The sequence below is a fragment of the Epinephelus moara genome, chromosome 18, assembly GCF_006386435.1.
Source record: "Epinephelus moara isolate mb chromosome 18, YSFRI_EMoa_1.0, whole genome shotgun sequence".
Lineage (NCBI taxonomy): Eukaryota > Metazoa > Chordata > Actinopteri > Perciformes > Serranidae > Epinephelus > Epinephelus moara.
This window is the reverse complement of record NC_065523.1, coordinates 23,331,954-23,403,813: the sequence shown is the minus strand read 5'-3', so window position 1 is coordinate 23,403,813 and position 71,860 is coordinate 23,331,954. Positions and strand designations below refer to the sequence as shown.

Genomic DNA, 71,860 nt, shown 5'->3' with positions numbered 1-71,860 from the left:
GCAACCGCAACCACTGAGATTTTTTTTTACCTGAACTTACCCAGACAGACTATTTCTTGGAAACAGCAGCCCATCCTATTTTCATACTCTGTGAGCTGTTTCTGAAAATGTCTCTTGTACTCATTCTACCTCTGATTAGGTGATAAAGTACAGCGGATCATAGATGCAACCTGTACAACACAGACCACAATAGATCATTTATTCCCATTATATCCACCCATGAACAGCTTGTCTTTTTATTTTCTTAATCATACTGAGAGCGTGTAAGAACACTTCATTTAGCCCAGACTGAGCCTTTCCTTTGTTCTTCACGTCCTTGCACACAAGCTTTAACTCGTACACTTGACATTTTGAAATCAGGGTTGTATGTGCGGGGTGGCTTTACATAGAACCTATGAATCAAGGTCAAAATCAAGATTTTCAAAAGTTAATCTACATTTTCAGATAGACAGCACTGGCCTTTTTCACAGAAGACTTCTTGACATGTGCCAGTTAAGGTGTAAATGATAAAACGAATGTTTCATTTGGCTGCCTCAGGCAAAAATAACCAGCCTCCAAGGTATGCAGGCCTAGGCTATACCCTCTCACAGAGCCCAGTCTCACTCTAAGTTGTCGAAATCCGGCATTTGGGCAGTGACTTGCGGCGTCACAAACCAACGAAAAAAAGGCATTCTGTAACATCAGCTTGGCAAATAGCCAGTTGCTGTTATAATTTAATGACGCCCGGCAGCGTCAGGGGGAAACGGGGCAGGAGAAGGACGTAAGTTAAGGCAGTGAATGTCCAAGTGGGGCGTGTGGGACGGGTGGTGGATGGGTCCAACACCAAAACACTGACTTTCATCCAAGAGAGCGGTGTTTGTGTGCTGTATGCTCTAAAGCCAAACCTTGTTCTTTTGTTGCCTAAACCCAACCATGTGTGTTTGATCAATTTGCAGTATTGTACTGACGTAGTGCATTTAAGACACTTTTTTTAAATGTTAAATCTCCTGGAAGTGTATCTTGAAAGAAGACAATGCATGTAACAGGACTTGACACGGTGTCCCAGAACGTCAACAACCAACGCACCCATGGTACCTTGCACGTGGTAGTGGACGTGGAAAGTCCATGCATGTCAAAATGTGATGAGGTTTGAGCGAGAATCTGTTGTCTCACAACTCCAAAACTAATAGACTGTCCTATCCTATATCACACACACACATTTCCTTTTCATCTTCTATCACATTTCTTTTCGTTATTTTCGCTAATTACATTAACGAAAAACTGAAGACTGATGGAAACTCATCAAATGACTGAGTCAGATTCCAACTAGAGCAAGGATCAGGGGCTTCTTGTACATCCCCTCAATATTAAAGTATTAGCCCAGTCAGACAGGCAGCTTCCGCTCTGTGCTGTCTGCAGCTGCAAGGGCCAGACTTGCCAACGTATGGCTGAGGACCATTCAGTAACCACTGACATCATAAATGTAAAAATAAAAACCCTATGACCACTGACTGGTTCAGCTTGGAATGGAACAGCCGTTCAGTGGTCTCCCTGAACTTCCTGATGACCAGTCAGCCCCTGTTGATATTCCAAAAATAAATGTTATCGTACTATCTGTTATGGTTCCTCCTGTGCTGTGTCCCTGTGCGCCCCCCCCTAGTAAATGATGTCTGCCATTTACTCACCTGACCATTAGCTGTCTCTCTGCACAGCTGTTCTTGGTGTACTCATTAGCTCACTAAAAATAGAAACTGTTCACCCTCCTTGTTCTTCAGATTGTTCATGCTGATGAAGCAGGGTTGCCCTTTTTGTTCCAGTACAGCATCTCTCAACCTCACCTCTCTTGTCAGTGACATAAAAAATGTTCTTGTTCCTGCGTGTCTGCACCTACGTCATAACGTTTATGAAAAGTGACATTACCACAATTCAATTTACACAGCACAATTGGGGCCAGGTAATTAAGAGCAGTAGTTGCCCCCTGGCATTTAGGCAAAACATAGCTGAGGTCCACCATGTGCACTGTGCTTGATCGAAATACGGTACATACACTTATGTTTTCAGCTGTGGAGTGTGACTAAGTACATTTACTCAGGTACTTAAGTTCAGTTTTGAGGCACACTTCATACTTTACTTGAGTAATTTTATTTTGAGCAACTTTCTGCTTCTACTTTACCACATTTTGGAGGCAAATATTGTACTATTTACTCCTTACTAGTACAAAATATTAATAAATGATAATAAATTGTAATAATACATAATAATAAATCATGCTAGGCTATTATTACGGGTTAAGCCACTCAGCTGTATGTAAAGTAATTCAAATTACTACTATACTTGCTGCAACATTAAAGTGATGTACACGCTGATGCATCAAGAACTATAATCCAGTAATATTACATTCTGTAAAGTTTCAATTAAAAACCTAGTCCCAATTAAACGCCCAGTCCCTTTTAATAGCCTGGTGTGGCTACACATTTTAACAAATAAGAGCCTGTCTTAATTAGAGGCCTGGTCTGGTTGCCAAGCAGTTCATTTTAATAGAAGTTCTTTGGATGTATAAAAGCGAGTTGTTTTCCTGCGTACTTGAGCTAATGTTAGTAAGCTGCTTCGATCACACATACCAATATTATCAATTAATCAATCAATCAATTTTATTTATAAAGCCCAGTATCACAAATCACACTTTGCCTCACAGGGCTTTACAGCACACGACATCCCTCTGTTCTTAGGACCCTCGCAGTGGATAAGGAAAAACTCCCCCCAAAAAAACCTTTAACGGGGGGAAAAAAAATGGTAGAAACCTCAGGAAGAGCAACTGAAGAGGGATCCCTTTTCCAGGATGGACAGACGTGCAATAGATGTCGTACAGAACAGATCAACATAATAAATTAACAGTAATCCGTATGACACAATGAGACAGAAGGAGAGACAAAGACAGAGAGAGATGCAGGACAGACGGTAATGACAGGTAATGACAGTAGCAGACGGCAGACTAGGCCTAAGTCAGCCTAACTAGGGGCTGGTCCAAAACAAGCCTGAGCCAGCCCTAACTATAAGCTGTATCAAAAAGGAAAGTCTTAAGTCTAGTCTTAAATGTGGAGACGGTGTCCCAGGCTAGTAATTGAAGTGTTACGGTAGTTGATTCTGAAGTAGACCACCCTGCACAATCAATACATTAACATTTGGTACTTTAAGTATATTTTAATGTAATATTTTTGTATGTACTTTGTAAGTTTTAAATACATTTCTACACTGTGGTATTACTAGTTTTACTTAAGTGAAGAAAAAGTGCTTCTTCCTCCAATGTGTATTTTCAGATCACGCAGGGAAAAAAAACAAGACAAAGAAAGAACCGTATGGTGTCTTAAAATGGAATACAAAAGGAGCCCAAATGATTAACCTTAGGACCTCTTGCATTATAGTGAAGTAGAGCACAAGATGGGCAGACCGATGGAGCAGCTGCACTCACACAGGTGAAAAAGTGAGTTGGCTGGTGAATTTCAATCCAAACCATTATTTACTCTGTTCTCTAAAAATAAAAATAAGGCCTATTCTCCTTGAGAGAAAATATGAGATATCATACGCAGCAAGTTTAACTTAGTTGATGTGAGAATTACAAACAAGGGGCAGAAAAAGAATGAACACGAAATGATTTCATGAATGACATTTGGCTGAAACCCCAATACTGGCTGGGGTAAAGACCAAATCGGATAAGGAAGCAATACTGCCTTCCACTGCCGGTGGTACAAAGCGAGGTACAAAGGTGAAGAGTCTGGCTGTGAACAGCAGGAGACCAGCTTTTCTCGCTGTGGACTAATTACCTGGCGTGCAGCTGAGAGCTGTGTCTTCCTGTCAGCATCAGCAGCAGGCGCTGAAAGTCTTCAACAGTGAAAATGCAAAGATCTGGTGATTTACTCGTAGTGTTAGTGCATTTCTTGAGGAAATAAAGGTGTTTTAGTTACAAGAATGGCTTCAGTGTTCTAAAAGCTTTAATAATAGATGTTGAAAGGTAATTTTATTTGGGCATGAGCATGTGTGTGCTGAATAATTGTCAAAAGTACCTTGAGTCATTGTTGGCTCTTCTTCATGTGGTCTTGAGTAGTTCTCAAGCATAAAACCTGTGATCCATACTCCACATTAGCTATTAAAAATAATATCTCCTCATGTAAAAAAAGCATAAAAGCCTCTGGTACCAGCAGTGAGTGCCCTGAGTAATTTACTATTTAATAGCTTATACATGACATGATTTTGATATAGACCGCCATTATAAGAGTGTCTTGTCATCACAGTAACCACAGTAACCAGGATGATTTTTTTTATACCAATCACATAAGCAGTGGGATACGTGGTTACGTGACAGTAAAATGACCTGAAACTGTGCACCCATCAGCTTTAGGCCACTCCAAACCTCCTGAAGGGGCTCAAGAAATCAAGCTAATATCCAGTAGCTTTCACATCCAGTATTATTAATAGTTCAGAAGCAGCTTTTCAAGCAGTTTCCATGATGCAGTATTTTATTTTATTTTTTTTACAGATTGGCCATTTGACTAAAATAAGTCAATCAAAATGGACTAAAAACACCTCCAGGTTTTTTTTCCTAATATTTGGCAACGGTCACAGTGTTGTTTTTATCGCACTTCTAACACTGTGGCTTTCGGACCCAGCTCTCCACTGCACTTTCTCTGACCTTCTGAACCTTTTGAAGGTTGCTACGTGTACAGTTGCTGTCAGTTAGCAATTCAAGCGCTGTAATGTGAAGTAAGAAAATATTCAATGCAGACGCGTGTGTGTGTGTCTGTGTGTGTGTGTGTGTGTGTGTGTAATCCATGTGATAGCTTCCTATTTACATCTCTGCTCAAACTTTAAAAAAAGGACAAAAACTGTCAAAGCAAATCAGCACACACACACACACACACACACACACACCCTGATCAGACTTCATTAAGAGAGCTATCATGTGTCCAACTTGAAGCCCACTGTATCGGTGCAGTAAGCATGCCTGTGCATGCTGCCTGTGTAATTATTCGAGAGGAACGTGCATATATGCCTTATTAGCCTAACAGTAGGAATGTCCGTGCTGGCGCTGAGCACTAACCCTCCCAGCGGTTGGTGGGATTGGCATCACACTGAGTCAGAACCGGTGCTGGTTACACAGCGTAGATGTAAACAAAAACAGAGGAAATGGGCAGTGGAGGCCATGTGTGTTTGCATATGATTTACTGGGGTCCATCTTGTCTTATGAAATCCTGCTTTGCTAATATGAGTTGCAGCACCTGGAGAGATATTCTCTTATACAAGGACTGAATGTTAAAGGGGACCTCTAATGCTGAAAGGTTCATACTTGGCTTCTACTTGGACATGTTTACATGCTTTAATGTCCCAAAACCTCTTCATTTTCCTCATACTGTCTGTGCTGGTACACCTGTATTCAGGATAGCACATATGTGATTTCATCAGCTAAACCTATAATAAATCCATCTTCTGATTGTGAAATCTGTCCGCACTCGCTTGATCCTGACAAAGGCCACCTATATCCCATGATCTATTCATGCTAATGCCTACGTGTAACCATGGTAACACATATGCACGTCAGTGAAGGTGTTTTCTCTGATTAAAAAGGTGTTAAAACTGTCATGATTGTTTCCAACTCTGTGTGTCAGTTATGTGTCCATTAAAATGTGTGTGACAGCGATCTCACAGTATGAAGCCCTGAATCATTACTGTACAAGACACCTTCCTTCCATCCTGTCTGTGTGCTGTGCTGTAATAATAAGTACTAATAATGTGTACAATCAGTTATTTCTCTATGAGCTATAAACACTCCAGAAGCATTAAAGTGCTGCTGCAGAAACTTCTGTCAGTCACTGGAATTTCAACAAGGATGCAGGATAACACCAAAACTGTCCAGTCAGTGAGTCACCAGTCATTCGGTAGAACTTCATGTATACTCCTCTTGGTTTGTTTGCAAAAAGTCAGTGTGAACTAAACCAAACCAAAACTAAAATGCAACAATGCATCCTTTATTCCCTCCGGTGTGGACCAAATCAACCTAACCACAGGTGTGAAAGCAGCCTGTAGCTCCCCTCCCAAAAAAGCCCAGTCTGCTCTGATTGGACAGTGTCTCCGCAACTTCTGTATCTCTGTGTTTCTGCAACCGAACACTTGCAGTAGCGTGCCGTGGGCAGATGACCATACAAAAAAATGTGTCACAAGCTGACGTGAACTTGTTTGAAAGTAGAAAAAAATCCCATTGAAACAGTATTCAGAACAGTCTGAAGCGTGAGGTTTTTCCTCAAAGGGATCACTTTTACATACTTTTACCTCTTTCACACTTTGGCGATGTTTAGCATCCAACATTGTAACAGTACAGACAGTAAGAAAGAGCACCTCCTTTAAAATTTAAAAAAAGCTCTCTAATAATAATGGATAATAAACTTCTCTTCATATGAAGAAATGCTTGTCGGATACTTTGAGCAATGAGAAGGCTTTTAGCCAGATTAGTCAAGACAAGGTGTACGTTAGACTGTGTGAGATAGCCCTGACACACAACCTTTGCAGACCTGCTATCGGCTGATGCAGAGTTAAAGGGAGAAGATTTTGGGTGTCACTGCAGCCCCGTTTCCACCAGACACTTTCGGTATGGTACCTTTGGAACCAAAAGTAACCCTTCAGACATGGTACCTAGACCCTAGCGTTGCCAGCGCAAACAGTACTGTCACTCACTGCTCCGTCCAGCACTCACTATATTTCCTCATTAATCAGTCTACACCTTGTTTATCATCTACAAAACGGGGTTGCACGCCAACATTTTCAAAACAAAATAAAACAGGCTGCAGTGAGAGTCTCTCTCCATGGGATGTTTAGGAATAGCGGGTTTGTGCATTTAGTCCTTCTAAGGCAAGCTCAGGGGTTTTAGTGTTGCCGGAGCCCACAGGAACGACACTCCACGGCGCTTTTTTTCCTCTGAATGAGGATTAGAATACATGCAGCTCACATAATCCAGCCGAAATTAATATATAAACATTTGAAGATCCACTCATTACTAAAAGTGTATGTCATATAAAAACTACAATAATGGTAAAACTTGTCACATGGGGGCGTCGGTGGCTTGGCGGTAGAGCAGGCGCCCCACGTACAAGGCTGTTGCCGCAGCGGCCTGGGTTCGACTCCAGCCTGTGGCCCTTTGCTGCATGTCTCTCCCTCTCTCTCTCCCCCTTTCACACTTCGTTGTCCTATCAATTAAAGGCAAAAAATGCCCTAAAAATATCTTTAAAAAAGTTGTCATATGGAATATTTAAGGTGTTTTGACTGATTCATGTCATCACCTCATGCATTGAGTAACATTACAAGTTAACGTTCGACCTTAAAAGTCGCCGGCAGTCGGCCCAGTGAATTAAGTTATTTTTTACTCCAACTCCAGCTGCTGTGAGAGGCAGTAAAACATCCTTTCATTTTATAGTTACAGTCTAATAAAACTCTCCACGGTATGAACAGTGGTTACATGAGCCTCAAAACCAGCCACAACTCAGCCCTGAGCAGAGTGACCGTCCGCTATTGACCAATCAACAGACTGCAGTGTTCACAGCTCCACCTTTTAGTACCAGATCTGTCTGCTATAACCCAACAGAGGGGGGACCAAAAATGGGGACAGGACGGAATGGTTCCATTGGTACCATCCACAACTTTTCAGAGTGGAAACAGAAAAAAAGCTGTCATTGGTGTCATAGTTGAGTCATTGCTTAATACAATTTTACTCACAGCCCAGGTCGAATGTTTCATGTACCAGCTCAGCTCAGGTAACAGGTAGGGAGTTTATGTAATATTTGTTGGAGGCTGGGAGAGGGGGGAGATTTCAAACGTTTACATAACTGCCTGGAGGGAAGTTCAACCGATGTTATTAATATTTGATATTAAGAGTGTGTGTGTAAGTGTGTGTTTGTGTGTGTGTGAGGTGGAATTAAATCAGTCAGTCCTCGCCAAATACTTGCTACCTTTCCCTGTTGCCTTTCTTCCCCCTCCCTGTCTTTTTTGTCTCAGCGTGAAGCTATTAGTGTTACGTAAACAGTGCAGCAAAGGGCAGCAGCTCACTGACGTCTGAGGTTAAGCATTTATAAGATCACTCAGTGGTAGTCACATTTACCAACTACACGGCACCGTGAAGTAACACAGGTTCGGAATCGACCATTACCTCAGATCTGAGTCTGCAGAATGCCTCATGGAAACAGTTAAGCACCTACGGCCAATTTTCCAAAGGTGTTCTTCACTGAGCTCCTTTGTCTGCAGACTCACAAAGAAACAAATGATCTTATGTTACACAGGCTGGATGCCCACCTTAAAACAACATTTAATGTGTGTTTCTCAGGTAGTCTTATTTCAACCTCCCTTTTTTTAATAGTTTTAGTCGGATCACTGCCACCAATGCCTGGGAGTTTAAACTGAGGTCTAATTTGGGGACAAACTGTTGTGTTCAGTTTACAGCTGTACATATTTTGTTCTTTTTCACTACGTACAGTTCCTATGATTTGAAGATTTTTATTTTCTGACATGTTTTAGAACAGGGATCAGCAGCCAATATTATCCGTGGCCCTCGTTGCCGCGATGTGGCCCGCACCATTGGCCCTCGTCGGCACTAGTCGGCTTTAAATCAGCATCGGCAACTGCCCACTCTGATTGGTCGTTCAGGTCAGTGCACGAGAAGAGAAACAGAAGCGAGGAAACTAAACCAACGAGAGGGAGTGAGAGCAAAACCAACTTGTCACATAAGGATATGTTTCCTTAGCCATTGAGCTCTTAAGCACAAACGTTTCATGATGGTTTGTGTTATTGTTCATAATGTGTTTTGTTCTTTCCACACTGGATTTTGAGGGTTTATAATCGTGGTCTATGCAGAAAATGCTTTTTGGGCTGCAACGGGATTTTATCACTGCAATACTGCAAGTGGCCACTGAGAAAAATTAGATGCAAGGCTGATCGAAGTTACTGGGAGCCTGCTTACTGCCTTAAGAAAGCTGATGTGGCAAATGAGTTTAACCCCTTTAAATGTGAATCAACATCAGTTTTCTTGTTCTGCATCATTCAAAAGCACTTAAGACATGGAAAGTTCAGCAAATTGGTTTGATTTCTTTTGAAAAACTATATGAAATCAATTTAGTTATACATTTCTAGAAATTTTTTTTATATTTAATATATGTATATTTAGTTTTTTGCTTTTTTTCCAGGTCATTTACGTTTTTTTTTTTTTTTAAATTTTAAACTTTTTTTTAAACTATTTTTGCCTTTTTTCAGGTCTTTTTTTATTTTAACTTATTTCTTATAATTTCTTCTTATTTCTGGAGCCATTTCTTGTTAAATTGTTGATTTTCTTTATTTATTTTTAAAGAAATCAAGCCCCCTAGCTCAGGTTTAAAGGGTTAAAAGGTTGCGTATTTACGCATCCAGCTGACATTAAGCAACATTAACATTAGTTTTGAGTCAAGTTCCTGGCCACCTGATACAATAAGTCCAATATTCTCTGTCCTTTTAGCTTTGTTTTGGTACCCACCCCTCACAGAATCAGGCTAGCTGTTTCTTACTGTTTAACTCTTTGAAACCTGAGCAGATTGGCTTCATTTTAAAAAAAAAAAGAAGAAAAAAACATGGGAAGTATAAGAAGTAAATTTAATAATTAAGAAATTATCCAAAAATAAGCCAAAACAGAAAATTTAAAAAAACAAAACAAAAACAAACAAGAAAATTACCTAAAAAAAAAAAAAGAAAGAAAATTATTAAAAAACTAGATAATATGTATATTTATTTCTGTCACGTAATTTTAAAGAATAATTAAATAATAACTGATAATTTTCTAATAACGCTAATTGCCTTTTTCCTGTGTTTTATAGAGTTCAAACAAATTTCTTCAGGTTTGGATGGTTTGAATGCTTGTGATATGCATTTGAATGCAGCACAAGAAAATGGATGTCGACCCAGCTTTAAAAGGGTTAAAGTCTTTTTGCTAAGCTGTAGCTTCATATTTAATGTACAGACATGAGAGTGGTATTAATCCTCTCATCTAACTCTCAGCAAGAAAGCAAATAACTGTATTTCCCAAGAACATATCCTCTATGGCTGACCTGCAGATGATGCCAAGTATCACTGCTCTTTGTGCTTGGATGCAGGGGATTAACCCGTCCTTCTGTTTGTTTCATGAAGCGAGCATGTATATTGATCTGATCGACATCCCTCCAACTTAGTAAGGTGAGTTCAGGTCTCCAGGTCCGTATAATCGAGATGTTTGTCTGTGCATTCGCTGCTCTTCAGTCCATTAGCAAAATAACCACCTGTTCAGAAAAATCACAGGTCAGACGGGTCAGCTGAGGAGAACCCTCTAAACCACCTTCTGTTCAGTGCATGTGAGGCTATCAACCAAAGGCAAATCATGATAACTCACTCAAAGAGGCTGGGAATCTGAAAATACACAGATGATAGTTCTAACAACCTGTTAACAACAAAAGACTTCCACCACCTTCATTTCGCAAAATGCTAAAATTACATTGACAGATCTAACACCAGCATTTTCTGCTTCCGTCTCCCTCAGTGAGTGAAATGAAACTGGTACCCAACACACTCTTATAAACAGGTCAGGGACATAAAATACTACAGAGTGTCACCCGTCTTGTGCATGTCTGCCTTAAAATCACACAGAGCGGTGTTTTGCTTCACATGTAGTACGTCATGCAGGGAGTCCGACATGAGGTTGCGTGTCACGGACAATAACACAGTTGACAGATTGTCAGTTTATCAAAACATACAGGCGGTTGGCAAACTGCACCTGAACTCGGGGCAGAGCTCTAATTGGCTCCGAAACCTGAAGCCTTTGTAATGGAAACGGTAGGCTCATGCTTCATTCAACGGCTTCTCTACAAGATTGGCCCGGCCTGACACGCAACGGCCCCGAGCCTCACGCCATGTAAATACAGCATGACCCCTCCTTCCCTCGGCATAAAAGATCAGATGGCCCCTCATGCACCAGGGAAGCTGAATCAATCAAGGTTTATGTCTATGCGGCCAGATTTTATCTTGTGTTTCTACAGAGAGAATAATTAGTTTGAGCAAATTATCCATCTGTGGGACATAAAAATTTATTTTTAAGAATTTGTTCCAATAAAAACAGCTGAGTAGACTTGTAGGTTCCTCATCATTTACATAAGGCTAACTCAATTATATTTTTGTAGTTAGATAGTTGCAAGCAAACTGGGCATGTCAGCAAATAACTATATAAATAAATAATAGTAATGATAATAACTTAATTTGTAGAGCACTTGTCAAACTGAAAGCACAAAGTGATTTCCAAGGTGAAGAAAATACAGAACAAAAGTGATACTAATAAAAACATAAGCGTATACATATGCCTACACCAGCATTATATTATACACTTAAACACATATATACCTGTGAGCATGCATACATAAACACATGGCTGCAAATACATACACTTCCATACACAAAATAAGTCTTTCAACTGTCAGGAAAGACCAATCTGTACAAGTAAGTTTTCAGATGAGATTTAAAGACGAGGAGCAAGAACTGAAAAGGCTCGGTCACCCTTTGTCTTTAACCTGAACTCTTAGAAGACCCAGACTAGCAGGTCTGAGGCGCCTGTTTGGGGCACAGTATGAGAAGCTCAGTTGAGAGCTTTGTATGTGATTAAAATAACTTTAAAAATGGTTTCTAATTTCTAAAGGCCAAAATAGGTGTGATGTGTGAGGATCGTTTTGTTTTGGTCCAAAGTCCAGCTGAGCTTTGAATGACTTGGAGCTGATGTACAGTGCGATTGTTTAGGCACACTGCTCATTTATTGGAGTTTTGTTATCCTGTCTGGTCAGAGATTTGAGTTGGAGGCCCAAAACAAATCCATAACGAACTTACTCTTTGTCACAGTTTACCTTAGTGTTTATACCAAGCAAGGGTGTAGGTTTTGTTTGAACATTAGAAATGTAACTACACGCTGCAGTGTCACGGACCTCCTGTCTATTTTTGTAAGCTGAAACCATTTCCCTCAGTGGAAACTAAAAACTTTTATTTACTTTCATTTCAAAGATAAGAAACAATAAATCGGGAAGACTGTAAAGCCTCCACTAAAATAGCACTTTAAGTTTAGGGTGTGATTTATCCAGGTTTCATATGAGCAGAGGAAATCTCAGTTTGTCGCTAGGCTAATTTATACAATGTAAAATGCCATAGGCTTGTGCTAAATACGTTAGCATGTTGTATTTGTTTGGAAACATGTTTAGTATAAGACAGTTGTTTTGTCGGTGAATCTTGTGAGTTGTAATGGAGCAGAATTTTGCAAGGTTACCCTTGTCAAACGTTGCTGTTTTCCTGGTTTTATATGAGAAGAGTAAAATATCGCTGGCCACTAGGCTAATTTATACAATGTAAAATGCCATAGGCTTGTGCTAATAATGTTAGCATGTTGTATTTGATTGGAAAACGTGTTTAATAAAAGACAGTTTTGAATCAACTAAACTTTATAGCACTTCACAGAAACCTCCGCCGCCAACTAGTGTTTTGGAGGTGTAACTGCAGAGTGACACGGACACACATGAGGGGGATGTGTCCCCTTTGCCCCACGCCCCCCAGCTTCTACACTCATGATACCAAGGAAGAGCACATTCTGGCGTAGGAAGTACTCAGGAAGCACAAACCTCTCCCAAGGCTGCACAAACCTATATGTCATATTTAGAACAATGGTACCAAGAAAAATGCACATGTAAGCTGTTTATTTGTGTCAGCATGTAATCCAAGCTTTTTCCATGGTCCACACCTGTGCTGAATCAGGTGAAGTCTATGTTTAGTTTTGCTAATGCACCTGGTAGAATAATGGGACGTGCGTCAACAACTTTGTGGAAATATACTGTTAGAAAAATCTGCATCAAGGTCTCAATCTGCATCATAGTTTACACAGCGATATATGGGATTGTCACTCTGATATTTTCATAGACTTTTTTTTTACAACAAGACAAAAATGTAAATGTTTGTGTTATGTGGGAGATGTTTTGGGAGCATATAAAGTTTCTGTTACCTCACAGTCACATGCCTGTTCATGTGTTGTAAAAATTTATTCTGAAAAATGAGTAAACCCAGCAGACTGTCTTGGCCTCACCGTATGCGAACATTAGTTTAGATATGCAGACATTTTGGTCCATGTTGCCTCTGTGACACGAGCCAAAAAGAACCCCAGAAGCCCTACCATGCACATCAACATGGACCAGCTCATACACACACTATCATACACACACAGACACATGTGTGTGCACACGTGCATTGTGTTCTTTAAAATTAGACTTCTCACTAACTGATAATGTGTCACGCACTCACACAATTACGCACACGGGGCTGTTCATGTGTGATATGCCATCACAAGGAGCAGAGGTGATGACATGACGCCAGAAATGTTACTGTTCTGTCTGCAATCAGATTTCTAACATATGTGCTTTCATACCAGATACACGTCACTGCTGTGTGTGAAATCAACGTGTTTCCTCTGCTGTTTTTGTGCTTCAGTCACGAAATGTTTGATTCATAGAATTGCAAATAAGGTCAAACCACAAAGCATAATAAATCTCTGTGGCTCCCATACAGCCAAAAGAGTGTGTGACTGCTTCTCCAGGCTGCAGCAGCTGAACGTTCAGCCTTTATGGTATTTTCAGTGATGAGCAGACAAAGCGTGGTCCTATTATATCTTTTTTTTTTCTTTACAGGAAAACGTGGTTTTGATTTGCCTATACTGAAAATTACTTTAAAAAAACACGATCCTGTTTTCCCATCAGCTGTGAAGCGCTGCGTCCTCACAGTCTTTTCCAGTCTTTTCTGTCCTCTTTTCTAACTGATGAAGGCAAACATGGCTGCGGAGGAAATTAGTCTAATGTGTATGATTGGCCGTGGCCTGAGTGGGCTGCAGCTGGTGTGTTTACTCTGCTTGAGGGCCACGTTGCCAGGATAGTGCATGTGTCGAGGTCCAGCTATGTAACAGAACAGGCTGCTAACAGGGGCCGGGACACAAACACATGGTTCAAGACTGAAGACAAGAATCAGGATGCACACTGACAAAGAGATTGTGACTAACAGACACTACTGTTCTGTGTGTGTCTGTGTCTTCTTGGACTGACCCTGAGCTTGCTGTCAGGTCAGCAGCCAGGGTTTGTGTATTCGCTGTTGAGGTTCAAGAAAACTCGCAGTGAAAATGTTGATGTTTCTCTGAATAAGCAAATAAAGGAGCCCTGCCAGCTAAGCTCTCGCCATGACCTGTTCAATGTCAGCTGTTACCAAGAAGAAAAAACATGCTTTATCAGTAATATATTTTTTTGCAGCAGATTGTGGGATATTTTTAAATTCATTTTATAACCTCTCTGGACATGTGCCAGATGCAAAGTTGCTTAAATGTATTTTGCATATCAGTGCATAAGGCAAAAATATCCAATGTACAACAACTATCTAAAAATGCACAGAGATAGGTAAAGATGTGTTTCCCTATGGATGATATTCCCTCCATCGTGTTTTTGTGTAGGCAGTGTCTTGCTGAGTAAGCCCTTATGCACGTGTCCTATTATACATATCGCTGGGAACACACTGGCTTAATTACTGACCAATAGAGAAGGGTGTAGCACTGGTTCTCTCCACCCTGGTTATACAAACCCATTGCTCAAGCCTTGAACAGCCGGGCTTAAGTACACCTATCTGATTTCATCCCCAATGCCCTACAGAGGGCTGAAAAAAAAGGTCATCAGTGTTGGCGAGTTTAGGTTTCACATGAAATCAAGGTAAATACCAAGACTTATGATTACACTTTTCTTAGAACTGTCGTGGATATTGTGCAAAATATGATTATCTATTTCAGGTTAAGTATATAGAGGAAGATGGAGAGGAGCAGTTAGTGATTTAAATGGCAACCTTTTAAACATTGCTGCTCACTTTAACATAATCCAGTGATAATGTGGTTTTGTAAACTCTTGACACACTGACACCAATCAAGCATCAACTGCTGTCTGTCCTTAGAATAATCTATTTATGACTTGTGATCATAATAGCCCCTCCAAAGTGTTTAATAACTGTGTGGTTCGTCTAAGGTTCTTTTCCCTTTAAAGGTCCAGTGTGGAGTAATCAAAGGCGTCAATTGACAGAGATGGTACGTAATATTCACAACAATGTTTTCACGAGAATATAATCACCATAAAGTAACAGCACGAGTAACACACGAGTCACTCAGCAGACTGTCTCCTTCAGAAGTAATTTTCTCCCTCTACACTGATTCACAGGTGAGAAGATCAGTAAAAGGTGATAAGTGGCTAAGGTGGTAAAGTGGATGAGCAGAGTTTGAGTCACAAGGTGGGCTCTATCTTTAGACGGTTGGTGGGGTACTTTGATTAACACTTACGAGAAAGTCGATACAAATTGGACTGGATGGCTCCCAGGAACCCGCTACACTCAGCTGTTACTCTGGTGTAGGTTAATTTTTTCTGCCATTGTGACGTTTGTACGTATGCTGCCTCCGTTTATGATGATGTGAGATAGAGGAGACAAGCTCTTGTTTTTAGAAGATGAATATATCCATACAAATATGTAAGGATCTGGACAGTAGCAGTGCCACTGCTTCTAAATGTAATTATTTATATACCTCATGCCTGTTCATTCATCTTAACTATTTTCTTTGTCATAGCCTGATTATGTGGTTTTATTATGTTTGTTGTTGTAACAATGCTTTTATGCTGCATTTTGGCGGTTACTCTAAAAGGGATTTGAATCCAAATTACATTTTTTTCCTTAAATAAAGGAAAATGTAATGTACTTGCATACATCCTATGCTTTTTTTTTTTTTTTACTACTGAGGACTGTGACATTAAGTGTAATATTTAAGTATAATTAATTTATATATTTTTTATTATTATTATATAAATATATTGTGTGTGTGTGTGTGTGTGTGAAAAACAAATAAGAAAGACATTAGTATATATGAAAAATATGAAATAACAGGTTTTTTTTAAAGATAATTACATCAAAAATAAACAATATAAATAAATGAATGAATAAGTAAATACACAAATAAAATAAAACAAGGGTAGAGGAATTAAAAGTAGGCCTATAATAAGTCAGAGGATTTGGGGAAGAAAAATTCCCAAAAGCCTGTCACTTTTCCCCCCTTCTTTAATATGTATAATTCAAATTTTTATTGGTTTGAAAGGCTCAGTACATGGCATACATATATTATTTTCCAGGCATACAAGAATACAAGGCACATATTTTTCATAGTATGGAGGTGGACTCCAGTTCATAAAGAAAAATTAACAAATAAGTCCAGAAGGAAACATGTCACACATAATAAACTGAATTATCTGAGAGGAGTCTTTAATTCTAGGAGGAAAAAAATTAAAACATTAGGAAGTAATTTGGGATATTTCTGTTTGCAAATAACAAATTTGGCATTTAATAATTATCAGAGTAACTTTATTTTATTTCTAATTATTTACACAGAACCTACAGGTTAGGGCATTTCAAAGTGTTTCAGAGATGAACAGTAAAACAACTTGAGACTAACGCACATGAGAAATAAGAATGAATAATAAAACCAGTTAAATCGATTAAAAACCAGTAACAAATCTATCAATAACATATCAACCTTTAATTACGGTTATACAGCATTTTTAAAAGGCTGACACTTTCGGTCATGCATGTGGGAAACATTCTGGCAGCATGAAATTCATAAGAGCAAAAACATAACACTCCGTGTGTGTTTGTGTGTACCGCTGCGCCCCCTGCGTTCCCCTCACCTCACATACTCCAGCTGCTTTCTCCTGCTGACTTATTAGCAGGTGAAGCTGCTGTTCGCAAGCCATGTGAGTGACTGCTGCTTAATGTGCCTGCTTCTACCTAAAAAAAAAAGCTGTTGAGGTGCATGCACATCAGCTACACAATAGGTTAGTGTAAGATGGTGCATGCCTTTGTCTGATGCATTAAAACTCTTTGGTTTATATCATGCATACACTACAAGGAACTGTGTGCACACTGTGCCTGTAAACAACTGTTGTGAATCAATAACTGTCAAATGACATTATGGTAATTACGCAGAAATGTACTGAAATGTTTCAACAGAAAGGCACTCTGTTCGAAAACTAACTGTTTTCCCTGTTATTCTGTTGATGAGGGGTGGACAGGGCTGACGCACAAAATCATCCATAGTAATATTATAATATCGGGTCTTGCTCCAGCTCCCCAAGCTGGAGCGTGACGCATGACGCACTCGGGAGGCGCGGCAAACTTCCCCCATAAATCCCCAGCCTGCTCTCCTCCGGCTTCAGAGACACAGCGAGGTTAGACCCCTCACATCACCGAAAGGGACTTGAAAGTATCTCTTGTTACAGCACCGCAGACCTCCGGGTGCATCTGCTGCGAGCATGATTAAGAAAATGTCGCCAGCTGAGAATGAGTTCGACATACCGGCCAAGAACTGCCACAGGATGGTGATCCTGGGCTCCACTAAAGTTGGGAAGACAGCCATCATCTCTCGGTTTCTGAACGAGAGGGTCGATGACCAGTACACACCTACTATTGAGGACTTTCATAGGAAACTCTACAGCATCCGTGGAGATGTTTATCAGCTGGACATTTTGGACACATCTGGAAATCATCCATTCCCTGCAATGAGGAGGCTTTCAATACTTACCGGTGAGTTGGGCTTTAAAACTAAAACCCCACAGCATGCTGCAGAGTTTATTAGCTGCTATTGAAATGTTATTATGTGTCACTAAAACTGTCTTCCCTTGTGTTTTCCAGGTGATGTGTTCATCTTGGTATTCAGCCTGGATAACAGAGACTCCTTCCAGGAGGTGCAGCGCCTGAAGCGTCAGATTTACGAGACCAAGTCCTGCCTGCGAAACAAAACCAAGGAGAACTCGAGCGTCCCGCTGGTCATCTGCGGCAACAAGTGTGACAGAGACTTTTACCGTGAGGTGCAGGAGGACGAGATCGAGCAGCTGGTCGGCGGAGAGGAGCACTGCGCATACTTTGAAATCTCAGCAAAGAAAAACACCAACGTGGACCAAATGTTTCAGACTCTCTTTACCATGGCCAAGCTGCCCAACGAAATGAGCCCCGACAGGCACTGCAAAGTTTCCGTGCAGTACAGCGAGATGCTCCACAGAAAGTCCTTCAGAAACAAGAAGTGCAAAGACGGGAACGCGTATGGGATTGTGGCGCCGTTTGCACGGAGACCCAGTGTGCACAGTGACTTGATGTACATAAAGGAGAAAGCTATAGGAGGCAGCCAGGCCAAAGAGAAAGGCTGCGTCATATGCTGACATTTTCTAAGCCTGTGCAAAAGACTTTCTGTGAGACTTTCCAGAGCTGCAGCGAGCCATTCTGCATACAGGGGCACACAAGCCCCAAAAACTGTAGACTTGAGTCCCTGAGGCCACAGTAACACACTGTAATCCAAAATGTGATGAGACACACGGGGCAAGTGGCTCAGGTCATAGACCTGTCCCTAGTGTAGTGATGCAGTAGATGCCATGAAAATGCTGTAAAATCTGCCTCTGCATTAGTTTACTGAGAGAGATACCTGAGAAAAATAACGTTTACATTTTCCTATTTTTATTTCCAAACATGGTGGAACTTGCATTATTTGTTGCATTATGAACAAACCTGAATGTGTATTTATTATGTCTGCGTCTACTTTTTGGATAAAAGATAAAATAAAACCACTTGTTACTTTCATAGTCTGTGTTCCTCTTCTCTTTCCTTTCAAGCAAAACACAGTGAAGTTACATGAAACACTGCACACTCTTCTGCACATTTCATGCATCAGTTTCCCATTTATACATATACATCATATGTTGACTTAAAGTTCATTCTTTCACTTCTCACACAAGCAAACTGCAACAATCTAAAAGGAGGGTCCAATAGAGACTCTCACGCAGATTTACTTATAAATGTGGATATTATATTTTCCCTATCGCATCCTTGGATTCAGTATAACCCTAAATCCCTTTGTCAAGTTGAAAAGCAGCACAAAAAAGTAGCTTAATTGTGCCCAAAAGATGCTCAGTGAATGATGGGTAGAATTAGTAAGGTAATTAAAAAGGCTGTAGTTCTTAATCAACTCATTTTTATTACAAAGTATGAACACTGCAAGATATTAAATGATAAGAAAATGCTGCACTGAAAAACTACCTTTGATACAAATATTAAATAGTTTGCATTCTTACAACAAAAAAGGGAAAAAAGACAATATGTGACGTTCAAAAACATCAATGCAACCGAGGTAAGTCCACGCTCATTTGAACGTCCATCTCTTGAATCCTCCATAAACCTGCCCCAAAGGTGAGGATGAAACCAAAACGTCCTTCCTGCAGCTGTACTGTCTGTGAGCTCACTCCAGTCAGCGCAGTAACCCAGTCCCCGGGTTCACGATGCTTTAGGCACGTCAAACATGCACAGACTTTTGTATTTTTGCAGCAGCTGGTTCTTGGTGCGGACCTGCTCCCGCAGCGTAGCCAGCTGCTGCTGCTGCTCCTGCGGACTGCTGTCCACCCCGGGCATGTTGGAGATCTGCTCCCGAGCCTCCTGGATCTTTGTCTTCAGCTTGGCCAGCTCTTGGTGGACGTCCTGGTTGTCTTTGTCCATGCTAGAAGACAGTAAGGTGGATAAGGGGCACATGTTATTTCCGAGCTGTTGTGTTGTTTTGGATATTTAGCTTTTGTAGTTAGCTTAGCTGTGATAGCAGGCGTTAGCTTTAGCTTAGCAACTCCACCGAAACGGCTGTTTAAAACTAACAAATATGTCTCCACAGAGCCGTGAATAAACACATAGCACACATGAACGTGACGGTATTCTTACCATTTGATAATATCATGAACTAAAGGCAGCAATGAGCAGTCATCGCCCTCTTTCTCTGGCTTCGCTTGTGACACCGCCATCGCTCTCCGTCTTCCCCGGCGCAGACTGTCTACGTCATGCGTTGTGTGATGACGTCAGCCTAATAGAAACTACATTTTAAACGGCTACCGATTTCCAAGGCTCCTGGAACCTTTCTTAATTTTAATAAATGAGAATTGTTATCTTTTAAAAACTGTAAACAACAAACAATACACAACATACACGTTAATACAAAGGTTAAATACCTGGGGAGGCATCTAACCAAAAATCTGGCTGACAGAAATTCATTGAATTTGAGAGGAAAATTGACCAAATGTAAAAATATTTTAAACTCTTGGTTACAGAGAGACCTCACTGTATTTGGGCACGTTTATCTTAGCAAAACTGCGAGTACTTCCAGAGCTCTACACCCAGCATTCTCCGTGGCATTTGTCAAAGCATTTTTAAAATCTATAAATCAAATTAATTCTGACTTTGTATGGAACAACCATAAGGGACAGGGTTTAAAAGCCAATGATTATGAATGTATGAATGGTATAATAAAACCAAAGTAGCTCATTTGAGTCATCTGGAAATATTCTTAGTGAAAACAGGGTCAAAAGTAGGCTACTGCGCATATATGTGCCATCTATTACATATGGCTAATCAGGGATATTAGATAGCTTTGTCAGTAACAGGGTTGACAAATCTATTAAAACATTAAGGAGAAAAACAGTCACAAAATATGAAATTCCACAGCCTGAGATGGTACAGTACACGTTCTTGTAACTTTAAACTGTCTTTAATACGTGACTACTTAAAAATAGCAATTCAATTTAGTTAAAATTTTAATTTTTCAAAGTTGAAAAGGCAATGACCCAAATTCTTTTTAAAATCTCCATAGAATATATGGCACATCTTTAAAAAAAACAAAACATACTTAAATCTATTGGTGGCTTGAATTTCCTTTTGAAAGTGATTATAACACACACAAAAGTTACCAGCGAAATTATCCACATATCACCAACAGGTCAAAATCAATACAATCAGTTTGATTTAATGAGGCTACTCATATACAGAAATCTAAATTTTCATAATATATAGAATTTCTCAATTATGGGATCAATAAAGGTGTATCTTTTTTTTTTTTTATCTTATCTTATATAAACCTTCCTTTTTCATTAAAAACATGAAATCAAACAGCACATTACTTCAAGTAATGTAATTTTAGTAATTAATATATTAATATGATATGATATTATTTAGTAATTTTTCTAAAAAATAAGAAAGCTATTAAAACCCTTAATGTGTGTACACTATATAACATTTTACGAGCTGATTTATGATTTCTGTCAGTGCTCCGAACCCCTGGCATTATCTGTTTATGTATGTTTTCATAGTATTTGTAAATATAATATATTTAAAAAATGGTACTGCTTCAAATAGGCTTCATTAGCTCAGTTAGGAGCTCATAAAAACACTTGGGGAATGACCTTCTGTATACTGTAGTGCTCAATATGACAGAATGTCAACTATTGCAAAAATGAATGTTCCACATAAATATATGAACTTCTTCTTCAGGTGACCTCACTTCAGAAGGCTATGCTGCTATTTACATAAGACTGTTACACAAATGGATTCTCCTTTGAATGAATCCCCTGATAGCCTATATTTCCACTGAAATAGGCCACAGACAATCCATTACTACACAGAGCAATAAACTTGACCTGCGATGGCCGGGAATAATGCCACATGCTGCTACCTAGCAACTTTAAGCATCTATACCTAAATTCAACCTCCTATGTCTACAAGTGTGCTGCGACACGTTGTGTGCGTTTAGAGTGAAACGTGGCAACCAGTGTAAACATGAATGTGCATGATGGGTTCGAATATACGCTCTAATGGGCACCAGTGATAAGTCAAAGAGGTGATACTGGGGATGACCATATGTGGTGTTAATTATGTTGCTTATCGTCTGTCTGCGTCTGTCTGCAATTGGAGACACCCATGATGAACAGCATCACAGCATCAGAGATTATATATTGTGTTTATGATTTTGTTAATCTGTAAAATTACTAAAGTACATTAAGTAGCAGAGTTGGTGTGTCTTTGTATCAACTAAGCTTGCTGTTGAAATTGTGAGGTCTTTTAAGGGGTTGGATTTTATCTCTTGATCTTCAAAACCTTGCTGACCTATATGTTTTCACAGCTGTATGTTCTCATCAAAGGAAAGATCCAGCAGTTAATCCTTTCTGCTTCCTACTGCTACCTGGTACACACCATGGGGACAAATTCTCATTAGCCATCACTGTAGAGAGACCACCGCCGTGACGCAGCCACTGAAGACCTAATTAAGCATAGCTTCAGTGAGAGCTGACCTCCCATTTAGACCTGACGCTTATTGAACATTTACTTTGGTCATGCCTCCAGGTGAGTGCTGTTGATCTTACCAGACACTTAAACAATCATTCAGTGCTCACGCTTATTTCCAGTGTGACGTTATATGCTGATGAAACTCAACACAGTTGGTATACATGACCCAGATTTGACTTAGTAGGGCATTATGTTAACCAAGTGCTCTACCATTTGGGTCACGGGGAAAGCTTTGACACATCACATTTATGAGAAAACTGGGCCATTTCTTGACCCCAGAACTACCATCCCACACACACAATTATTTAACTGAACACATCCCACTAGAATAACATGCACATTGTTATTGCAGTTAGAAAGATACCATCATAAAATCTGTGTCATGGTGTAAAATGATGTGCATTGCAAAGGTAAAGGTAGTCAAATTTCCGGCTCAGGTAGGATAAGTATCACATTAGTATGTGAAGATAAGGGTTTGTTTCATTCAACATTTTTTTCATGACTTTCATGACTTTTGTTTCATGCTGAGTCACTTTGACCTATTTCCAGCTGGTGAATCGGCTACGAGACAGGAAGAAGCTTGTTAAGTCACTGTCATGTCGGTCAGAATCACTGATATCTCTGTGACTGATTTACTGTGTCTTGTTTATTTGATCCTTTTAAAGGGAAATTAGACATCAAAGTATTTCACAAATAAAGATAATTAAAAAAAATATTATCTGATCACTTATAGAGGATTAAATGTGATGCTATTGTTTATCTTTATCCACATTTGCAACTTATATCAGGATCACAAGCAATAGTAGTATTAATGTTTTAGCTGTAGAGCCATGACGCTTCTTTAATATATGTATTTATCTATAAAGGCATATTTTACTGAAATTTATAGTCCAATCTAGTCTAGTCAGTGTAGTCATGGCAGCACAAGAACAGGCACTTAGTGCAAGATGAATAGAAGCAGGGGTCTACCACGCCAGACAGGACCCCAGGTGCAGGCTGTGCAAAGATGCTCCTGAGACAGATCAGCACATAATAGCAGGGTGTAAGATGAAGGCAGGAACAGCATACATATGACGCCATAACCAAGTGGCTGGCATACAGGAACATCTGCACAGAGTATGGGCTGAAAGTCTCAAGGTCAGAATGGAAGACACCCCCTAAGGTGGTGGAGAATGACCGAGCTAAGATCCTGTGGGACTTCCAGATCCAGACTGACAAACTGGCGATGGCTGAAAGAGGAGCTAGAGAAGATATGGGGAGTAAAGGCAACAGTGGTGCCGGTGGTAATCGGAGCCCTGGGGGGGTGAGAAACTGGGAGAGTGGCTCCAGCAGATTCCAGGTCCTAGGAACAGCTAAGACACTGCGTCGGCCTCAAGAGGACCTGAGCTTGAGGGGGAGGGATTTATACATATATATATATATATATATATATATATATATATATACCTGCTGAAGTTCAAACCAAACATCAGATTGGGGAAGAAAGGTGATTAAAGTGACTTTGAACGTGGCATGGTTGTTGGTGCCAGACGGGCTGGTCTGAGTATTTCAGAAACACACAACCATCTCTAGGGTTTACAGAGGATGGTCCGACAAAGAGAAAATATCCAGTGAGCAACAGTTCTCTGGGCGAAAATGCCTTGTTGGTGCCAGAGGTCAGAGGAGAATGGCCAGACTGGTTCAAGATGATAGAAAGGCAACAGTAACTCAAATAACCACTGGTTACAACCAAGGTATGCAGAAGACCATCTCTGAGCCAACAACATGTCGAACCTTGAAGCAGATGGGCTACAGCAGCAGAAGACCACACCAGGTGCCACTCCTATCAGCTAACAACAGGAAGCTGAGGCTACAGTTCACACAGGCTCACCAAAACTGGACAATAGAAGATTGGAAAAATGTTGCCTGGTCTGATGAGTCTTAATTTCTGCTGCGACATTCAGATGGTAGGGTCAGAATTTGGTGTAAACAACATGAAAGCATGGATCCATCCTGCCTTGTATCAGCGGTTCAGGCTGGTGGTGGAGGTGTAATGGTGTGGGGGATATTTTCTTGGCACACTTTGGGCCCCTTAGTACCAACTAAGCATGGTTTAAACACCACAGCCTACCTGAGTATTGTTGCTGACCGTGTCCATCCCTTTATGACCACAGTGTACCCATCTTCTGATGGCTACTTCCAGCAGATAACGCACCATGCCACAAAGCTCAAATCATCTCAAACTGGTTTCTTGAACATGACAATGAGTTCACTGGACTCCAATGGCCTCCACAGTCACCAGATCTCAATCCAATAGAGCACCTTTGGGATGTGGTGGAACGGGAGATTCACATCATGGATGTGCAGCCGAGAAATCTGCAGCAACTGTGTGATGCTATCATGTCAGTATGGACCAAAATCGCACAGGTGTACCTAATAAAGTGGCCAGTGTGTGTGTGTGTGTGTGTTTCTGTGTATGAGGCCTGTATACCTCCTACACAGTGTCTGCAGATTATTATCACTTTTAACAATTCTCTCTAGAAATGGGAACAGTGGGTCTCTGTTGCTATTATAGAAATCTATAATGAAACAAATTTACATTCAGTCAGCACACACCATCTATTCAGTCCTCAAACCCCTTGTCTCAGCAACAAAAGGTGGAGGAATAAGGCAAAAATAATTATTTCCGTGTATATTTTACTAAAGCTTAATGTTCCATTCATGATCAAGCACCATTGAATTAATTATAAATTCATTCATATTTATTTCCCCTTATTGCAATGGTAAGCCATTCAGAAACATGTGCAAGGTAGATTAGTATTCTTAATTTCCACTCAATGAAAACCTATTATGTAATAAATGTCTCAGTTCTTATCATACTCCTTATTAAAAAAAAAAGTCATTAAAAGTGGAGATTGCTTAAAAGGAAACTGGTGGCAAACAGGCGTAAAATAAGTGAGAAAGGCTGAAGTTATTATGGTTTGTATGAACTCTGGCTCCGAACATAAATTCCCATGTATACACTCCAGAGCTGAGCATCTTTCTGGAAAAGAGCTTATCTGCAGTTTGACTAAACTTGTGCTTTACGACTATCAAGGGAACTTAGGGTGACTGTTTGGCCTGGGGAACTTCAAGCCGTTTCGAGTTGAACCCATCCAAAGCACTCCCCAAGTGGCTTGCCTTGCCCCACCCAGACTCTGTGATGACGTGCATGGGCCGCTGACAGCTTCCAACAGCTGTGTCACCTCCCAGCATCTCTGGTGGAGAGCTGGCAGGATGCAGATGTCCTGTTTACTGATCTGTGGTCTAATATTAGCATGCTTCTTCATATGAATGACACAGATGATTTAATATTTTTCTAATGTTTTTCTTGTTAAATACCTAAATACTGAGGACATTAAGGTCAGATTGCATGTGCAAAACAAAAGTTTCATTTAACAGGAAATGTTTTCCCATCGTCTGAGTCCAGAGAAGTTTCTTTTGAAACAACCCTCATCAACTGTCTTTAAAGTTGCCAGTCAGACACTAATCATTATTCACTTTTAAGTAACATTTAATTTGATCAACAATGTTTCCTAGTCATGCACATTTGGTGTCGTATGGTCATGAAATCCTATGCATGTGGAAAATGGTTTAAGAGTCTTAACAGAGTCCAAAATGACCTTAAATAAATCAATCAATGGAACTAATCAGTGCAAAACTGAATGCCTGCATATACATTGCATTTTAAGCAGAACTAGCAGTAACACTTTACTTGAAGGTATCTACATATGTCCTGATTATGACAACCTGACATTAACCAGGATGACATTACAAGAAGATGTCTTTATGTCAATGTCAAGTTGTCATTATAAGGACATCCAAAACAAATTTAATGTCAACCTGTCATGACAAAGACAACTTCTGGTGATGTCACTTTAATTAATGTCAAGTTGTCATAATCAAGACAACCCAAACAGTGTCAACTTGTCATTACAAAAACCAAATGACACTTAATGACAACAGTCATAAACGTTTATGACGTGCATATAATGCTTATGACAAGTTCATGACAGTGTCATGTCATAGTTATGACAGTGTCATGTCACTCTTATGTAGATACCTTCAAGTAAAGTGTTACCAAACTAGCTCTGCCACTACTGGATTATTACCCATAAATGTGGACTCGAATCACATCACTTGGACTCGAGTCACACTTGAGTAAAAAATTTGATGACTTTAAAGCTGCCTTGACAAAATTAAAAAAAAATAACTCAACTCGATTTAAACACCAGTGACCCGTGATTTCACTTGGACTTGAGCATTCTGACTTGAAATTACTTGATACCCACCCTCCAAACCCAAAGATTAAAAAAGTATGCTATTTAAAAAGCGTGCCACAAATCAGTTCATTTCCTGAATTAACTGACATTAACACTATTCCTTGCCAGCAAGTCAGCGCTTAGTTCCCAAGATCCTCTCTGTTTGAGCCAATTCCGTTTATGTACAAAAACTATGCGGTGGTCAACAAAAAATGATCTGTAACATGCAAAACGTGTGAGTTGAAACAGTGACAGTGATGCAACAACTTCCAACAAACTTGTCTTAACAAGTCATGATTATTGTGTATTTAATATATTATGATGTTAGGACTTGTCAGTCTTGACATGCGACTTGGCTCATGACTTGGATGTCAACACTTATTAATTACTTGTGAATTGCAAACAGTGACTTGATCCCACGTCTGTTATTCCCACAGAACTGGCTCATACTCATCAGTGCCTGTAAAGGGAGTCAGATTCCCTGGAAAGCAGTGTCTCAGTTCCGTGGAGCTTTGGTAATCTGGTCTTTAGCATGCCTCTTTGAGGCTGTCACTGCATTATAGCTGCTGTTATTGACACACAGGAGGCATGCAAGCTTTGAACAAACAGTGAAGTTACTGCCCGTTTATATCAATCAATTAAGCAGTGCGGGCAGAAGCCTATGACTGTTTGTAGGATAAGCACTTAACTTTATTCTAGATGAGGGACACTAGTATGATTGTTAAATGCAGTAAATCTTTGATGCATGAAACGCAGATATGGCAATCATTCAGTTTACGTCAGGCTCCATTAGTGCTGAAGACTCAAGATAAAAGGCTCAATGACCCCAATATATCCCTCTAGTACACGGTAGTGCTTATAGGGCTCAGACCTCTGATGGGTTCCCCTTAATCCAGCTAAGACACTTGAATGACACCTGAACTCTTTCTCTGTACACTTAAGCTTAAATAAGTCTTTACACTATCACTCTCTTCATTTTTATCCCCTCCTTCATACAAAGTTAAGCCAGCACTGCAGCCATTTTTCCAGCAATGCTCTCCAGCTCCCAGCTATACATGAATCAATTACGTTCAGCCTTCCAGCTTTTGTTTTGCAGTTAAGCTCCAGCAGTGCAGCTCAGTGCCAGCGTTTCAGCAGCCAGCAATCCCACTGCTATTCTCTCTAGAAATAACCCTATTCAGTTTATATCAAATGAACCTCTAAAATCTATGTTTTTAATTATCCCTGCATACCTCAGACGAGTAAAAAATAGTTTGAAGTCATTGAAAGGATTTTCCTGAATAATGTTGATCAATTGTTGAAATGTGAACATGCTGTTCTCTTCGCTGGGAGGATTGTTTGTGAGATATCCACCAATATGCTGAAGGCCTGTCCCTAAAACCTCTCCAACTGTCTGAGACAAGAACATGTGTTGTTTTTCCGTGATAAACTGAATAATCGGAGACACAGTAATTCTTCTGTTGAAGAGGCAGCTGACTGAAGCTTAAAACTTGGAGACATAGTCTGTTGTGCCAGTCTCTCTAGTGTTGGTCAGTTAGCAGTGGGAGTCTCTACTCTTTTTAATCTATTATACACAGTAACATATGCACTGAGTTTCCCTATACTCACAGTCCTGAATAAGACTTCATTTGTCTCTCTGTAATACCAGACACCCGATGTCAATGCACCCACACTCTGACTACATCACTAGAAGCAGAATACTCGGCCTTCGTTTATTTGCACAGAAAAATAAAGGAAATTAAAATAATAATGGAAAAGAAAACAGTCTGTGCAGGAGAAGACAGAAAAATCATATACAACTCTTTATTTTAAGATGTAAGAATGACATATATTCTTATTCAAAAGGGTCCCAATGAAGATACAAATGATTTATTGCTGCTAGTCTTAGAGGTACTGTCAGTAATAGCAGAAGTTTACCTTGATTTAACTGAGAATAAATAGACCTGCACTGCCCCCCAGTGAACAATGGAGGGACTTGACACCTCTGTTCACAATGTTATAAACAAAGCCAAATTGCCTTCCTTAATTGAAAGCAAAATTAGGGCTGTAAATCATGCCAGATAAACCCAGATACTTGGAAGCCAGCCTGTAGTTTATAATATGTAATGGTGGTAATTAGTGTGAAGCTGTGATAGAGTCGGTGTACGCCTTAACTCAGGCCAGCTGCTTGTTCCAGGTCGTCTTCCTCTCAGGTGCAGATCTAGTTCATTACAACTATCTCCACCACCCCTGGGAACACTGCTACATGTCTTATATATTCTGACCTGTTATAACTAGCTCAAATCCACCCAAAGCAAAAGCAAAATGACGTAGTTTAACATTCCCACGTGAATGCACAGTCCATTGACCACAGTATACACCAGACAAAGTCAGTAATTGTACACATCTGTGCATCTTCATTGGAGTGTTACTTTCCATCAGAACTTTTATTCATTTGTTTCTTCTTTTGTGAAAAATACATATTAAAAAACTCTTTAAATGAGTAAAGTTTTTGCCAAATCTCAACTTTCATTAGTGAGGGCTTTGGGCCTGTGTCATCTTAAACTGTTGATGTGAGCTTTTTGGCATTTACAGCAGCAGCAGCATTATTTTTCTTGCACATCTTGCGCAAAACTGTATCTTTTGTCATATTTTTATTGCAATGTTTCTACTCAGTATTCATGTTCTTGAGCATTGCAATACTTTGTTTTATTTCAATTCCTCTCAATATGATCTTTTTTGTATGTACGGGTGGCACAGTGGTACAGTGGTTAGCATTGTCACCTCATGGCAAAAGTGTTCTTTGCTCGAATCTGGGTTTTCTCTGTCTTCCTCGCACAGTCCTAAACCAAACTCAAATTTATTTATAAAGCACATTTAAAAACAACTCAAAGTAACCGAAGTGCTGTACAAAAGGAATAGAATGCTAAAAACTTATACATAAGAGGCGACATAATTGTCAGGTGCACAGCTCACACATTAGAGATACAACACACACAGGCACGCGTCAGGGAAGACCAAATCAGGGGGACTCAAACTCTAATGAATAAAAGTAGGTATTGAGCCTGGACTTAAATGAGTCAATAGTGGAGGCAGATGGGGGGATGCTGTTCCACAGTTTAGGGGCAGACACAGCAAAGGCACGATCTCCCCTGAGCTTAAATCTGGAGCGTGGGACAGCCAGGAGCCCCTGGTCAGCTGACCTGAGGGACCTGAGAGTAGAACAGGGGGTTAGAAGGTCTGCGATGCAGGATGGGGCCAGACCATTAAAGGGCTTTGTACACAAATAGATGAACCTTAAAGTCAATTCTGAACTTCACTGGCAGCCAGTGGAGAGAGGCCAAAACAGGCATCTCCTCCAGGTTCCTGTGAGGAGTCCGCAGCGTTCTAAAAGACATGCAGGCTAGGTTAATTGGTGACTTTATATTGCCCATAGATGTGAATGTGAGCGTGAATGGTTGTGTGTCTCTATGTGTTAGCCCTGTGATAGTCTGGTGACCTGTCCAGGGTGTAACCTGCGTCTCGCCCAGTGTCAGCTTGGATAGGCCCAAGCCCCCCGTGACCCCCAACAAGATTAGTGGTTATGGAAAATGAATGAATGTTTAATGTAAGCACCAAAAACACCCAAGCAAATTCCTTGTAAGTGAAAGCCTACTTTGCGATAAATACTTTTCTGATTCTGATCCTGATCAGACCTGTCCCAGGATTTTGCCTCCCTGTCAATCAAAGCTGAGGCCCCAGAAGGAGGATGTGAGGCCCCTATGGTCAGAGAAGCCTGCATGGGCCCCCAGCATGCTTCATGGAACAAGGCTGACATTGAAGCTGAGTCTTGCAGTCATATGGATTACTGCAAATTTAGTATGTTGATTTGTCATATACAACATCTATTGCACATCTGTCCGTCCTGGAAGAGGGATCCCTCCTCAGTTGCTCTTCCTAAGGTTTCTACCATTTTTTTCCCTGTTAAAGAGTTTTTCCTTATCCGCTGTGAGGGTTGTTGTAAGCTGTAAAACCCACTGAGGCAAATTGTGATTTGTGATACTGGGCTATATAAATAAAATTGAATTTAATTGAATTTACTTACTACATACAACAGATAACCACTAGGTGGCAGGCTTTCATTGATTATATTTACAGGGTTGGCCGTTTTCTGATTATACCTTCAAATAAGACAGATAGATGTTTTCTTTCTTTCTGTCATTTTTTTTTGCTGATGTTAAAATTAAAATATTTATTTCACAGTCTTTAGATGTCACATTCAAGTACGTGTTGAGAGAGTGGGTACTTACATCCATGAGATCCCTGAGACAGAGAAGGCATCTGTCAAACATAGCAATCAACAATATGATAACAATGGCTGACCTAAAGTAGGGGCAATAACAGTTGGGTGTATGTTTCAGAGGAAGCACAGCTTTTCACCATTCAGAATAACACTGTTGTAAATTTTGGGATCGGTCACAGACTCCACACTACTCTGAATGGGAGTTTTTTTTGTTAAGGCAACGTCATCGATGCATCCTATAGTTGAAATCCACAATTCACCCCTACGGCACACGCCGGGGTCCAAACCAAGCGCGCCCGACGTGCTCTAAAGCCAACGTGATGACGTCACGTCTTTGTGTTGGCAAATCACGGTGTACGCTGGGCGGGCATTGTGAAGCTGTAGTTGAGTGTTAGCAGGCTAACTAGAGAAAGAAAGCTAACTAATCGTGAGAGTGGAAGTGGAGCTAACGTTAAAGGAAAAGGCAACTGTCAAAACAGCAAGGGGAGCAGAGATTTTAGTGAAGTGATAATTCCGTTAGATGACTACATGAACTGATGTGTAGCTAAGTGAATCAAAGACCGTGTTTGTCAGATGCCCGAGGAGCATTTTGGATACTAACATCGATTGTCCCATTTCCAAACGGAAACCATTTCTGGACAGACAGTTTCGTGCTAGCTAGCTAGCTAAGTGAATCAACCAGGAGACTTTTCATTGTCACCTAAAAACCCAAACCGAATGTTTTGTCTGTCATGAGTCCGGCCGGGTGCTCCCATGTGAACGGTTATAAGGTGGATAATTGGAAACAAAACCTTCGAGTCATATACCAATGCTTTGTTTGGAGTGGTACTGCTGAGACCAGGAGACGCAAGGTAAAAACACAGGAACTGCAACGTTAGCTTCAGAAACAAAAGTGAAATAATTTGAATGTGGCACAGACAGACACAGGGCTGGTGTGCAAATGATGTCCCACATGAAGCACAAGCACTGAACGGGGTAGAACAAAATTACGGTCTTGGGGAAACTGTGTTCTTGCAGCAGCAATGTTGCTAGCACCAGGGTTAGCTAGCTAGGTTATCACCGGTAAGTTAGCTAGCAAGACTCTTGCTTGGTGAGCTGCGGAGACTGGTGGCTTCTTCGCTGTCTTTACTGCAACGTTTAATTCCTCTTTATTACCTCCAGCAGTGCTTATACAACACTTGTCTTGAGTCAGTGGGCTAGGTTAGCTTAGCGGTGCTGTTTGGGGAATGCCGAGCAGTTAGCTGCATGGCTAAACTTGGGTTTGGGGAGAGTTGTGGCCATGGGCTAACATTACCTCACCAAATGTACCCATTGTGTGTCTCCACACGCACACATTGGGTCCACAGATTAGCGGTTCGCTCCTGGGCATCCCAGGACAGTGTTTTTTTCTGCACTGGTCATTCACTCACGAGTTGGGATGCTGGGGGACGTCAGCTGATTACTTCATTGCCAATTTCTTTTTGGGCTTATCCCACACCTGCTCGGCCTGCACAGCTCCGAATAGCTCTCAATATGATGTCATCACTGGACTGTGTAGCAGTTTCTTTCACTTTCCCACCCTTTCTTGGCCTTTTTTTGTCAACTTAAACTTGATTTTTGTATGTTTTTATGACATGATGTTCATTCTGCAGCTTCAGTTTGACTGTAAATTAATTAAAATATTTGTAGGTTGCTTGATTGTTGCACAAAAATCAATGCTTCTCTTATACATGTCAAACATTTTTATGTCGTTGTGATAAAATAGGTGCTTCAGAGTGATGCAGGATGGACAGAGCTGGTGAGTTGATGCTTATCCTCCCCACTTCTTCACTGACATACTGTAGTGCAGATGAAAACGAGCTGGCTTGCCTTTCTCTCCTCTTGCTCACCTATCTGTGTGCCTCAGTGCCTTTTCATTTAATGGACTGAATATTAGATGTAAACCTATGGTAGCGGAAGAATTCCGCCCCATCCCTGTATCTGCTGTGATGCACAGTTACAGCAAGTGAGATTACTGGGTGGGAGGGTGGACGGTGAGCGGAACAACCAAAAGCATAGTTCAGTTACATTGCAGGCATGTCAAAGCAAATAGCTAGTGCAAAATGGTCAATGACCCTGGTGTTTATACAGTGCTCCAGCGGTCACGTTTTGGTTTGAGCACATCGTTCACATTGTCTTCAATGATGCCTTTTACACCCTGATGTGCATTGGAATTATAAAGTGCTAGAGAGCATCTGAAAATGTATGAGACAGTCCTAAAAGGATATCAGGCAGTGTTGTGAGTGACACTGCAACAATTTTACCAGCATTTGATGAATGTTAATATAGCCTGTGTAGTTTCTTTCTCACACTCTACCTGACAGGAATACAATTAATGGAGGCTCAGTCAGTCCGTCATGGAAATAAGACTGGTCACAGTTGCTTGCAATGTTCTGCCCAACGCTGTAGGCGTGTTTAACTGTTACAGACCTGGCCTGTTGCTTACCTTTGGAAGAATCGTATCAGTTTTGGAAACCTCACTGTCTCAGCACCATCACCGCTACCCTATTTTGCCAAGATGACCAACACCACAGCTAGTGCTTCAGCAGCATCTACCACTTTTCACCTCAGACTTACCTCTGACAGAAACTGCCATTTTGATAGAAACACTGATAGTATTTGAAGGGTATTTGGTGAAATATCTCTTCACTGTCTTTCTATCATGCCCAGTACGTGGTGGCACGCTGCATGAATAGCAGCCCTCCAGGTTTGAAGCCTGCAAGCTGTCACAGCCCTCAAGGTTAGACAGCAAGCAAAGACAATTTTGCATTGAAAGGTTGAGCTGTCGTGAGCAGGTTTTCTATTCACTTTAAAGCTGTCATTGGTCGTTTTCAGACTGAATTGCTTTGTATTTTGTACGCTCTGTCCTCCATCAGTCTATGTCATCTGTCAGTGCGGGGTTTTTTGTTTTGTTTTTTTATCCTGGCTTAAAAATGAACACCACAGAGTTTCTCTCACGTGCCACTGCACCGCAGTACACCTGTGGCCTTGGAATCTTGAATTAATCTTACATAACTGTTGCTGACAATAGGCCTTGCTATCTCTCTGTCACTGAAACACTGCTGTAAAACCAGCACTGTATCTAATAGGGAAATATTAGTAATATAATATTACAGTGGAAATAAAAGAGCTGTATATATTTTCTCCATCTTCTGTGTTTGAAAGATTGTACCTCGAAAGTGGTCATGCTCTTGCATTACTGAATACAGTTGTTTACCATTAAAGTTGATTAACAAATAGCATTTAAAGTCAGTTTTGTTTACGGGAGCCATCCTTTTAGCTTTGCGTTATGATTCTGTTGTTTAACAGCTGTCTAACATCTGTTACAGTGTGTACCCAGTGGTTCTGCTCTGCCCATCTGGGCCTAGACACTGATGGTACAGGTGATTGATACACAGAGAAAGGAGAGCGGCTCCTCAATGAAGTGTTCTCTCCCCTGCCTAATTGCACTCCAGGATGGCTAAGGGAGTATAAGTCTTGTGTCTCACACTCCCTTCACTGAGGTTCTTTACCACCTAACTACTCCGACAAGCAGAGCAGGTGTAGTGCTGCTTTAGTGGTACACAGGCGGCGCATTCTCCTGAGGTGAGGCAGTATTTGATTTTGTTCAGCTCTGAGTTATGAGCTAAAAGACTAGATGCCATCACATCCTGACATTATGGAGTAAAAATACACGTACATATCCGACATCTGTCCTCGCTCTGTCGAAATGGTTATTTGAATAGATGACAGTGGCATTGAGGGGTACTCTGAATGTTAGCATGGCTGATAAAACAAGAGCTTATCACCACACTGCTCACCGCGTATTCGTTTTACAATTGCACAATAATGGTAACTACATAGCAACCACTGTAGTAGTAGAGGCACCCTCCGCATAGGGGGAGGTTTAAAGAGTGATTGATAGAAAAGATGCGTTTCGACATCGTATTTAAACTAGGTTTCATTAGCGGGTGGCTTTTATCCTGAATTGCTGTTTTTCACCTCTGCTTTCTTTCCTTGGTTCGTTTTTCCTTTTCCTGTAGTCTGTCCTCAGCAGCCTCCCTGCAAGCTGTCATCCTCTCTACCTCAAGCTAAAATCAATTCCCAGGCAATGCGCGGGGACATTAGTGGAAAATCTGTCACCTGCTCTGCATGCACAATCTAAAACCCACACGGGTAACAAACGGCAGAATGAGTGCCAGAGGTAGGAGTTTGCAGAGATGACATCACAGCCTAGTGCGGCTTGGGATCTGCTATCCTTAATTAGGCAACATTAATTAATAATAATTCCTTGGCATGTTGGTGCTGGATGAAATGCCCCATTAGCTTTGGATGTGCACGTGGGCTTACACTGACACAGCGTATGAGAGCATGCACTCTGGAACTGGCACAGCAGTGTTAGCCATAAATTATGGATTTAACTTAGTGACAAATTTGACATTGTTGTCGACTCCTTCAGGCCTTGAGTCTGATGTCCTTTTGGGTAAATGTGCCTTAATTGTCCCATGTGCACAAACACTATCTATTCCTAAATCATCTTATAATTGCATATGACACAAATGCTCCGTGGAGAGAAGAATTAAATGCAGATTGAGCAGTGTATTAAAGATGTCCCGCTGAGGGATATGGCAAGAATAAACAAGAGTGTTTTTCTGTGTTGTGTAAATGGACATAAAATCCTGCACAATTTTCTTTTGTGCATCTGTGCTTCATTATATTCTGTTCTGGTCGAGGTGTGCTACATGCCATATAGCCAGAGGGGCTACACCCACCGTAGACTGTCAGCTTGTGTCATGTAACAAAAATTGGCTCCATTTTCAGATTGCAGAGGAGGAACTATTGTTCTGATGCACTTCCCTTTATGTCTTCCTGGGTCCTTACTTTGATTCCCGTCCCTTAATCTATTATTACTGCGTTGTTGTGAGTGTATGTTTAATGAATCTAGTGAGCATTATACGAGCCTTGGTGTGCCTTTGTCTGCACAGATTTCTTATGTTTCCTCTCTTAATTGAGATTCATGTTACACCAGATTGCCGTGTGCCTTTTTAAGCAGACGTGCACAGACGGATGTCAGCGCAGCTCGAAGACAGCAACCTGCCCTTGCTTTTAAAAGTTAAATTTGTTCTCCTTAGGCCCAACTCCAGTCATATTCATAATTTATAGTTTGTGAATGGCTATGGTGGTGGAGGGATTGTGTGAATATTCATGAAGGTCATGGTTATTTATTTTGTGCGCCGCTCCATCCGGTAGGATAGACTCCATTTACTATGAGAGGAGGTTCCATGTCTACTAAAACACTGCCGCCATGAAGGAATCTGCCATGCAGTTAAACCACCAGAGCTATTATCTTAGGTTGAGTGGAAATTTGATGAGATGAAAGCAGGGTGGGTGGGGTTGGTGGAATTTTACAGCCATAACTGCTTTGAAGAACTCGCTGTCACTTTGATTAAAGGGGTAAGGGTCGTGATTAGAGAGCTGACTGATGTCAACTTGTTTTTAATCTTTTACTTTTGATAAATCATATATGATCAGAGGAACCATAACCCTCCCCCCCTACCCTTTTCCCACAAGTGCAACCCCCTTTTCTGCTCGGGATGAGGGAAGATGAGAGAGAGATCGTTTGCTAGATGTTGCCGGGAAATTCAGAGGCAGGAAAATGGATATATTTTCAAGGATGACACATTTACTTCCTTCTGTCACTCTTTTCTCCCTCCTGTTCTTTCCCTTCACATACACAAACACACACACACACACACAAACTGCACTGAGGCGCAGCCAATCCCAGAGAGCGGCTGATTCCTGTGCTGTGAGCAGATCTCTTTGTCAGATCAGTCTCCATCACATCACAGGCCTGCTCCCTGACTCATCAGCATACGTTTGTAGCATCAGGATCTATTCCTCCAGCCTCTTCATAGCCCTTGCTTGTTCCTCTTCTGCGCTCACTCCCACGCTTTCTCTTCCTCTTTTTCCTTGCTGCTTGCTTTCGCTTTTTTTTTCTATTTGCAAACCTAGTTCAGCCCACGATTCTCATTTGCCTCTTGATTATCCCATTAAATTTTGTGCAAAAGAAATGCTTGTATTGTTTATCTTTTGATAATTATAATGCTGTAGTTACAATTTTAAGATTACACAAAATATACACAGCATTGGTAAACTGCCATACTAATTCACAGAGGTTTTTATGTGAATTTTTGGATTCTGTGAAATTCATAGCAAAGCCTCTAATCCTCTCATTTCCCCCACTTCCCATCCCGTCCTTTTTCCTTCATCCCTCTGCCTCATAGACAACACTCAGTGGGTTTGGTGATGTCAGACATTAGTTTCTGGCCCCCTTCCAGTCCTATTTCTTCCAAGTCTGTGTGCTCTCTGTCACTCCCAGGTCTTGTCTAATGTGGCTTTCGGTCTGTCAGTCACTGTGGCTGTGGCTCAGTGACTCAGACCAAACAAATGGCACAAGGTCTGTAACCTCCTCCCATAGTAATGGGCCTGGTGTCACCTTGTGGTGTCCCTTTCGCATGCTATAGCCGCCCAGTTTTTCAGCCTCGAAGAATCTAGCCTCCCATATTGACAGTGTGAGACTGTTGTAATGTACTGGAAGTCTTTGTCATTGTACTGACTGTGCTGGATGTGCTCTGCCACAGTGCTTTCATCCTCGCTGTTTATTTTAGATCAGAGATGCAAAAGGAGTCTGCCACTGACTTACTATGCTCAAGCAGTCTTCCACTAGGGAGCAATCCTGGTCAAGAAGATGCAATGCTGACAGAGGCACAAAAGTGAAAGTAGTTAAAGGAGGTGGGTGGGGTGCTGGGGTGCTGCATGCATGTGTTAAACTCCAGAGCAGCAATGGAGAGAAGTCTCATGAAAAATATATTGACACGGCCTTGATATAATTTGTGCAATTGCCATGTAAGCTAATAAGGATTAGTCTTAAATTTGAAAATGTTTGTGCCCGAGGACGACCGTGACTTTGCGTTTTGATTAAGCTCCTCTCTGTGTAAGCTGCGTCCAGCTCTCCTCTCGGCGCCTCCTCGCCAGACGAGTTCACTTTGACTGATTTTCTCCTCCATCTCTCCCTCCGACCATTTCTCTTCTTTGCCCTCCCTTCAACCAGAGACGACGCTTCTCATTTGACTGGCCAACAGGCTCTGGAAAGACACTGCTGCTACAAAGCATGCTGGTCATGGCCTAAGCCAGCCAATGAGGCTGCTGTCCAGCCCTCCCTTAGTACCACCATCTGGCTAATGAGCTGTCAATCACTCCCCAGGGGCCGGCCAAGCCCAAAACCAAGAGGCAATCAATCTCCTCTAGTGTGGACACTCAATTATTCCCTATTGTTAAAACCTTGGGCCCAAGTGACAGCTTTTCTTGGGACTCGGCTTTTTGTCTGGAAATGGCTCTCTGTCCTTGTGAAAAAGGTGAAGATTGTGGCATTAGACCCATGCAAGATAATTTATGACTTGGGTCTGCTCGATATATACTCCCTTTTAAAGACTCTGCAGTGCACTAATAGCCCCACTGTGCCTCTATTCTGTAGGTAGTGTTCATAGATTTTCCTGGAGATAATGTTCAATGCTCTTCGGATCCTGATTGGTGCCATTAGGATAAAGAAGAAAGCAACTTGTGATCTGATGAGATTTGTGTCCAAGGGGAACATGCAGAAGCTCCGTACTGTGGGTGTCAGACACACTCTTGGACGTGTGTGTGTATGCTTTCTGTCGGCGGAGCAGGGTGGTTGTGGGCATCTGGTAGCTGCAGGGTTTGACAACTGATCACGCACCCTTTTGTTAAGCTGGAGCGAGACTGTTAACCATCTGTGCAGACAAACACAAACACACTGCTGTCTGTGTGATCCTCCCTCTTGCCGTACATGTTTGTCAATGTTTTACTGATTTCTTTGCAGCCTGGGTCAGTCTACACACGGGTGAATTGGATAGATGTTGGCTTTTTGCTCTTGTGTGAGGGGCTTTTTTGTGGCTCCTTTATGAGGCCATATTGCAGCTTTTATTCTATGCATGTTTGGTGTGTGTGTGAACATTTGCGTAAGGACACAGGTAGTCTTGGACCAAATGGTTGTGTCACACCATAATACTAGTACAACACCAAAGTCTAGCATAAACCATGATTTTTCACTGCACATTTGGGAGTGGCAACCCTTCTGCTGTCTCCTCTTTTTTCTCCTTCACCCTCTGATCTCTGCAAATCAACGGGGAAGCGCAGCCTATCTCTCCCTAATTGAGTGATCTTAATCAGATTCACATATGCACGCCTATGTAGATCAATCCCATGTGCTAACCCTGCTTCATCACACCAACCTACATAACTTGCACAAGCCCCAGAGAAGCACTGGACTACATTTTTCATCAAGGCATCAAAGCTACTCCACCGTGAGTATCTCAGCTTAGTTCCACTCCATCCACATTTTATTCAATTTTATTTCTTTTTCCTGGAGATGCCAAGAAGCTAGACTCCATAGGCTTGGGCTCGGGGTTTAGCTGTAATGTCCTTATAGCAGTGTGTGACAGTATGAGGCCAAACTACACACTCCAACAATTCCTCATCTCTCCCGCAGCTCGGATTCATTTGGATGAGGTGGGAATACATTCTCACGCAAAGACCATACAGCATGTCATTGTCAACGGAGGTTACAATGAGCTGGTGGAGGACGGAAGTGAAAAGAGAATGGAGTAAGATTCTTATTGTGTGCGTCCCCGGGGCTGCTTACTGAGACTGCATTTTGCAGGGCAGGCATTGTCATGTGGGGATAGTGGGAAGTCGGCGGAGATGGGGAGGGGGGGGGTTACAACATCATCCTGCCAAGGCACTGACAGGCTGCAGCCCCACGGGGTCAGTCGGCAGCACGGTTCTGGAGCATCACCATCAGTCTCCCTCCCCAGCCTCCCTCAGCTTGTTCATATTAGTTATAGAATCAGAAAGACTCTGTGTGTGTGTAAGCTTGCGGAGAGATTCTGCGCGTCTTGTTATGCATATTTATAGCGTGCAGTGCGCATGTCAGCCATTGTTAATTTTGTTGATGTATGAACGTGTGTGTAGAGAAGCATGCACAGGCGTATGAGTGTAAGGCAGCTTGGTGAGTCACTGCTCTCATATAGCCGTGCTCTCCACCCCGTATTGACTCTCTCGCTCCCCTCCCCGGTCCGTTCTTTGCAGCAGCAGGAGCGTGCTCAGTAGAGCCAGACCTTTGTCCACATCATAATCGTTGTCGTCATTTTCTCCTCCTCAGTTACAGCTCATCACATTACTGCCTGTGTTTGAATATATGAATGCATTATCTAAATGCTGAGGTAGCAATAATGCATGTGAATTCAACGAATGCCAGAGGAGATGGAGAAGCTGAGAAAGGATGTTAATTTATTAAGATTTGCATGTTTGCAGCTAGATCTAGAACATCGGATGATTCACTCTGTAGTTGTTGGACTTCGGTCATTGTTAGCTGACGGCCATTCAGCGGACCCACAAAGCATGTAATGCTATCTCATCCTCATGTTAAAGATGTATTGGAGATCTATTCATCCAGCTAATGCCTCTCTGCATCTGTTCTTCCATCAATCAGCAGCTTTGTACATTAGTGGGTCATTCCCCCGGACACAGTGCTCAGCCTAACTTGCTTCAAAGAGCGCGTCCCAGATGGGAGATGCAGCCTAGCGCAGCACGAACGCGAGCTTGCTACCTGTCCAACACTTGTACCAGTCATCTGAGCCAGCGGCTGATCAATAGCTGATCTAATAGAACATTAAAAGCCCTGGGCGCAGAGAAAAGGCAGGACTGCTGACTCTAAGGAGTAGACAGCCTGTGAACCACGGTGAGAAGATGAGAGCACAGAGAAGCTGGGGGGCGGGGGCTGCAGTTGAGATAGATTTTATTTCCACCAAAGGGGTGTTGAGGCAGGGGAGGGCGAGGGAAAGGCGTGGCGTTGGCAGGGTTACTTGTTTTTGACTCAGAGTCTTGGTGCAATGGAGGTGGATTGGGGACTAACAACATCATTGCTTAGGTGGCAACTAGGCATTTTTCTTATGTGAACTCCGGACAATGTCCATAGAATCAGGTTTGGAAATTGTCCCCTTTCACACATGTAGCACACAGCAAGAGATTGTCCATGTCAGACAGGTTCTCACCTTCTGAAAAAACTTCGTTTGGTTTAGGCGAGGGGTGGCACCTTGGTAGAGCGTACAGGAGGCAGGACATGACGCTGTGGAAATCATAGGGTTTTGTTTACGTAGCCAGTTCACAATTTGGTAAGAAACAACCAAATTTCCTGCAGTGCCTTGAAATTTTCTGCAGATCTTGGCGACGACTCTGACCGACAGAAGTTTTTAAATCTCATCATCTCCCCAGTTAGACATTTTCAGTGGCATCTTTGTGTAAATGACCCCTCTACTAAAACCAGTGATGTTTGCATTCTTACACTTTTGTGTCAGTCACATGATAGAAATGTCACCAACACCTTCCCTCACCTGCTGTAAATTCTCTGGACAATTACCTGCTCTGTTCACGCATGGGCTCAGCATCATATGGACTTTTTGCTATGGAGCTGGCAGGGTGAAGTCTGTTAAATGTCCGGTCCAACTGATTCAGACATTTGCATTCTCACATACAGCTCCTCCAGGTATTGTCTACATAATTTCAAGGTTGCAATGTGTGACAGAGGCTTAAAAAACAAATGTTTGGCGTGTCTTTATATCTTTTGTTAGAGCTTGTAGGATTTCATTTAGATCCTGAAAACACAAGTCCTGTTACACACGCTACCCCTCTTTTTTCATAGATTGTCAATGACACAAGCTCTACCCTAAAAGATAAAAGAGAGTGCCATAGATGTGGTTGGTTTTAGTGACAGTCAACACTTTGTTCCTTCCCCTCACTCACCATACATGCCTCTTGGAAAAGCACCCCCTCGCTTATTTGATTCTGCCCCTTCTCTTACACACCCATTCAGAGCTGGCCGGCTAACACACCAATATGAATAAAAACAGAGCTTAGTGTCTGCGACCCTGAATATCCCCTCTACTGCAATGTCATCACAATCCAGCCCACGCCTACTAATGCTCAGCCAAAACATAGACCTGACTGTGAGTTTTGCAGCCTATCTCTGCCGCAGTGCATAGTAGCATATGTCTGGTATTTCGTGTAACACCCATATCCCTAGCATACCATGATGTGAGCAAATTAAGATTCAATTACTTCCGGTACCCTTTGTCAACTCCTCCATACAAAATAGAGATTTGCACAGGACTGTTATTTCAATCTTGCACCCACCTGCTGCTCATGCACAATTTTCAACCATTTCCACCCACTCCCACAGATGAGCTATCCCAGTTTTGAAATTCAGATCTCTGCCATTGCAACTATTTTCTTTTGAAAACCTGTGTCTTATTACAAAGGAAAAATAAGACAAAGGTAGAACAGATACATTTTGTCTGATTTAAAGGAATACACATTGAGTTACTCAACAGTTTACTAAGCCACCTTAGAAGAGCTTTAGTAAGTAAGTTAAAATAAAATACCTTCGGCCTCAAGCAGTAGAAACCAATTGTGGCTAAGGCCCTGTTTAAACAACAACGGTTTCTCTAAAAACAGAAAAGTCTATCCTTTGCGTTTTAAAAAACTTCTGCGTTTATATGATGACGTTATTGAAACGATCCCCATTCACACGGAGCCGCAAAATCTACTGGATATGCTGTAGTACGCACGCCAGGCCAATGGGTGGCAGTGTAAATTTGCAAAGCAACACCACGGCATGACGCCATGTGCCTGCGCTGAAGCACCTTCCTCTACAACGCTGAGATTACAAACCAAAACAAAGAAGACACAATGGCGAAAGCATGCACAGATAACTTTGTCTGGATGAACGATGAGGTGGAGTTGCTACAGTAACAGATCTACACTTTACTTCACATCAACAGGATGAGCAGCACAAACAGCGCTCGGCATTGTTGTTGTGACGGTCGGCTTTCTTGCGCATGCCTAGGGACTGGAACCGTAATGCGCATGTGCGAAAAGTCTCCGTTTTCAGAGGAACTGCATATTGCAAGTTTACATGACCGTTTCCAAAAAATTGCACTCTGGAACCCGTTTTCAAAATGCTGCGTTTCCAGGCACCCAAAACGCCGCTGTCGTGTAAACGATCGGCCAAAATGCAACTAAAGTTTACCGTTTTCAGTTGAAATCATTGTCTTATAAACAGGACCTAAAACATCGCAGATTGCCTGTATTGTTGTTGTGTCAAATAACAAGCTATACCAGATGTACCATCAAGATTCAGAGTGGCAATATTGGTGTTATTGTTTACTATGTTATTGGGAAATTTGTGTAGTAATTTGACTTTTGAAAAGAAATGTACATCTAGACGCGAGAACAAGAGTGCAGATTGAAACAGACCTTCTTCTGGCAATGCATTTGGATGCACAGAGTTCAGTGGAACACAAGCATTTGTGCAAAGTCAAGACCAATATCCTTGTGTTGGCCTCAGTATACTGACTGCCCACTTGCAACCATATTAGGCTATATACTGCAAATTCTTTGTTTGCAACATTCGTACCTGTAAGAGCTTCATGTTGAACTTAATATTCAATGTTGTGGCCTTGGATGTTGAGGTTTTGAGTCATCTCGTGAGTTATTTTGTGACATATTAGTCATTGCTTTATTTAACCACACAAGTGGTATTAGTTTGACTTGTGAAGTCATTGGATTACACAGCCTCACCATTCTGTATTATGTGCCATCCAGAGAGAAGGAAGTGAAACCGACTGGCAAAAGCTCTTTTATTCCTTTTAACAATACGCTTTAATGTTGTTCATATGGTGTCAGGTTATACTATTGTACTGCTGGTCAAAAGATAGCAATAGGCAGACAATACTGTACAGGGCCCTTGAGTTCATGTCCAATAGCTTAAACAAGGTGTGTAGGAGTGTGTGAGTCTCTCCTCTGAGCTAGTTTCACACAGTGTACCAGAAACTGAAAACTGGTAGGCTAAATCTCTCTCGCCAATAGTTTCTTTATCATTTTGTTTCTCTTCACCTTTGCTTCACACCTACTTTCCCTCTGTCTTCTCTTTATGAGTGGGCGACTCATTGCGGCATGGTCTGCACCCTGAAAGGCTTTGATTAGATCTTTCCTCTCTTATTCAATTTTTCCCTCTCAGGTTTGCACACCACATTTTGCTGTGTTTTCACTCACATTACCAATAGTACTGTACAAAGAAAGTGTTAAGTTTAAAGTAGTTTGCATAGTACTGACACACTAAAAGTGGCCCACCCAGTTTGTGGCATTTTAGTATACAGTATGCATGTTATACATTTTTTTAGAGTGTAGGCATGGGGTGATATGAAAATTTCATGTCATGGTTATTCTGGCCAAAATTGTGATTCACAATGTTATTATCCCGATGATCATCAAAATATACTTAAAACTCTTAAAGTGGCACCAAAACCTACTGGAGAAATATGACTTTTATTATTTGGTTCAAAGTATGCTATGCAGGATTGTAGGTTACTGTTTGTACACACACTGGCTAGCAAAAGTGAAAGTAAAAGCCAACCCAGATTCACTCTCGTTCGGCGTTTCGTCTCACTATACTTGTGTTTTTATCAGCGCTGTGTCTCTTGGATGCCTGCTGCTAAATGTCCTGAACACAGAAAAGTAACAAGAAAATAAGAAAAGGACAGAGTCTCTGGAGAAAAATACACCACCACGCACTTCTAGTGGGTCGTAAGTGATGATTGAGAGGGATTATTTCTGTATTCTGTAGGAGTCTATACATTGTTCTTTAGGGAAATCCTGCAGAGTAGATTTCTGAGGATGTTTTCACATATAGTCCTTTTTAAGCAACCTGATCTCACTCCTCTTAAAGGGCACCAAAAAGTGGACCAACAGAAACAAGACTCAGTTCTTTTTGTGTTCGCATTGTCAGTTCATTTGAAAGGGGACTGAGTTCCCTTTCTGGTCAGCTTCAGGGTGTTTTCACACTTAGTCCTTTGTAAGTGAACCGAACTCAGTCCTCTTAAAGTGGACCAAAAAGTGGACCAACAGAAACGAGACTCAGTTCCTTTCTGTTCACATTGTTAGTTCATTTGAAAGAGGACTCAGTTCTTAGCTCTGATGGGGCCTCAGTCCTCTTTCTGTTCACACTATAGCCTGTGTATAATATTGGCATAATTTTGTTTTTACTTTGACGCGGCATTGCAGTGCCGTTATGAAGCCCCTCACTTTCAGATGAACTTAGAATTGGAGGAAAACCTTACAGTTTCTGTGTGCTGTAGACTGTTAGCGTTGATGTATTCTACATTCCACATCTGGAGACGTGCAGTATCTTCCGTGGACCAAACTACTTGTTGTCTTGCATCCTTGCAATCGTTACAGGCCGACGTGGTTTCGTCTTTTTTTTTCAGGCATCCCAGTGCAACAGCATGTGATCTAGAGGGCTAAGTACAGTGGCAAAGAGCAAAGCGAACCTGGCGTGCTTTGTGTTCACAGTACACAGGTTAAGTGAACCGCACCGTGGACTGGAAGCAGTCCGAAAACTCAGACCACCTTGGTTTGCTTCAGAGGGGTCTGAGTTCTCTTGGTGCCTTCACATACACGCAAAAATGCTGAGTCACAGCTCTGAGTCTGTTCATCGGGCTGAAAAGGACCAAGTGTGAAAAACACCCTAAGAAACATTTTATTGCATCACAGATAGTACACATATCCTCTTTAACTTTTACTTTGAGTGGGTTTTTATTATCATGATCTGCAGTAATCTCATATATCGTCCTATCCCTAGTATAGGGTCAGAAGTGAAATCACAAATCACATCTTCAAATGCTCGCCCAGACAGCGTCAGGCAGCTCCACAGCATTTAAGGCTCCAAGCTCACCAGCCTGTGCACAGGCATACAGCCATTTAGTCAAGTACAGTCTGTTAGTGAGGCCTTTGTTGCTGTGTTCATTAGCTCGAGAGTTATTGGATGCTTTTACAGTGAAGCCAAGCCTGTTCTCAAGGAGTTGGGGTTGTGTGTAACAGCTTTGGTCTCAAGGCTTTTAGAATGTAGTTAATGTGTCTCCAACTTGTGTACATGTGCGCCTGTGCTAACATTTCTGCCCAGAATTTGTGACTGTCTTCACCATGTCCACACTTGTCTACCACTCTTTGTTCAGTTCATCTTTTCTCTCCCTTTTCTTCCAATGTTAACCCTACCCAGAGTGGGTCATGGAACACCAACAAACCTTTGGGTTTTCCTTTCTCATGGTTGTTACAGCGTAAGCACCAGATGTATCTGAATTGTGCATGAGGAGCCCTCTGTATGCCTGTGCTCCTGTGCAGGCGGCGAAGCTCATTTTTGCAGGTTTGCAGAAGATGTCAGGCATTCTAATGTTCAGTTTCTTCGGTTACCTCTGGGTGCTGTAGTCAAACCAATTACACACACTCCAGCTGCTGTTAGTGTGTGCCTCAGACAAATTCTGCTTGCCTTCTCCAGTGTGCCTGCCAAGCATTAAATCCCATCATGCCCCGCATGTGTTAGAGAGCAAGAGATTCAGTGTGGAAATATGTTGTTATTCAACTGCATTGAATTTGTCAACAGGCCCAGCAATCTTTAGTCTGTCTTCATATCAGGTCTATTCAAGCATCGTGTCCTCAGAAGTGTTTGTGTGACTGACTGGGAGATAGAAATCTGATTTAGCTGGCAGGGAGTTCCACTCCGCCTATCTATGCCACTCTACCGTATAGCTCAGGGCTCTGTCCTGGTCCTGCTGCAGAGGATTTTCTCGCCACACTGACTGTCCTCTCCTTTTTTTTGCTCTCAATTCCTTCCCCCCTCTGTCCTCCCCCAACCCCTTCTTTCCTTCGGGTCTTTCTTTCCAGGCCAAGTCGTGTATCTGTCACATGTGTGGCGCCCACCTGAACCGACTCCACTCTTGTCTCTACTGTGTCTTTTTTGGCTGTTTTACGAAGAAACACATCCACGAGCACGCAAAAAACAAGAGACACAATCTAGGTAAGCCACACACTCACCCAAGACAACGGTCTGGGGCAAATCTGAATTGCTTGTGTATCATTTTCATTGAAAAGAAATCTCACAACAGAGCTAAAATGATTTGATAGAATATCATCTCAACATATAGCCCCTCCCTGCGTCCAAGGCTTAGTCCCATCACGTCAGTCCTCGCATTCACATGCACCCCTGTGGCCCACTGCAGCATCAGCTATTATCAGCAAAGGATTACAGCATTACTTTGGGCAACTTCCTCCTCTGAGCAGACAGGGAGCTGAACCTCACTCTAACCGCAGCACATTACCATTCTGGTGGGAGCGCCTTATCCAGTCAAATGTCATGGGTTTAAGTTGGTTCTCTCCCTTTCATACAGCGGCAAGGGAGGGGTAGACATTGCTAATCCACAGCTACCAGAAAACCTGGCTTCAACCTTACACGCTAATTATGCTAAATAAGATAATGACACTAATAAGCAAGATTTTGATGTTACCCTGACGAGGACAGCTAAATATGGAAACCTGGGAGACGGCTTGATAGTTGTCTGAATGGCTTTAATTGATTTAATGCATTTCAACAGTTAGGATAGATACACACACACACACACACATACACACATACATACCCCAAGTGCACGGCCACAGTGTTAATTACCTTTGAGCTTTCCACAGGATCCTCTCTGACTCTGGCACTCTGTTCTTCTCCACCTCTAATCAAATTAATCCAAACTCCCTGTCTGCTAGAGTGCTATATAGCAAGCTCCCTCATCAGGACTCCTTTTTTAAAACATTTTTTTTTGTGTCTCCTTTTCCTAACAACCTCACTCCTCAGGTCTCCATTCACATCTACCTCTCCTATTCTTCCATCTCCTCATCCTTAAATTCTTTGCTCCAGAGTTACATGAATTCCTTCCTGTATTTTACGAATACTCTTCTTCCTCTCGCTGCCATGTGTCTTGTTTTTATTTTATTTTTCTCTCTTAATTCATTGCATGGTTTATTTTTTTATATGTTTGTCTTATCTCAGACACCAAGAAAAGCACACACACGAAAAACATAGCACTGCGACACAATATAACATACACTAGTCAGGTTCTGTACATGATGTGTTAGCTCACTTTCTCAGTGTGGGTAGCACCAAAAACAGAAAAATGTCCAGTTAAGCTAAAAATAGGTTGTCACGGCAACAGAGCCGAGGTATTGTTGCCGTGGAGTTTTTGAATGGTAGAGGATGGTGTGTTAGTTGAAAGCCCAGGTGGGGGTGGGGGACAAATACACCTATTCCATCACTCTTCCCCCCCACCATATCTCTTATAATTGTTCAGGGCAGGCAATGAGATGGGAACACATTGCAGTGAGTGGCGGAGAAAGCACTTGTCTCGAGGCTGGCTGTGCCAGCAAGGTTGGACAGTAAAATAAAACCCAATGTGTGCTACTGTGGTGGAAAAATCTATTTGTAATTATGGTGCGATCTCTCTTTCTCCCCCTCTCTTCCCCTCCTCCCCGCTTCCAGCGATAGACTTATTATACGGTGGAATATATTGTTTTGTGTGTCAAGACTACATTTACGACAAAGACATGGAGCAGATTGCCAAAGAGGAACAGAGGAAAGCCTGGAAATTGCAAGGTAGAGCATTTTGTGTTCCGTCAGAGAACTTGATGCAGCTTTTTAGAAAACAGATCATCATCTCAGTGTCGTCACACATGTGTACCTTTGTATCCACAGGAATAGGGGAGAAATACACAACATGGGAGCCGACCAAGAGGGAGCTAGAATTATTACGACACAATCCAAAGCGGAGGAAAATCACTACGAATTGTACCATAGGTAAGCAATAGACTACACTGTTCAGTCTTTTCACCTCTAGACAGTGTGTGCGCTACTCTGGGGATTTCTTAAACCTGCATGTGTGTCTCCCCATGTGCCCGTGGCATAAGTGTACTAAGGGTCACTTTTGTGTTTAAGTGTGATACCAAAGGTCAACCAGACAGGACAGCCCCACAGGCAGTGCTCTGTGAGAGGCAGGACACAGCGTTCTCTCGCTGATACTGGAGATGCTCACCACAGTGGGCCTGAATTTGTGTCTGTGTCTCCCCAGAACATGTTCTCTCTCTGAACTGTTTTCTCAGTGATCTGTCGCTTTGTTTTTACTCCTGCTGTCTCTATTGTCTATTTGATTTTGTACATGTACTGTCCCTCTGCCCACTGGTTCCTGCCATCCTTTATCCCCTTCTATCTTTAAAGAGCTTGGTTGGTAGCCCTGATTGAGCAGTAGACTGTGTGTGTGTGTGTGTGTGCGCACACCAGGACCAGTCTGAAGTATTAAAGCTGTCGCTGAGCGCTCTCTTCCAGAACCAAACCTTGCTCAATTGGAAGAGACCCAAGACCTCACTGTGTCTCACCTGTTCTACTGGCCATCAGTGGAAGACTGGAGCTTTACTTTCCCAGTCTAAATGAATTCATTCACAGCTTTGGGGTCTGCTCCAGGATACACACAGTGTTGCTGGCAGACCTGACCCCTAACAACAACAAAAAAAAAGAATTTAAAAGTGCCAGTGGCTTTTATGCATAACACATACATATGCATATTGAGATGTGCGCACTACAGGGTGTGTCAGTGGTTCCTCATGGGGTTGCCACTACATGATATTTACGCCATCGATTAAAGGGACACCCCAAATGATCATTTGTATATTAATTACTCAACTTGTGTTAGGTTGAATTTGTCAAGAAAATGTGTTTTTCTTGCATGCCTCCAGTGAATTGGATGAAGCCAAAAAATCCAAAAACTGAGAAAATTCTTGAAGAATTGAAGTCGACCGTGTTTAACAAGAGCAAAACTTCTGTTTACAAACTCACATGCAACTCGTGCAGTATAATAAAGAATCATATATCCAGTCGTACGCTCAGTAATTCTCAAACACGTATATATTTCCCCATAAACCTTAGTTTTTAAAGCAGAACTCAAAGTAAAACTTAACAATGCTCTCTTCAAAGACAAAAACAGTAATTTCACCTCGCTGGTCTACCACTACCTCCATCGGTAGTGTTATGTGTGACTTTGGTGTATCTGAACCAACCCTTTAAAACACCAAAATCACAGATACAAATGCAAACAATCTACCTGATCAAGGCAGTTGTAGCACCCGCATTCAGTGGGGTAAAATTACCTTTTTGTCTGGCTTTAGAAAGAGCATAGATTTTAGAAAGTTTTACTTTCAGCTCAGTTTTAAATCGTACGTTTTTAGCAACAATGCATGTGTTTTGAAAAGTACTGAGCATACAACTGGTTAAATGAGACGTGATGATAGTGCTTGAAGTGCGTTAGAGTTTGTAAACTGATATTCTTACTTTTACTTAAATTTATCGTGACTTTTCTCTGTTTTTTCAGATACTTCTTTAATCATAGGCATGAAAGAAAAGCAAAGTTTCCTTTACGAATTCAGTGTAACATGGTTATTGGTTTACAAATGATCATTTTGGGGATGAAGCACTCTTCTAAGCATCCACATATTTTTTATTTTAGTTGAATAAAAGTTTGGCTAATAAAATGTCAGAAAACAGTACATTGAAACCTAAGGTGATGTCATCATATACTTGTTTTGTTTGAATCAATGAGCAAAAGATAATCAGCCCACTATCACACGAGACAATGAAATGTGGCAAATTCTCACAAGTAATAGGTTGTAATTTTTTCTTGATAATTGACGGACATGTTTAATTAGCAATTAAAAATGATAAGTGTTTAGTAGTATCATATAAATAAATGCTATGTGTGTTGTTCTTTTGGCCGCCAATTCAGTCATGTACTCTAATTTTTAAAGTTTCTAATAGTGCTTTTAAACATAACAAACTCATGTTCATTTACCTGGTTAGTACAGTTCTTTTGGGCTGTTGTGAAACCTGTCAATCGATCCCCAGTGGGAACCAAAGAACAGACCAAAGATCACTTGAAAAGATGATTGTATCTGACTCCATGTACTTTGTCAGTTCATTAAGTCCATTGAAAAACATGAGACACTGATCCCACAGTATTTAGCCTTGAATCATTACAGCTGAAGAGGCCTCCTTTTAGTCCTCTTCCTACGTTTGACATTATTCATAACATGCAATTGATTCGCAGTCTAACAATAGCCTACTAATGACGCCTAGTTATTTCTCCATGAGCTCTTTGTGACGCCAGAGAATGTAAATACACACATCAGAAGCATTAAAGCACTGTGTTAACTTCTGTCAGTCACTTTGATTTCCCCATGTGGGTGCTCATGATTGAGGATGACAATGGCAGGAACTGTTCAATCACTGAGTTGCCTGTCAGTCTGTAAAACTTCATGTTTACTCCTGTTGGTTAGTGTTTAAAAAGTCAGTGCGAACACGAACTGGACCAGAATGAAAAAGCAACAATACCAACCAAATGAACTGGACTACGGGTGTGGAAGCACCCTGATAAGCAAGTTGACCACAGCTTTAATTTAGGCAGCCCCGAGCAACAGAGATGAGGTCCTTAGTGGTGATTCAAATTCCCTCCATTGCCAGCAGTGTGAATCACAAGCACAGTCATGTATAATCTCCGTTGTTCTGCTGCCCTCACACTTTTCTTTGTCTCTTCTTGTCCCGCAGGTTTACGAGGGTTAATAAACCTGGGCAACACGTGTTTCATGAACTGTATCGTCCAGGCCCTTACACACACACCGCTGCTGCGAGACTTCTTTCTCTCCGACAGACACAAGTGCGAGATGCAATCAAACTCCTGTCTGGTGTGTGAGATGTCGCAGCTCTTTCAGGAGGTATGATGCGCACGTTGCGTGTGTGAACTTGTCACATAGGTTTGTTTCATCCCACAAAGAAAAAGAGGAACATTTGATTTTGGTTAAAACGGAGCCATAATTTCAGAGAATCATATAATACAGAATGTTCTCTCACAGCGTAACCCACTGCAGAGGGCTGAGTCACTGTTGAGCTCTTTTGTCGAGTCCAAAGAGGGAGGCAGGGAGGAGGGAGAAATCCTGCCTGAAAGGAATGTACAGAGCCACATGCAAATGAATAAGCAGAATGCTGTAATTACACTTTTATTGAACCTGGTCAGTCGATGCAAATTATGTTGCGCAGCCCATTTATAGCCTCTTAATTCCCGTTCTTTGATAGAAAAGTTTGGCATTTTACATCTGACAAACTCATCGGCCCTGGTCGTTATGTAATATCTGCCTGGTCTGCTCCCACACTGCCTCGCTTTTTTCTTACACCCTCTCACTTCCCAGTATATATGGGCCCACAGATGGCAAGTGGTGCTATAATGAGTTGAGTCATCACTGACCCCCCCCCCTCCATGAAACGCACACACACACAGAGCCCTGCCCTGTCTCAGTTGGCTGATCTGTTCGGCTACATAACACATAAAGGAGGTAATCGCTCACCTCTGTCACCCAGGGAGGCAGACATTGATTGAGCATTCAGCTCTGAGTGAGACAGAGAATTCAGGGTCAGTCATACAAGAAAAATTAATCTATTCAAACACTCCCTGCACAGTATCCCAAGTGTTTCTACCTCCACGCCTTGTCCCTAACTCTCTAATTCCACTGCTTACCTCCTCCCCCACCTTCGCTCTTTTTCAACCCACCTCCACATTGTCATCAAAAGCCGTCTTCTGACTCTGCAGACACACACACACACACACACACAGAGCCTTTTTAGATATGAAGGTGAGAGGCGCGGCCCGCTTTGATCAGCCACTCTCTCTCCTCTCTCTTCCTCTCTCCCCCGTTTTCCTCCTCTTCTTGTAGCGTCTTTCGTTTGTCAACCACCTTCAAACTGCCGAAAAGGAGCGGAGTTTGTAAGATTCAAAAGAGACGTCAGCGTGGCATGTGTCCCCCCCCCCCCACAACTCAATCAGACAGAGCTGCAGAGAATAAAGCGAGGCGTGTGCGACATCTAAGTGTCGAGAAATGAGAGCCCTCTCTGGCATTAATGAGCTCGGGTTGGAACTTCATTGTGTTGTTTGCACCGCGCCGACTCCAGCTCTGTTACTTTCTTCCCCACATCTCCTGACCCTGACCTGGATTGTCACTCAGTCGAACTCCCATGGCAGCGCAGAGACTCCGCAACACTTTGCAGATGGATGTTTTTGCTCCTAACGCTCCCGCTCTCCAACCACTTTGTCTCCTCTGTCCTGCGCATCACACCTCACCTCTCTGTGGCAGTGCTGTCATTAGAGCTGCTGCTGTTAGGCGACATGTGGTGGAATTCATTCATATCTAAAGAGGCCTGTAGAAAGTGGCTTCACCTTGACTGACAGGACATTTATGTTACGGTTCAGCCATGAATTATAGATGACAGTGAGCAATGTAGCTGTAAGATTGGCGAAGAGGTGATAAAATATAATTCACACAGTAACACCTGGAGAAATAGGCTAACCACCCTCTCCTCCTCACCCCCACCACCTCTCCCATCTTTCTTCCCTGCTTGCAGTTCTACTCGGGCCACCGTTCGCCCCACATTCCCTTCCGGCTGCTGCACCTGGTGTGGACTCATGCACGTCACCTCGCAGGCTACGAGCAGCAAGACGCCCACGAGTTCCTCATCGCAGCGTTGGATGTACTACACAGGCACTGCAAAGGGGACACGATCAGTAAGATATAGACCCAATTAATATGTCATTCCCTGTGTGTATACTACATTTAGAATAAAAAAAACACCAGTGTGTCGTCTTTAAATGCAGTAAGATTGAAGGGTTTACTCTAGATTTTTTTTTTTTTTTTTTTTTTTTTTTTTTGCATGTGCATTCTTGAATATTTTCTGTCAGGCCAGGATTGCAGCTCTGGAAACACAGCAAAGCAGTTGATATTGAGAGGAGTGTGTCTGGGCCACCTACTGCCTCTGATCCGGCATGTGGAGTTATACCTTAGATCTACCCGCAGAGCACAGTGCCTTACTTCACTGGAAGCATACTGAAGGAGACTGGCGATGGTGTGTACCAAAGGGACAGGGAGCAAGCAGTGTGAGGAATGTCAATAGGCCCTGCTGCAGTGCAATGACAGGCTGACTCACCCACAGACCCCGCAGTAAGGCTCGCTTCGATTAGCTAGAACTCAGGGAGTTGTGAAGTGGCGGCGCGGCTCCGCTGCAGGGGATTGGTAAAGTGAGAAAGAGGGCCAGACAGTCCTTCAGAAGTGCTAAACAGGTGCTTGTTGGTGTTATCTCTGTGTGTGTGTTTACACTTCCTGCTCTTTTGTGGTCCGCAGGAGATGACAATGGGAAGAAGGCCAACAATCCAAACCACTGTAACTGCATCATTGACCAAATCTTCACTGGGGGCCTGCAATCAGATGTTACCTGTCAAGTTTGCCAGTAAGTTTGTGTGTCTATTATGTGTGTCTGCAACTTAAAAAGGAAATAAAGTCCAACCTGAGATGATGTTGGTTTATTCATCTTGGTGGAACATCGCCCCATCACCTCGTTCCCCACCTCCCTCTTTTCCTACATTTACTCATTCATCCATTTATGCTTGTCCTGCGATTCCGGAGTCGCCTCTCACTTCTGGGCTGATCGGTGTGGACACCACCTGTCCTCCCAGAGTGGGTGAACCACTGGTTATGTCCTTTCCACTGCTCTTATTTAAAAGGCCCGGTCCCTGCAGAGCTGCTGTAAGCAGGGGGGGGTTGTCTAGACAGCAGCACAACCCAAGCGTTGCCTGCCTGCCCCCTAGAGCTGTCCTGTCACATTAACACAAGCACGCTGCACTGAACTGCAAAGCACCTCGCCCAGAGTAGCCGAGCCCAGCTCAGTGCCATGATACCTGCCTCCACAGTGAAGAGAGAGACTGCTGACGCAAGTGATGCTGTCTTAAGTGTTATTCTGCCATATAGTGAACCCCTCTGTAATCACTGAACAACTCTCCCGTTGACTACAGATTACTTATGGGGAAGGCCAAAAGCAACAGACAAACATCCCCCGAGGCTTTTTCAACAAAAATGGAACCATATTGGTGCCGTATTACTGCAGGGCTGCTCTCTCACCCATCATAAATGTATGCCCACTTGCCTTAATAGCCACCTGCTGGTACCACTGGATGTTACAGCACCATGACTCATCTAATCAACAGTGATAATGTGTGGCAACCCATCCCCTGTGTGTACATATTTGTGTATACTGCGCGCATTGTACACTGAAAGCCTCCATTTTGCCCGAGCTGCAGTCCATCACAGTCACTGGGCTGTAATAATACAAATTCCTTATGTAAAGCCAATTTTCTCTGATGTAACACTTCATTGAATTGCAAATGGGCCCGGAAGAACAGTGCGTATATTATGCACATGCACACACTCAATCTTTCAGCGGGCTTAAACAAAAACATGATCAGAATCTACAGAGGCTGTGTGGATTTAAGAGTTGCCATCTATGTCATCATCCTTTCATCATGACCTGTGATAAATGACACTATTTATTCAACCTCATAATCAAACTTCCCTCTTTCTTTTCTTTTTTTTTCTAGTGGGGTTTCCACGACGATAGATCCATTCTGGGACATCAGTCTGGACCTTCCCGGCTCATCCACGCCTTTCTGGCCCCTCAGCCCTGGAGGGGATGGCAGCACAGTCAACGGAGAGAGCCACCTGTCAGGGTCCACCACTCTCACAGACTGCTTACGCAGGTACAGCTTCAGTCTCGGCTGACAGCGGACAAGTTGTCTTTTTTCTGCCTGCCAGGTTTTCCTTTCTCTTTCTCTCTCTCTCTGTTTTTACATCCATCTAAGCTAAACTAAATTCTCAGTTGGCAAAGTTGTAGAATTTTCAATAGTGCTAGATCAAAGGGGCTTCTTTCAAACACAGACGGTCAGACATCTTTGATGTACAGCACTACTACTATTACTACTAGCTGCTGATGCGCAGCAACACTATAAGTATTAAAACTTTGTCAGATTAAAAATGAATCATGCTCACAACATTCAGAAAGGAAAGAAGGTGCTGCAACTTTCCACTTATTTTCCTGCTTCCCCTCTGCCACCCCTCCAAATTCATGTGTATCAATTGTCTCCACTTGAAATAAATTTCATTCACCCCTCCACTTGTACGAGGGGTCACATATTGTGTCTGCTCAGCCACAACAACCCTGTTATCCCCGGATCTCATCTCCCGCCATCAGCAGGTTGGCAGAGCAGGTGTGACTCCTCATATCTCCTCTGCTGCCTCTTCATTCTTGCAATTTCTTTTCCTCCTCTCCTTATCTTATTTCATTCCCTCCCCTCTCCACCTAATTCCTTTTCCCCCGTGCCCTCACTCTCTACCTCGTCTCATCCTCCCCCTCTCTTTCTCTCGCCTCCTCTCCTCCTGACTTTTTTTTTTTTTACTGCAGCACCTCACACACCCCTAGCTGCTGCAGCAAGTCTCTTAAAGGTACAGAACTGGTTGGTGCTGTTGCCGTGGTGATAGAGGCGTTGGCATTACCAGCAGGGCTCTGGGCTGGGTGGGCTGACATACAGAGTGGCTGCACCAAAACTCTGCAGGCAAACTCGATGCACACACATCCTCAGAATAACCTCCGCTCTTACGGGCTGTAACACGGTGTTGCGGGGCGTGTTAGGCGTGATCAAAGGGTTTATGTAACACAACCAAATAAAATGCAACCATAATAGTTTTCTTCCTCTAACTCACAGCTCTCACTTCCTGTCTCTTGTTTGCCCACATGTTCTCCGCTTGCTCACACCCTCTCTTGTTCTCTCTTTTTTTTTTTTTTTAATTCCAAACCCTCCCTCTGCAGGTTTACACGGCCCGAGCATCTAGGAAGCAGTGCCAAAATCAAGTGCGGCGGTTGCCATAGTTACCAGGAGTCCACCAAACAGCTGACAATGAAGAAACTCCCCATCGTAGCATGTTTCCATCTCAAAGTGAGTCAGCCAGTGACAACGTGCTGCCAATTATCACTTGTTAGATTACCCGTCACTGTCTGACAATCTGATTATTTAAGGGTACATCCAGCTTTTATTATTCACACGTCTAATTCTGTCATTACTCCAAAACAGCAGCAACAGCAGTGTCTTGTAAATAAGGCTGTGTGATGTGGCTTTAATGATCAGCCGAGTGTAGCTGCTTTATTTCTTTTTATGATTTTATCCTGTTCAGTTTTGATATTTATTTTGCACCCTTACACACTGGAATGTATAAGTATGTTTATTTGCTGTAATGTATGATCTATTTTGCCCTGTGTGTATGCAGCCTCACATCTGATGGAGGCAAAGTTCAGATTTTGCAGTGACTTAGCTGTCTGGTACATTGCTTGTGCGTAGGTGTGTTCATAATTTGATTCTGTTGTTGGTGCATTACCTCCTACTGTGTAGCCCTTTCACACAGTGTCCCAGGACACCTATGACTTTTATGACTTGTACAGTCCACTGCTGTACATGTTTTATTTATCATAACAGTATTGGGGTGGGGATGGGGGGTGTAATGTATTTATGATATTCATAGGAACAGGCTGTAAGAAGACTGTCTAAGATCAGTCCAAGCCTGTTATTATCTTGTTGGGAAAGCGTAAATGTGTGACAGCTAGGGTGGAAAACATGCATTTTCACTTCTCACTAGCCGTGTCATATTTTGTACGTCGTAATGATGATGCCTGTTATTTCTAAATATATGTTGTGTGTCCCCCCCACCCCCCCCCACCCCCACTCCATCTTTCTCTCTTGCCATGTTTCTACCCCCCCTTCCCCCCATCTCTGTTGCCTCATCCTCCCTGGCTGGCCATCTCCAGCGGTTTGAGCACTCTGCGAAACTGCGGAGGAAGATCACTACGTATGTTTCCTTCCCCCTAGAGTTGGACATGACGCCCTTCATGGCATCCAGGTAAGCCTCCGCCTAGCTTCTCTACCCATGTGGCGAATCCTGTCCCTGGCAGTCTTTTCCAAACACCCTGGAGCAGCTTATTTAAATGGTGTATTCCATTTTAATGTTTGTACATTTACATACTGTGTGACACACTAAACATACTGTGTACTCACAGTAATTGCACACATCTGCATTTGTGCCAAAAACATCATTATTAAATGCTCCCTATGAATACTTATTGATGTCAGTAAAGCATGCAGTAGCAGTGTTGCCCCACCCCTGGATGTAGCATCCATTCAGTTCCATTCAAAGACAGAAAGATCATAAGAGGCACCAGCAGGGAAGACGTCTGCTTTCATAGATAGGATAATTCTGCCACCTAGTGGATTTATGTGCCAGTGTAGCGTGTTTACACACACACACACACACACACACATGCAGCTTTAGAAATGCTTATGTTTTGCTAATCTTTTTCCGTCTCCCACAGTAAAGAGAGCAGAATGAACGGGCAGTATCAACAGACAGTTGATGTATTAAACAACGACAATAAGTGAGTACCTTGGAAAACATGTTCTACAGCTGATTTATTAACACTCTGCTGCTTCACAGGGTTACTGACATCATAGTCGAAATTCCTCCTCCAGCACAGCAGTACATGCTAATGACCCGGAGCATCCGGCTGTGACTTCCCCAAATTAAATCAATTTGAAGCCTATTAAAAGCTGCTTAGTTTTCCTCATCCATGACAGTTACAATGGCTTTCATTTTCCACGACATTTACGGGGAATTTACTGTCTTAATACCACTGACAGGTTGCTTGTAGCAGAGAGGAAAGTAAGTATGCAAGGCCTGTAATGCTCAGGAAATACCTGACAGTATGGGGTTTAAGACAAACGAAGGCAGCCATGTGTGTCGAGGATAATGGGGCTTTATGAGATAGTTGTGTTAAAGTGAAGTCAGACGACAGAACAAAGACGAATTCACGCCTGTTTGTCTTTTAATTCCAGGTATTCCTTGTTTGCGGTGGTCAACCACCAAGGCACATTAGAGAGCGGCCACTACACCAGCTTCATCCGCCAGCACAAAGACCAGTGGTTCAAATGCGATGACGCTATAATCACCAAGGCCAGCATTAAGGATGTACTCGATAGTGAAGGGTAAGAATGGAAACAAAACATTAGCAGCACTCCAAAAATGTTACACGGTGTTATATCAGATCTTTTTTTTTTTTGCCCCCTCAGGTATCTCTTATTCTACCATAAACAGTTCCTTGAATACGAGTAGTCTTTGTGACCACTGACCATGAAGAACCACTGCTTCTAACGAGAGAGTCAAGGGACTGGGGACAGGATGAGACACAAACACACAAACCTACCTGAAACTCTTTGACTACCAGTCTGCTCCTCCAGCTCTGGAGGACAAACATATAAAAAAAGACGTGTGAAATCATGCAACCTTTCAAAAAAAAATAAAAAAATAAAAACAAGCACTGAGCTACTTCTTGGCATCTACTTGACGAAACTGAATGAAGAGGAGAGAAAGGAGGAGGAAGAAGTCGGGCGTCGTCAGTTCCAGGCTTGGGCAGAGGGGAAGAAGAGGCCCCACACCCCTCACCCTCTCTCCCTTCTCCTACCTGCTGCAGGGGCAGAGTCTGAGCGTGACTGACCGTCATGTCGATTGGGCACATCTGGATTTTTTTTCTTACAGTATTCTGACCTCCCCCTCCTCCACCCACCCCCTTACACACGCCCTCCATTTCTCTCCCATGGTGCTCTTGTTTCAACTGACCAAGCATTTAACTTGATGGAAGACAGTTTGTTGTCATATGCATACGGGACTGAACGCAAAAAAACAAACAAAAAACCCAGAAAAAAAAAAAGACTAGAATCAACGTATTATGAACTTTGCAAGAACATTTTTAAAGGTATGGTTATGATTCTTATCATTTGTGAATTTAGTTATGAAATACTGTATGAATCTAGTACACATCTATTTTTTAAGAGCAAAACAAAAGAAGAAGAAAACATGGGAGAGCTTAGAGACGCTGCCTTTGCCAGTTGCTGGGGAAGTGCTGCCATGGAAACTAAGCAGATTTGGACCTGAGTGTGCTCATGTTCCATTATTTACTGTGTTGATTGTTTTATTTTTAAGTCTGGTTGAGGGCAGGGAATATCTATTTTTTTTAGCAACTCATTGAAATTTTTGTTTACTGTTCTTTTCAGTGTCTTTTTTGTTTTTTTTTAATTTTCAGTACAGTCATATGTCCCTCGCTGTCCTGGTACTGGAAATGTTTTTGGACGTATTATACTTTCATTCTTGTGGAATTGTTGGTATAATGATGGTGATGGTTAAATTGGCTCACCCTTTGCTGTTTATGAATTGTATGTTGAATGTGAGCTTTGGGTTTCGTACGGCATTCTGAAGAGAAGACTCAATACATGAACTCCAGATGAGGTCCTATGATATGTGAGAATGCTGTGGTCTCTCGTCATTCAACACCTTGAATGCTCTGTGCAAAGAAAAAAAAAAAGAAGCCCGTTTAACAACACTGCATGCGACTGGGCTTTCATGATCTTATAGTATGTGAAAAATTGCCCTCGGTAACGCCTCAAGGCCTGCTGCCCATCATGATTTTTGTTCTGTAGTCTGGGGACGGGAGGGACGATCATGTGAGATACATAGAGGGTAAAAACACATTGCACGTATATGGGCACTGTGCGACCACAGCCTGGCTCTGAATCCATCAGTGTTAATCTTCTCCATGGCAACTGTGTGGCTGGTGTAGACCGGTGTGGTTCGTGGTGTGTCTTGCCTCTGCAGTGCAGTAAACCCAGTGCTCTATTCAATCAGTATGCTGTTAAGTCAGACTTTAGATAATGCACATACACATCAGGGTGTTGTGGTCTGTTTTGTTTGAATATCACTGATTGTGTATGTATAAAAGAAAAATACAGAATAATGAAAAAAAAATTTCACTCATGTATAAGATGAGGGCCCTAACCTATCACAGTAATTCCACATTTAAAAAAAAAACACCACAACCCCTGGTTGTTTAGCTGCTCTGTAATTGAAAACAAACATGCATATCCTTTGGTCTGCTGAACCTCAGCTAGAGGGCATCGGCGGGTTTTTCCGAAACAGTAAAATTAAAGACTTGTGAAACGGTCGCACTTTGGTTTTGATGTATCATGGAGCAGTTAAGGCCACCCAAGGACATTCAGGGACGCAGCTGAAACGAAAAGGAAGAGGAGAGCTTCATTATACGTTTCAGTGATTAAACTCAGAACAAAACTGGAATGTGTACCTGTCTTTTGTCTCATTTCTTCCATTCATTAGCACTATGTGTCCCAGAGTTAAAGTGCTGTAGTGTACAGGACACTATGGTAAAGAAAACAGGAATTTAATTTATTTATTAGAGTATTTTATTTTGAAAATCAAGAGATGATGAGCTGAGTATGGTGCAACACTTGCAAACATGCACTCTCACCTTCAGTGTTTGTGGCCTGATAGCAGCTCTATTTATGTGTTTGATTATGGCGCCACTCTGTGGTCAAACCAAGAAGCTCAGAGGAAGTCTGGAAGAAAAAAATTCAAACCTGCAGTCAGCATTGAATACAATGCAGGTATGCAAAAAAAAAAAAAAGCTGTTTTCATACTTCATAATAATAGGTACTAATAAAATAATCATATAATTAAATGTAAATATACAGGATTTTACAATTTTTATTTAAATATTTGGCATTTTTAGCCTTCTCATCAGGAATATTGCACAAATAATTAAAGGAACACTTGCTTACTATGCTACGTACTTTATTTAGTTTCAACACAACTATACACAGTCCATGTTTGCGCCATCACTCGGCGTTTCATTATCATTGAACAGAACAGAAACTGGAAGAACATACATTCATTTAAACTTTCTACAGAAACAGTAAAACCTGGAACAACTGTGGTGAGATTTTCCAAAGCTCATGAGACATTCGAGCAACAAAATGAGGCTCATCGTAGAAATAAAACACTAAACTGAAACCAATGCTGTAGAAAATCTGCAGTGTAGTCTAAGAAATGCAGATATTCAAAAAAAGAAAAAAAAAAGCTGAACCCATAAGCATAGCTGTAAGAAAAGTCTGCCAGAATCATAATTACTACAACATCTCTGCAACAGCTGGATGATTTTCTACAACACAAAGTGTTCAGTTTTTATTTCTATACACTTTAATCAGGTTTTATGGAACTAAGGTGTTTGGTTTCACAGCTGCCTTTTTTTTCTCAGCCATCTGAGCAATGTCAACATTCATAATTCATGTCCAGGGACATCTTTCTCTATTATTATTATTATGCTAATTAGTGTAACCATGGGACTAACACTCTTGGTCACTGTTGCTATGGAAATATACGACACTAGAGGTGTGTCATGTCTTTCAGTGGTAATAAGATGTTACAGACCTGCTGACAAATTCTGCATTACTGCAGAGAGTGAGAGAGATTGGATATAGAATTTGATTAGTCATGGCTCGGGGCTCACAACGTGTGTGTGTGTGTGTGTGTGTGTGTGTGTGTGCGCCTTTGTGTGACATGTGAGGATGAAAACCTGCTTTGAGTTGTATGTATGTGTTGTATATATATTTATATCATACACATTTTACCTCACATTTTTGCTGGAGACTGGCCGCCTGGTGAGTTTAGATCAATGCAACACACACACACACGCTTAGGATTCTTTGCACATTAATCATAATCTGTCGCTGGCTTTGGTGTGTATGAAGGAACCTGCACATGTAGGGTAAAGGTTTAACAACTTAAATAGAAAGTAATCTGACTACAGCAACAGACAGGGAGTCACAGGATGAAGTGTGGCACTCCTGGAGCAGCACAGTGATGACGATAAAGGAACACCAGAGCCTCTCGAGGAATAAGTGTTCTAGCCCTTCACAAATTCACGTCACTCGGACACCCGGAGACAGAAACAGAGGATGGGTCGGTGTTATTATACAAAGTGTTTAGGAGTAGCTTGCAATGGCTGGCAGCACAGCAGCTCGTATTTGCGAGGTCAAAGAAAATAGAGAAACAGAGAAGACAACACAATAAAACAACTTGAAATTAAACACCAGTATGTTATAAATCCAGTTTAAATCCCAGTGACCCATCTACTTTTACTGGGGAGTAGAATAACCCTTTGCAAAATCTAATCTGAGCAGGTTTCATACTCTCAGATGACATCAAAAACATGAAGCAGAGCCACTACTCAATATTCATATTGAATAATTTAGAATCATGCAGTCTGGCATTTTTGACAAAAGCAGCCACCGTAACATCTGCAAACAATGACAGCAACACTATAACATGATATATATAAATAATAATAAATGAGCCATGACACAGAACGGCTCAGTCCGGTAGAAACAGGCATACAGTGGCATTACTTTACATAATACTATACAACATTGTCGTCTATACATCTTAGCAGCACTTTGGTTAGAGACTGGCGTTGGTATATCGAGCCAGGACCATTAATATAATATAAATTATGCATGTATACAGAAGCAGCGAGTGACACAGGACGGAATATTTGCCTGCAGACTGAACACTGTTATTCACATTTGCACTTGATACCTTTCTGCACAAGTAAAATTGGTCCCACGTATTACAAAACACAAGAATCAATGGCACTGACATTCATTATGCTCCGCGTCTGAAAAATATATTTATTCACAAGTCAGATTTAGAGTTTCAAAACTGACACTGAATATAAAATCATCTGTCTTTTCAGTCTCTGCACATATTCTGTTATTTACAGTCAGACGGGACAAAATTCCAGGAGTGATAGGGTTGCCAGGTTTAATAACAGCATGTCGTGGTATGTATTTTACAGCATATGAGCACACTGTTATGTAATTTTACACAATACAGCACTGTGGAAACTTGGCACAGACCCTCCTCTGTAAACTCTCTGTATATAATCCTGGGTCTCCAGGGAAAATTCATGCCACCCAGGGGAGCATTTGCAAGTGGGCGTTAGCGTCCGTTCTACCTCGCCCCAGAGTCAGTACACACTAAGAACAAACAGTCAAATAGATTTTATTGTCATTTACACCACAGAGCAAACGGTTGTGTGAACTTCTAATTGTGTTATAATGGATTTGTTTACAGCCAGGGAAATCCAATGTGTCACACTGCAGTTCGACATTCTGCTGGTGCTTAGTCCTCCTTAGCAACGGACAAGTTCCTCTGTGAACAACTTGTTTAATATTTAATAATGTCCTCTCATTCCCTCTGATGTGACCTTAGAGATGTTGTGTTATTTGTTTCAGATATATGGCTGTCTGAATGAGTGCGTGTGTGTATCTGAGTCAGGTCGTCGTACTCTCAGATGCTGGTCTGCAGGTCCCCATTCAGCAGGGTGCTTTGGGTCTCCGTGGGGTCGTTCATCATGCGAGACTTATCCTGCCGGCTATCGCTGCGATCGACCTCATCCAGCCCACCCACCTTCTTAAGACACAGAACATTCTGGAAGCTCTTCTTGAAGTTCTCCGACAGGAAGGCGTAGAGGATGGGGTTGGCGCAGCTGTTGGCGTATCCCAGAACCACCACGAAAGCAAAGGTGCTCCTCAGGATGGGAGTGGTGCTGATGGTTCCCGTCACCGAGGTGACGTTGAAGACGTAGAAAGGCAGCCAGCAGAAGACGAACACCGCCACCACGATGGACACCATCCGAGTCACCTTCCTCTCTGAGCGCTTCCTCTTGGAGGAGCCCACACGGATGCCTGAGGACTTCACCTTAAAGATGATGAACAAGTAGCAAAGGCAGATGACCATGAGGGGCAGGAAGAAGCCCAGGATGAAGGTGTAGAACATAAACGCGGTGTAGTAGGCCTCTTGAGGCTCAGGCCACACGATGGTGCAGAAGCAGCCGTCGTGCTTTGTGATGACTCCGCTGTAGATAACGATGGGCAGGTTAACCATCAGCGACACCCCCCACACTGCCAAGTTGATCGTCTTGGCCATGCGCGGTTTGCGCCACTTTGTGGACTTAATGGGATGCACTACAGCCAGGTAGCGGTCAATGCTCATGACCATCAGGCAGAAGATGGATGTGAACTGGTTCAGGGAGTCGACGGTCATCACTACCCTGCAGAGCACAGGGCCGAATGGCCAGTGGACCAGCGCCAGCTGGATGGCGATGAACGGCAGGCCCAGCATGAAGAGCACATCAGCCACTGCTAGATTGAGGATGTAGATGTTGGTAACTGTCTTCATCTTGGCGTAGCGCAGGATGACGTAGATGACGAGGGCATTTCCGCAGAGCCCCACGGTGCAAACCAGAAAGTACATGCAGGTGATGACCACCGTGCTGGTTTTGTTGAAGCTGTGGTACGTGTGGTTCCCATGGAAGTCAGACTCATTGCCCTGCATGAAGCTGTCATACATGAGGTGCTCCGACAGGTTCGGAGGGGACGATGGGAAGATCCAGGAGTCCATGTTACCTCACTGTCTCGCAAGGATTATGGCATCACACCTGCACACATAAAGACTTATCTCAGTCACAGTGTAAAACACTTTACCTTTTTATTATGAATGATTTTGCCTTACAATCCTGACAGTCATGGTCAAGGTGATAGAGAATACCACAATCATTTCACCTGATATGGATTTTGATATTGATTTTATGCTTTCCAGAGGAGATCCATAGTCATCATCTTTACCACATATTGAACGTGATCACTCTTCCTCTCCCTCTGTGGAGCCAAAGTAAGGAGCAGCTATCACTGTGAGTGATCTCTGTGACATCATAAATCCATATTTTCAGTCAGAATAAAATGTTTTTTTGATGTTACAGTGCGTTTACTTGTGCCCTTTTTGAAAATACAAATGTCCACTCTCATGGACAGCAGAGCCTAAGGGGATTTTATAGATTCAGTATCTGAATCTCTCCTGGGAACAGACCTGATTGATAGCATGTGTAAAGAAGAGCAGCTCAGGATGTTTGGCAGTGCTTTTTACCTGAGGCCAGACATTTCCTGTGTGTTTATTCGGTCAGGCACTGCTACCCAGGGAAATCACTCTGCATACCCTGCAGTCATAAGCTCTCCCTGGGGAAATGCATGCTTTTTTTTTTTTTTTTTGTTATTTATTAGGGGGTGGGCATGGATGTAAATTAATCCCATCCTGAGTAATTGAATGAGGGGAATCACAATACTGCCAATAGCCTCGCTGCAGTCTGATTGAAGTGCTTGTCACTGCCAATGCACAGGAGGTAAAAATGGTCTGACAACTTAGTTTGGTGCCAATAACATAAGAGGTTTTATGATGCCAGTTCATCATTTTCACCATGGCAGCAGAACAGGGTGGACACTGCACAGAGTCTTGGTTTTGGCGAACAGGCGACTTTCTGCAGAATTTCAGCAAAGGGGATGCTTGAGCTCAGTGAGCCTGGTTGTGTTTAAAAATGTGTGTTGTCTGAGTCAGGTGGATGGACATGTAACAGCTGGAAACTATATTTTGTTTGTGCTGCATAAGATAAAAAGCATATGCCAGTTAATCAAACAGAAGGAACACAACAGAGCACCAAAATAAAATATGATGCCCCCTTGAAGCATTATAGCTCTGTTGCTGAGGTCACAATCTATCACAAATCACTGATCACTGTTGGTATGACTGATATTTTGTCACCTGTATGAAATATCATTTTGTGAACTGAGGTACTGTTCATGCTGTGCAACAGGTATTCTTTCCATAAAAACCTGCCCACAGCCAAAAGAGAGACAAAAATGTGGTTTGCCATCAGAACAACTGGTGAAATAAAAATGTAATAAAGTGTCTACTCTCAGTTCTCAGTTATTTCATGTGGTGTTTTTCTTCTTCACTGCTCATGATGAATTCTGGTCAAACCTTTGCTTTTAGTGGCTAACAGGTAGAATATAAGAAGATGAATATTCAGCTTAATGTATGATTACATGCTCATAGTTAATCATGCAAATCCAGTTTATGGAAAATACTAACTCTGCACAGACCCAGCTGAGGGTTTGTGGCACCAGACCTCATTTATTTTAAGTCACATGTCAGAAAAGCAGCATTTTGCCACATAAATTACAGTTAGATGACAGTACAATTGCATGCTGGGACACAACGAGACACTGCAGCAAATACTGGAGTGAGTTTTGGAGTGAGATTTGCATTCAACTTAATTAGAATGCAATAATCAAATTAAACTGATATTGTACTATTTTGCACGTGTATTTATCTCTGACAATTCAAGTATCATCTTACCTGCAACTGGATTTAATCTCACTATCCACAAAATGCGCCACTTCTGTGCGGACCAAAGTATTTCAGCGTCTAAGGCAGATTCATCTTCTTCATCTCCAAATATTCCTCAAGTTTGCCTCACTGGCATCGAAGTGGCAAAGCTCTCTGCGATGTGAATTTTCATTGCAATAATCCCATAATATTGCCTGCATCACACACGAGGAGAAAGGGGACAAAAAAAAAGGGTCGGACAGGTAAATAAAATACAAACGTGCTCTACACACAAAGCTCCGATGCGCTCGCGTTGTGATGCGCGCTGTGACTGCCTTCAGCCGGAGAGCGCAGATATGTTAAAGGACGCGCACGAGAAGCGCCGAGGAGGTGCTGAAGAGACTCACCTCTGAACGAGAGGCTGTCTGCTGTGATACAGACACATTGAGTCCTGCATACAGGTGGAGCTACGTGAAATGGAGCATTTATTTTAATGGCATCTTGATGAAATTCATTGATGCATACTGATAAGTTAATTATGGTCACCAGAATTTAGAAAGATGCCAATTCAATTTGACAAAACAACATGAAAACAGAGTAGGTCCTTCAGGGTGTGTTGGCCAGGATCAAAAGGCTTAATATAACTTTTCTATCCAATAATTCAGCCAAATGCTTGTTCGGTGCTTTGGCAAAATTCTGACTTGTGTTTCACAAGAAAGTCAGCAGTAATGGTCGAATACAATTGACAGTGTTATGCGCTCAAGAGTTATTTTCCCTTCTACCAAATGGGCTCTCCAAACTGTAGGCTATCAACCTTGGAAGTTATGACCCAAAGTAACACCATTTTTACGCACGCCTCCGGGTACATACCAAATGAGATGAGATTCCAATATTGACCCTGCAGTGTTCCCGCAGTTATCAGCCTTCTATATGTGGTACCCTTTGATCCAGAACATCTATAATATGCCACTGGTGTCCAGAAGCTATAAATCTTGAGTTCAGCTCCCAGCCATCAGAGGCAGCACTGAGCGCGAAGCAGCACCCAAATTACGCACCGCTACACCGGATCAAGTTTGTAAATGTTTGTCTCGTCACTAAGAAAAAACAAGTTAGAATAAAATAACTTAAAATAAGTTATCTATGGAAGGACAGTCGCAGTTTGCTATCTCCACATTAGCTGCACCTAACCAACCAGGCCTTGGATTTTTCTCCAAATTGGTTATGATGGCGAGTGACAAACCCAAACCCAGTCTACAAAACATCCCTTCAGCAGGGTGTGGGTGATGATACAGAGGCCATGTCTGTGTTTTGCAACACTTCAGCCCTTCACCCTGCTGCTTTGAGTCCAATCTGCTGTACAGGTAAAGTAAATTTAATCATCCTTCCAACTGGTATAGCTGTATTAAGGTTGTTGATACTGTTATGCAAACACAATCTGGGTGTAACAGTTCTGACAGTAAGGAAACAATTGTGATGTAGCTTGTTGTTTCTCTCTATAGGGACTGTCATGTTGTGTTGCACAATGTGCCATTTGCTGTGAGTGAATGTGTGTGTGTATGTGTGTGTGTTTGAGCAGGAGGTTGTTAAATGTAGTCCTTTTTTAGTTGCAGAGTTTTATTCTTAAGCCCTTGGCAGCATCTGTCAACTAAGTGGTACTCTTGTGGCAATCTGCTAGTAAAAACCAAATAATATGCTGCAAGCAAGAGTTTGTCAATAGGATGGCATAAGATTGGAGTGCTGCAAGTTTCTTTAAGGCTTCTTAGAGATGGATGTGTTGCTACATATAGCTGTGAGCACTGAGACACACTGCTATGTGGTTAACTGGTTATTTGTAAAATCTTCCATAGTTCAGGGCCTGTGATGTTATATGGACTAAACATGTCAGGTATCATCTTCTATAACCCAAAAGTATGGCTTCAATTTCTGGACTGGTTGGCCTCTAGTTTCACAAGTACAGTGGCGCTCCCAATGGGGGACCAGAGGGGGCCATGGCCACCCTGATACAATTGATATGTAATAATTGGAGGCTGACGTTCCTGCCTTTAAGAGGCTGTGGCATGCCCATTTTTTAAGATAGCACAAAGGTCGTGATATCTAGTGAAACCAGGCAACTTAAGGCATGGATTGGTATCAACCATGTTGGTCTGGCTTGTCAGGAAGGGGGATAAATAGTGCTCGAAATTTAGGCTACATTTTCGCGAGGGAACTTCTGGCAGGGGCATTTTCAAAGGGGTCCCTTAAACTCTCACTTCAAGATATCTGAATGAAAATGATTTCTATGGGTACCCATGAGTAAAACTAAGTTGGCTTCTTCTCAGTAAATGTTTTGTTCCTTACTGGGGATTCCCACTAAAAGCTTCATGGTCGCCTGCGGGCGCTCTGGTTGCTCTGACTCACACTGCCAGCTCCAGCAGGCGCTAGCAGCGGCGGGGCCGGGCGCTGCAGATGTGTCCATCTAGGCTGACCGGCTGTGCACTTTACAAGGATGAACAAATATACTGTCATTTAGGGCTGGGCGGTATGACACAATTTTCATATCACGGTTTTAAGAAAAAATCATATCGGTTTCACGGTATTTCATGGTATTTTGCTCAGGTTCGGCAAACTTGACATGCTGCTGTGTTGTGCTATGGCCTATTCAAGTACCAGAATTTGTTATTTACCTGACAATGCCTGAACGCAACACACGCTCCGCTCCATTCATTTGGGCNGTCGGGATGAAGTCGGACACAAAACTAACCGGCATGCATTGTGTGCCGATCGCCGGTGATCGAATCTGCGAAGGACTGGCTCATCTCGAACGAACCTTATGTTTTTCGTAGGCGGAATCCGGGAGAAATTTGCAAAAGCCCTGCCCTCAAGCGCTAGGATTGGACAGGCAGCCTGTCAGTCAAACTCGCACCCCAGNTTCTTCTGGGTCATCGTGTACAGTTGCTTTGCTTTCAGGACTCTCTCCGGCAGCCATTCTCGCCTCTAAACTTTTCTACCCGCTCAAGCACGCGCAAATATGTTTTTCGTAGGCGGAATCCGGGAGAAATTTGCAAAAGTCCCGCCCTCAAGCACTAGGATTGGACAGGCAGCCTGTCAGTCAAACTCGCACCCCAGCCAGAGCTACATCACCATGCCTTCATTCATATCTTCTCTACAGCCAGTCTGACGCTGTTACTTAGAAATGAAAATGTATGTCAACTTCGCCTTCACACACCAAACAGCTGTAATGAAATTGTGAGGCTAGATTAGAAATGTTGATTAGTTTGCCTTTGTAATCTTGGATATTTCTATAAAAGAGAAATGTTGATTCATTTGTTTGCTCTTTTGTTTGATCATTAGGCTGTGTTAATAGGCCTACATTGTAAATAGTTCATCGTTCTTCTTAATTATGCCATTACTATAATTCCCTTATGTAGAAATTATTTATATATTGAATAATTATTCTAATGTGCTTGGCTTAGACCTAGGCTTCATTCATTCATTCATTCATTCATTCATTTTGTGTAAGCTGACTATGCTACTAATAGTTTCTGGTGTCGTGAAGATCACCTCGTGGTCTATCTGACAGACCTTTCAGTTCGAATCTACTGTAGAGTGGGGGGGAAAACACACTTTCATTGACTTCTCAGTTGATGAACCAATATGGAAAGGAACCCTTTCAATTGTTTGTCCCAAATGTGTGATTTACAATTGATAGTCAAATTGGAAATAGATGTTGTTGATAGTCAAATTGGAAGTTAGGCTAGATGTTAGCTTTAGACAATAAGTCTCACATCTCACACACTTAGCCTTTTAACTTGTGTGTGTGCCTATCTTGATACAAAATGGCAAATGTTAGACATGACAGGATGGTCTATGAGCCTGGTTTTCAGATGTGATGCGCTTACGAGCCTGGTTTTCAGATGTGAGTCAGTAGGCTAGCAGCTAGTGCCACGGTTGTCAGGAGAGGGGCTGTCAATAATACTTCGTAAATACATGAGCTGACCAGGCCTTTAGCAGCTCCAAGACTAAACATCATAAATTTGTCAACATAATGAATAACACACACGCGAATCAGAGAAATTTGTTTGACTAACGTTAGTTTAATAATAAATATACATTACAATATGGGTTATTCTTCCTCCTCCTTCCCTGCGATGAAGCGCGAGCCAGCAGGGAAGCGCGAGCGAGCGATGCAGTCACGTAACGGATTTTGGCCTTTTTGGATTGGATCAGGGACTTAACCAGCGTGATTGGATAATCTCCGGCTATCCCCTCATTAATATTCATGATTTTCCTGGATTCCGCCTACGAAAAACATATTCGCCAAGTGTGCCTGTGGTGTGCAGCGGTGAAATGGGTCCCTGCTGAAACACTTTCCCGCCGCGCACGTTCCGGACGTTCACATTCACCGGTATTGCGGTATATGAAAAATTCATATCATAACGAAAATAAATACCGGTTTTCGGTACAAACCGGTATACCGCCCAGCCCTACTATCATTTATGTCTTCACTATATAATATTCATGACTTTCATTACACAATTAAAATAACGCTAATAAACACAGTCATGTAGCCTTTATGAGTCTTTTATCATTAGGATTTTACCCTCCTGTTGTAGGACCATTGAGAAATGTAATTGGTGGTAAATAAGTGGGAGCTTATTTGGAGGGAAAAAAGCGTAGCCTATATATATAGCTATAGCATGCACATCTTTGGTTTCCTCTTTCACCATGGATCGCACTTTCGGAAGCCTCCTTTGTATTGCATCAGCGTATTTGCTGAGGAAACGCAGGGCCCGGAGCCGTCGGTCCGTCTGGGTCCACAGAGTCCTGCAAGCCCGGCCAGCGTGCATTGAAAATGAATGGCTGCCGGCTGCTTATGATGCTCATGAAGCTTTTGGTGGGGAAAAAGGAAAAAGACTACCAACATATTTGAAAGACAATGAATCACCGCCATGTAGAGATACATCACACATTGAAATAGGATTGCTGCGGAACTCAAAATACAAAACCAAAGTATATCCGTACATAATTCCTTAACTCTCACAATGACACAGTTTCAAACTAGCCTATATGC

The 71,860-nt window shown here is 42.1% G+C and overlaps 4 protein-coding genes across 6 annotated transcripts; 2 read left to right on the top strand and 2 right to left on the bottom strand.

Moving 5' to 3' along the window:
- The first annotated feature begins 17,277 nt into the window (after positions 1–17,277).
- LOC126405990 (dexamethasone-induced Ras-related protein 1-like) lies at positions 17,278–18,943 on the top strand. The gene is made up of 2 exons (XM_050070071.1): positions 17,278–17,676; positions 17,785–18,943. Exons 1-2 carry the CDS (start codon positions 17,406–17,408, stop codon positions 18,306–18,308), a joined length of 795 nt encoding a protein of 264 aa, XP_049926028.1. The 5' UTR covers positions 17,278–17,405; the 3' UTR covers positions 18,309–18,943.
- Positions 18,944–19,097: 154 nt separating this feature from the next.
- Positions 19,098–19,982, bottom strand: med9 (mediator complex subunit 9). The gene is made up of 2 exons (XM_050070073.1): positions 19,846–19,982; positions 19,098–19,633 (listed from the first exon to the last, which is right to left on the bottom strand). Exons 1-2 carry the CDS (start codon positions 19,923–19,925, stop codon positions 19,414–19,416), a joined length of 300 nt encoding a protein of 99 aa, XP_049926030.1. The 5' UTR covers positions 19,926–19,982; the 3' UTR covers positions 19,098–19,413.
- An 11,169-nt stretch (positions 19,983–31,151) lies between these two features.
- On the top strand, positions 31,152–60,853 carry LOC126405285 (ubiquitin carboxyl-terminal hydrolase 22-like). Of its 3 annotated transcripts, XM_050068948.1 has the most exons (14): positions 31,153–31,628; positions 32,522–32,554; positions 46,630–46,762; positions 48,269–48,382; positions 48,482–48,583; positions 51,377–51,543; positions 53,222–53,381; positions 53,995–54,100; positions 55,245–55,403; positions 56,510–56,636; positions 57,500–57,591; positions 58,061–58,123; positions 58,581–58,730; positions 58,815–60,851. In XM_050068948.1, exons 1-14 carry the CDS (start codon positions 31,509–31,511, stop codon positions 58,855–58,857), a joined length of 1,569 nt encoding a protein of 522 aa, XP_049924905.1. In that variant the 5' UTR covers positions 31,153–31,508; the 3' UTR covers positions 58,858–60,851. The 3 variants fall into 3 exon arrangements, with proteins under 3 accessions (XP_049924903.1, XP_049924905.1, XP_049924906.1); XM_050068949.1 differs by lacking the exon at positions 32,522–32,554 and having other exon boundaries at positions 58,815–60,850; XM_050068946.1 differs by lacking the exon at positions 32,522–32,554 and having other exon boundaries at positions 31,152–31,628; positions 48,269–48,583; positions 58,815–60,853.
- Positions 60,854–61,175: 322 nt separating this feature from the next.
- Positions 61,176–67,140, bottom strand: LOC126405286 (somatostatin receptor type 2-like). Its single transcript, XM_050068950.1, has 2 exons — positions 66,841–67,140; positions 61,176–65,089 (listed from the first exon to the last, which is right to left on the bottom strand). Exon 2 carries the CDS (start codon positions 65,050–65,052, stop codon positions 63,940–63,942), a length of 1,113 nt encoding a protein of 370 aa, XP_049924907.1. The 5' UTR covers positions 65,053–65,089; positions 66,841–67,140; the 3' UTR covers positions 61,176–63,939.
- Positions 67,141–71,860: the final 4,720 nt, after the last annotated feature.

Excerpts from the sequence above, each read along its gene's own strand:
- med9 (XM_050070073.1), bottom strand. The coding sequence starts at position 19,925 with ATGGCGGTGTCACAAGCGAAGCCAGAGAAAGAGGGCGATGACTGCTCA. Across the intron at positions 19,634-19,845 it reads GTTCATGATATTATCAAATG|CATGGACAAAGACAACCAGG; the intron begins GTAAGAATACCG and ends ACTGTCTTCTAG.
- LOC126405990 (XM_050070071.1), top strand. The coding sequence starts at position 17,406 with ATGATTAAGAAAATGTCGCCAGCTGAGAATGAGTTCGACATACCGGCC. Across the intron at positions 17,677-17,784 it reads GAGGCTTTCAATACTTACCG|GTGATGTGTTCATCTTGGTA; the intron begins GTGAGTTGGGCT and ends TGTGTTTTCCAG.
- LOC126405285 (XM_050068946.1), top strand. The coding sequence starts at position 31,509 with ATGAGTCCGGCCGGGTGCTCCCATGTGAACGGTTATAAGGTGGATAAT. Across the intron at positions 51,544-53,221 it reads TGTCGCAGCTCTTTCAGGAG|TTCTACTCGGGCCACCGTTC; the intron begins GTATGATGCGCA and ends CCCTGCTTGCAG. Across the intron at positions 53,382-53,994 it reads CTGCAAAGGGGACACGATCA|GAGATGACAATGGGAAGAAG; the intron begins GTAAGATATAGA and ends TGTGGTCCGCAG.
- LOC126405286 (XM_050068950.1), bottom strand. The coding sequence starts at position 65,052 with ATGGACTCCTGGATCTTCCCATCGTCCCCTCCGAACCTGTCGGAGCAC.